The sequence below is a fragment of the Nicotiana attenuata genome, unplaced genomic scaffold (genome assembly GCF_001879085.1).
Source record: "Nicotiana attenuata strain UT unplaced genomic scaffold, NIATTr2, whole genome shotgun sequence".
Lineage (NCBI taxonomy): Eukaryota > Viridiplantae > Streptophyta > Magnoliopsida > Solanales > Solanaceae > Nicotiana > Nicotiana attenuata.
In genome coordinates, this window is record NW_017671798.1 from 67764 (window position 1) to 139852 (window position 72089).

The 72089-nt window shown below is 40.7% G+C and overlaps 2 protein-coding genes across 2 annotated transcripts; one reads left to right on the forward strand and one right to left on the reverse strand.

The window, feature by feature from the left end:
* Positions 1-34771: 34771 nt before the first annotated feature.
* LOC109210282 (photosystem I reaction center subunit II, chloroplastic-like) lies at positions 34772-35730 on the forward strand. Its single transcript, XM_019373680.1, has one exon. It carries the CDS (start codon positions 34822-34824, stop codon positions 35596-35598), a length of 777 nt encoding a protein of 258 aa, XP_019229225.1. The 5' UTR covers positions 34772-34821; the 3' UTR covers positions 35599-35730.
* Positions 35731-67801: 32071 nt separating this feature from the next.
* On the reverse strand, positions 67802-70293 carry LOC109210277. The gene is made up of 6 exons (XM_019373675.1): positions 70152-70293; positions 69796-69987; positions 69313-69677; positions 69153-69174; positions 68466-69076; positions 67802-67981 (listed from the first exon to the last, which is right to left on the reverse strand). The coding sequence occupies exons 1-6, from the start codon at positions 70291-70293 to the stop codon at positions 67802-67804; spliced, it is 1512 nt and encodes a 503-aa protein (XP_019229220.1).
* Between the last annotated feature and the right edge of the window lie 1796 nt (positions 70294-72089).

Consider the following 72089-nt stretch of genomic DNA (forward strand, 5'->3'; position numbering starts at 1 on the left):
AACCTAACCTTTCAGACCCCATCGATAGTCCTCGAGGGGGAACTCGCTCGATCGTCCGAGAATAAAGATAGCCTTTAGGCTTTCAAAAGCAGTCCTCGAGCTAGAGTTTGCTCAAGCTCGGGTGACCTGAAAACTTGCTTTGAACTTAGAGCGGAGATAACTTTAAGGCATTGCAGATAGACCACAGACGAGGGTTCGCCTGGTTTCAGATAACCCCTAGATTAAAGTAACCGAGAAGATGTTTAACTAGACCCGAAGGCGAGAAATAGCCCTATGGTTTTATCAGTAGTGTTTGAGTAGAACTTGGCTCAAGCTTAGGTAGCTCGGGGCCGGATGATCGGGTAATTGACCCGCACTTGCAATAGCAGAAATCCTTGAGGTAGGGTACCACCTCGAGGTCAAGCCCACATGAGTAGGTTTTTTAGAACTTATCTTCTTTTTGACAGAGGTCCTTGAGATCGGGTACCATCTCAAGGATTCTAGTGATATCAATGGTTCCTTAGAGCCTATCTTCCTTTTGATGGAGGTCCTCAAGATCGGGTACCATCTCGAGGCTTGTTGTGATATCAATGGCTCCTTAGAGCCTATCTTCTTTTTGATTGAAGACCTCGAGATCGGGTACCATCTCGAGGCATGTAATGATATCAATGGCTCCTTAGAGCCGATCTTCTTTTTGATTGAAAACCTCGAGACCGGGTACCATCTCGAGACTTGTAATGATATCAATGGCTCCTTAGAGCCTATCTTCTTTTTGATAGAAGACCTCGAGATCGGGTACCATCTCGAGGCTTGTAATGATATCAATGCCTCCTTAGAGCCTATCTTCCTTCTGATAGAGGCCCTCGAGATCGGGTACCATCTCGAGGCTTGTTGGTGCGGGGGTTTTTGATCCCCGAAATGTCGTTCGACCACATAAATTGCATGACACGGTTATAAGACAACCGAGGCGATCGCGCAGGTACGTCATCCCAAAGTGATAGTGGCTTAGCCAGTATTTTTAACTAGCCTTTGAGGTGGGCGGATAGTCACCGCTTGCTTCTATATATATAGGTTTGTCTTCCCTTTTTTGAGGATTCCTCTTTCCTGAGTATAGAGTTCTCCACTACTTTAACTTGGGAATCCTTGCTTAGATTTTCCGCTCTAATTTTCTGACTTTGCCACAGTTATGGTTGCTGCGCCAGGATTTGTCCGGCAAGGAGAAGGGAGTTCGCCTCTGATCCCTGCTTGGTTGGTTGTGCGTCGCCGGAGTCAGGCGAGCCGCTTTTAGGACATTTCGCTTCGAGGGGGAATTTTCCTACAGAGAAACCTCCCAATGCCCAGGGGCGTTAGGAGCATGCTTCGAAGCTTACCTCTCTGATAGGAGAGGAGCATCTTGAGTCAGTGAGAAAAGATTGCGGATGAGGGGATAAAGTAGTACTGCAGGTACCTTCCCCGAAACAGAGCATTATGGACCGTGCCGAGGGGTTTCTAAACGTATACACGTACCCCTTCATGCTAGGGCCCCTCGATAGGGTTGTGCTCGATTTCTGTTGGAAGTATCGGGCTAACTTGGATCAAATTCACCCACCGTTTTGGCGTATAGTACTGATGATGTGATTCTTTGCGGAGGGAGCAGGGCTCGATTTTACACTTAGTCATCTTATCAGGCTGTACCGGCCTTTTCACCATCGAGGCCTGCTAACCCTGCAATGCCGATCTATTAGGCCTTTCATCGTTGACGACGAAGAAGATAGGGACCGGGAATGGATGAGCCGATTCATTCGAGTACGGACTACTGACATTATCCCGATGGAGTTCTTGCCGTTTCCCGAGGAATGGAATTTTGCACGTAAGTGGTATACTTGTGTCTTTGTTGTTTTTCTCATTTTGTTCATGGCGGAGGCGAGCTCCGTAAATGCATTTTTCATTCCCTTTCTGCAGCAATTTCATGGATGCCCTACGAGGTCCCCGACATGACAGATTATGCTCGGAAGTTAGCGATCCATTCGACCTATGATGGTCGTAAGTGGCGAGATCTATTTAAGGGCAGATGGGTGGCAAAACACCACGGTGCGTGATATGCGATTTTGCTCTTTCTTTGGAAAGCATTCCCCTTTTAAGCGTATTGATTCCGTCTTTGTAGGTATTGGCGGGTTCTCTGAGGTGAGATCGTGCCTTCCCGGAGAGGGGGAAGAATCATCAGCTTCGGGGCTGAATAATAATAATAATAAGCGAAAAGAGTATCCGCAGAGTGACGATGCTTATAGCAGGATGAGTCCAGCCTGGAGGCTTAGTGAGGATGTATCAGCTGAACCTGCAGGGCCCGAGGCGAGGAACGAGGGTTCTCTGCCGCCGACTTCTCCTTCCGTCGAAGGTACTTCGAGGGATGCTCGAGACCGGGGACCGCATGTAACGAGCGACCGTGTCCCGATCGGTAGTGGTTTCACTGGGGTTGATGGAACCAGACTAGCGGATGTGCGCTCGACTTTTGAGGAAGCTCAGCGGCTTTATTTTGAGGTGAGTTTTGGCCGGCCGTTTTGATTTCTTGGTTTTTGAAACTTTTATTCTTTTATTAAGTTTTCTTTCATAAGCTTTAAACAAGCTCAAATATGAGTTGCTTCGATGTGAGGTCGGGCTGTAGAAAGCCGTGGATGGGGAGAAATCTCTTAGGCTCCTTTGTGATGACAAGGAGGATGAGTTGGCACACTTGCGGTATGAGGCAAGTCGAAGCCTGAACTATGAAAGCTACCTTGAAGAGCAGGAAAATTTTGTTCTCAGGGGTGCATGTTCCCTTTTCTATCCCAAAGGCTGATGTTTTGTTTATTCCAGTTGCAGAAGAAGTCGGAGAGCCTGGAACGCCTTGAGAGTTAAATTACCCAAATTAAGCGTCAGTGCGATGAATTGAAGGCTCGGGTGGATGATCAGGCTGGGGCGGAAAAGGCCGCTTTGTCCAAAACTCCTGCCTTCGAAGTGCAACTTCGCGTAGCTCATTAAAATAGCTTGGTCCGAGCGGACATGATATCAAGGATCGAGTCTGAGCTTCAGAAGGTGAAGGCTGAAGTCGTGGATGCCCGGGCTGAAGCTGTAATGAGGCGAACTAAGGCCGATAAGAAAGTGGCCGTTTATCTGAAGGATGCGGCCGATGCTCGAGCTAAGCTGAGGAGGTCTCTTGACCGTAAGGGCAGGAGCAGGGAGTATGCTCGGTGTAAATCTCGAAGGGAAACCCTCGAGGAGATTCATGGTAGGGGCTTTGACCTCTCGGAAGAGGTAAAGCAGGCAAAGGTGGACGAGTCTGACGCTAAGTCTCTTCTGTCTGATGCCGATGATAGCGAGAAAGAGGCCGACGGGCCATAATCCCCGAGGAGGACGTAGATTAGGCCTTCCTTTACCGATTCTGTGTATAATGCTTTTAGGGAACATTATAAAAGGAGTTTGTATTTTTCGTATATATGTATCAAAAGAAGCCTTGCGGCTTCATTTTTCATGCACTTCCCTTCGCTTCGATGTTTGTCAGTCATTATCCAGATGAACTGGTCTTCGGAAGAAAAACCCTTAGGTCTTATTGTACGGCCCCGGGCTTCGTTCCGCTGGCTCGTAGGCTCTTACGTGTTTGGTCGGGATGACCTTTTAGTGTAAGCCGGCGTTTAAGCTCTTATGCTTTTGTTCTTAGGCATATGCGGTTAACTGTTTCGGGTTCAGTCTCCAAGTCGGGTTTCGACTCGGGCCTATTGACCCTTAAGTTTTTGATTTTAAGGTTGGCCCTTAGGCTCTTACGCGATTGGTCGGTACGACCTTTTACATGGGCTGGCGGTAGTGGCCCTTACGCTGTAGGTCGGTACAACCTTTTATACGAGCTGGCGGCAGTGGCTCTTACGCTTTAGGTCGGTACGACCTTTTATGTGAGATGGTGGTAGTGGTTCTTACACTTTAGGTCGGTACGACCTTTTATGTGATCTGGCGGCAGTGGCTCTTACGCTTTAGGTTGGTACGACCTTTTATGTGAGTTGGCGGTAGTGGCTCTTACGCATTAGGGCCGGTACGACCTCTAATATAGGCTTTATTCTCCCCTCATTAAGGATTTTTGAATTTGCGTTTGCCTGACTCTTTGACGGTTCGGTAAAACCTCGATTGCGAGTCATTATATGGCAGCGATCGAGCACCTCGGGATGTCTTGCTCGGTGGCTGAGTGTTTCAAAGCCTATTGTTTTGGAGCTGACGTGGTCGAAGCCCTTTTGCATGTGTCGAGGGTGTCACACCTCCTTTTTCTACCACCCGAAGCGGTATAAGGGAGTTTTTCCAATTTAAGTGACAATCGAAACGGGATTATTTTATTTAAAATTCAGAGTCGCCACTTGGGATAATTTATGGTGTCCCAAGTCACCGATTTAAAATCCCGAATTGAGGAAGTTTGACTCTGTTTTACAGTCCGCAAAATACAGAAATTCGGGTATGGAATTCTGTTAACCTGAGAGAAGGTGTTAGGCATTCCCGGGTTCTGTGGTTTTAGCACGGTCGCTCAACTATTATTATTGGCCTCATTATCTGATTAATTACATGTTTTAAACCAGTTGTATTTTTCACTTTCTAGCCGCTTTTTAATATTTTAAGAAAATTCATGATTGTTTAAAACACATGCTTGCTTTTGAAAATACATCGTAAACCACGCTACTTGAAATGCACCCGCGGTTCACGACATATTCATTTATTAAACATTATTGGGAATTAAAGTCGGGTCACATGAAATATACACCCGGGTTGAGATTTACGTATCGTGACCATGTCACGGGAATCGTACTCATAGTCATGATGATTCATTATTAATCGCGCCGAAGAGTTTGCCTACCCACGTGTGGCCGGCCTAAACATGCTCCTATCGATCCGAACAATTAGAAGAGAAATAGCACAAGAACAGCGGAACTTTCTTAAGTTTAAATTCTTTCTCATATTTAACCAAGACCCAAATTCCACTAACATTACACTAAACTAAGGCTTAAGGCTAGGATCAGATTCATGGTTACTAGCTGAAAATTACACTTTATTAGCGTCTTGACATGGTTATTATTTCCTTGATCCACAATTGAATCTCAAAAGCAAGCAATGCCTTAAAATCGCATTCTGTGGGAGCTTCACATTTGCTTCACATACACTAAACAACACAAAATTAACGTAGAGTAAAACCTTGACCCTATTCAACAAACACTTTACAATATAAACATGCATCTGAGTTTTAATCCAATGTACTGATATTTAGATGAAGAAATTTTAACCTATAAAATTAATGGAACCTTGAATTTTCACTAGATGAACCAACAATATCTGTTCTGGCAATTCTAGCAAAATCTAAACCAAGACATGCTAGAAACAGTAGGCTAATATCTCAATATTCGTCCAACACATAACACAAAATCACAAGCTATAGAGAAATAGAGAAGAAATGACCTAAAATTAGAAAATGGGCCAACTGATTCAGATATTAACTTCTGAATTCAAGCGAAACAACAGCAGCAATGTCGACCAAGAATCGCAAGCAAAATCAAAACCTCGAACCGGAATCCTCGTCGAATTCAGAACAGACTACCTTCAACCGAGCTTAATATTGAATCTGAAACTCAGACGCTTGGACTGCTTTGAAACTCATAAGCAACAAGATTGAACAAGACCTCGACGAAAAAATCTTCTAACTCGAACGGATCTGCTCGGAGTTCCCTCAAGCGAGAGAGAAGGGAAGTTGAGAGGGGCCTTTTATAGTGTCAAATTCATGTATGATCTTTCTTTGCAAACAAACCAAAAGGTTGAGCAACGTTCGTAAAGAGAGAGGTTCACTGATTTTCATAGAATTTCGCCGGATATCAGGGTATTTTCGGTGAGTTTCTGCCTTCTCCGTTCCAGATTTCTCGACCCTTTTCCTTCTTAATTATGTCTGTGGCCGCTACTGGTTGTTCGAAATCAAGAGGGCGGGCGGCTGGTTAGGGTTAAGGGGGGTCTGGCGTTAGGGTGTGCTGAAGGAGAAGAAGGGGTTCTTGTTTCAGCAGTGGTGGGGTTCGAAGAAAATGAAAAATCAAGGGGGGGGGGTCTCCTATGAAAACGGCGGATTCCTTCCTTAGGTCTCTAGGGTCTATAGGTCTAGGTTTTATTTTTGCAGGGTTTTTTTTTGTTAAGGGAGTATGGGTTTGATCTTATTGGGCCTGAAAATTGGGCCAAAGACTAAAAATGGACTATAAAATTCATAAAAATGGGATAAACCAACCCAAAACTAACTCTTCCTTCTAAAAATTATATACAATTTATAACATAGAAATATAAGACTAATCTTAGTTAATTAAAATAGACAGTATTACGTTGCGAGACTATTTTGGTATTTTTTTCAAGATTATATAAATTTAAAAATAAGGTACTATTTTTTTGTATATATATTTTTTAATTTTATGAAAGGCACGTAAACTAAGAGTAACTAGATAAAATATTTTTGTAATTTTTATTTTTGTTATAAAATAAAATAAAATAATTAAAACTAGTTGAAATAGCGATATTAGCCCTAAACTAAATATTTACATGCTAAAATATATAAAATCTTAGGGAGGGTCAAAAATCACATGTCGACAGCTACCCCTCTTTGACTACAAATACGAAGTATTTTCAGACAAAGAACGACTAGACAGGTTTTTTGACCCGACCCTTATTTAGGGAGACCAAAAACTAAGAGAAAAGAGGATGTGACCGAGCCCTGGTATCTGAGCTGCCTACATATCCTTGGTTATAAAGGAATCAGGCCACGTATAGTTCAGAGGTAGGAACAGTGATGGAGTATACTGAGGTGGTGAGCCGATTGAGGTGTCGTTCCGTCGAGGATCCGGTCCGCGGTCCTGTTATTACATCAAAAATGAAAAAGACTAACTAATCCTGTCAGCTATGAGTTACAAGATTCCTATCTATAAGTCTTCTGAAGCTTGATCTTGAGTCTTGAATGGTTCTTCATGCAGACTTTTGATTTGAACCTTGATGCTTGCTAGTTGCAGGTGCTGGTTCATTCTTCCACGGCTTCTTCGGATCAAGACCGGACACGCAGTGCTCGTGACTTCAGCCATGTCTTGAGCAGCTCACATCTTTCTTTGCTTCTGTATTTTGGATTCACTCTCTTTTTTTTCTTTTCTTTCATTCTCGATTGAGACTACTTCTGTTGGTCACCTCGGCCTGTTAACTCGCATTCTTGCCGCGAGCTTCTGCTACTTCTAACTTGAATTGAATTCCTAAATGACTTCCCTTGTTCTCCAGGTGGGCGCCTGCTATGACTTGAAACTTGAGGTAATTTCGAAACAAATTCCCTTGTTCTCCAAGTGGGTGCCTGCAATAAAAATAACAAAACAAACAAAATTTTCTGCCCTAGTTTGCACTCGGAAGATTTGTGAGTTGTTAGCAAAACTGTAAACCACTTATGCTATTGATGCAATGATGAAAGTAAACTAGAGACTCGACTAGGATGTGCATCTCCTGTGAGTAAGACCAAGAAACTTTGACCGGCAAATGCATCTGCTAAAAATAAAACCTGAATGACCCAGATCAGGAAGTGCGTCTCCTACGGGTGAAACTTGAATGAACCAAACTAGGAAGTACGTTTCCTAAAGCTGAAACTTGAATGAGCCAAACTAGAAAGTGAGTCTCCTAGGGGTAAAACTTGTATGACTCACACTAGGAAGTGCGTCTCCTAGGGGTAAAATCTCAATTTAGGAAGTGCGTCTCCTAAAAGTATATCCTGAAAAACCCAGACTAGGAAGTACGTCTCCTAGGGGTGAAACTCCGATGACTCAGGCTAGGAAGTGCGTCTCCTAGGGGTGAAACTCCAATGACTCAGTCTAGGAAGTGCGTCTCCTAGGGCTGAACTTAAATGACTTAAATTAGGAAGTGCGTCTCCTAGGGGTGAAATCTCAATGACTCAAACTAGGAAGTGCGTCTCTTACGAATGAACTCTCAGTTTAGGAAGTGCGTCTCCTAAAGGTATATCCTGAAAGACCCAGACTAGGAAGTGCGTCTCCTAGGGGTGAAATTTCAATTTAGGAAGTGCATCTCCTACGGGTGATACTTCAATGACTCAAACTAGGAAGTGCGTCTCCTAGGAATGAATTTAAATGACCAAGCTAAGAAGTGCGTCTCCTAACGAGTATAATCTGAAAGACCCCTACTAGGAAGTGCGTCTCCTAACGGGTAAAACTTCAATGACTCGAACTAGGGCGTGCGTCTCCTAGGGATGAATTTAAATGACCAAAACTAGGAAGTGCAACTCCTACGGGTGGCATCTCGATTTAGGAAGTGCGTCTCCTAGAGTAAAATATAACCTGACAGACCCAGACTAGGAAGTGCGTCTCATAGGGGTAAAATCTCAATTTAGGAAGTGCGTCTCCTAAAGCAAAATATAACCTGACAGACCCAGACTAGGAAATGCGTCTCCTAGGGGTGGAACTTCAATGACTCAAACTAGGAAGTGCATCTCCTAGGAATGAATTTAAATGACCAAATCTAGGAAGTGCGTCTCCTAACAAGTATAATCTGAAAGACCCCTACTAGGAAGTGCGTCTCCTAACGGGTAAAACTTCAACTAGGACGTGCATCTCCTAGGGATGAATTTAAATGACCAAAACTAGGAAGTGCGTCTCCTAGGGGTTGAATCTCGATTTAGGAAGTGCGTCTCCTAGAGCAAAATATAACTTGAAAGACTTAGACTAGGAAGTGCGTCTCCTAGGGGTAAAACCTCAGTGACTCAAACTCATATGATCCAAACTAGGAAGTGCGTCTCCTAGGGGTAAAACCTCAGTGACTCAAACCCATATGATCCAAACTAGGAAGTGCGTCTCCTAGGGGTAAAATCTCAATTTAAGACGTGCATCTCCTACAACAAAATATAACTTGAAAACCCAGACTAGGAAGTGTTTCTCCAAGGGGTGATGTGTGATCTTCTCAATAGCCTTTGCATAAGCAGAATTGGGGCATTACACCTGAAAAACTCAAGCTTCCAAGCTTTGATATAAACATAGCTTCTGTCCCTATTTCAGACAAAGAAAACTTGCGAGTTTAAACATGGTAGTTGGTTTGTGGCCTTGACTTTGCGGGCGATTTCTCCTTCACTTGCCATGATAACCTTGATTTCAACTTGGAAGACCTTGCCTGTTTATTGACTAACCGCTTTCTCTGTCACCCTTATCACAGAAAATACCTCTGATCCGTTCAAATCCAATACCCTTTATTTGTTGCATTGCTCATGAATTGACCTATACCGAACTTTTATATTATACATGAATCCCAAAACACGTTGATTGTTGCAAACTCAGTGCGCCTACTATTCTTTCCTGACTTATGCCACTTTGATGTGCAAGATAGATTCTGTTTTGCGCAATTTGAAAGTTGGTAGCAAATTTTGAAGTCATTTCTCACTTGTTTTGACCAAACAGGCTCAAGAAGAGGAAGTAAACAAGACAAAAGGAACAGAGTAAGGGACAATGGAAAGAGATGATACCTAACGAGAAAATTACAAAGTAGAAACTTATCAGATGTGGAAACCAACTCTAATGACCATGACATGCACCTTTTGATTAAGTGGCCTAATCTGTCCAGCAAGTCTAATGTTCAACTCTTGTTGTACCTCTGAGTCGTGAAACTGGGCTTCAATGCTCCAATTATCCCATCTGATTCATGGCCCTTATTCGACTTGTAGTGCCTGAAGGGTTTTCACCATCAAGCGCCTCTCATTTTGTTCTTTCTCTCAACTTACCGTCGTCTTATGGTGCCTGTGAAGGTTTTCACCGATAAGACCCTCTTATTTTTTGTTTTCCTTGTGTAGAACGGAGTGTTGACCCTGATGTGAATCATACCTCTAACTCGCTTGACTTGGCACTACTCAAAGATTGATCGGAAGGTCTTTCTTTAGACCGTAATGTAGGCTTTTGGATAGGATTAGAAAGAAAGGGTATCATAAAGGCTCAAAACAGCTTAAAAGGGCTCAAAATTACAACTTTTGGAATCAGATCTCTTACAACAACCACAACTTCTGCCCCAGTTTCTTCGCTTGGGGACTTTTGAATTTTTAGTTTGATGAGACCGAACCGTGAGGCTGCCTAGGTATCCTTAAAAGGAATCAGGTCGAACATAGTTCATGACATAGGAATTGCTTTGTTTTTTTTACTTTTCTCTCTCTTTTCTTCTTTTTCTCTTTTTTCTTTTATTTCTTTTCTTTTCCTTACTCTTTTCCCATTTTTTCTTTCTCTTTTTCTCTTCTCTTTCCTCTTTTCTCTTTTTTTTTATTTTGTATCTGTATCTGTAAACTCTGCTTCTGATTCCAAAAGAGAGATATGAAAGAAAATAAATAAGGCTCAAAGGGGGCAACAAAGGATAAAGTGTTTATATAGCAGAATAAAATGTCTTCGTCATTCCAATCTTCAAAGCATGCCAAATACAAATAACACAATTAAACGAACCAAAGGATCCATACATAATATCTTTTGACTGCATCAAAATTGATAGCCACATCCACACATTTGCCTTCTACATTTGTTAAATACAAGGCACCATTGGACAACACTCTCGTTACCACGAACGGCCCCTCCCAATTTGGGGCAAACTTGCCTTTAGCTTCAGCCTGATGCGGCAGGATGCGTTTCAATACTTGTTGACCCACTTCAAATTTCCGGGGACGCACCTTCTTGTTGTATGCTCTTGTCATTCTCTTCTGATACAATTGACCATGACACACTACCGCCAGTTTTTTTTCGTCAATCAGACTTAATTGCTCCAAATGGGTTTTAACCCACTCATCATCATCAATTTCAGCTTCAGCAACAATCCGAAGGGATGGAATTTCAACTTCCGCGGGTATCACTGCTTCAGTACCATATACTAACAAATAAGGAGTTGCACCTACTGAAGTGCGAACAGTAGTGCGGTAACCCAGCAAAGCAAAAGGCAACTTTTCATGCCATTGCCTAGAACCTTGTACCATCTTTCGAAGTATCTTCTTTATGTTCTATCTGCCCCAGTTTCACACAATTCAGGCTTTAAGTGATCTCAAAATGCCTTTACTTATTTCCCTCAAATGTCCCTATCATCTTCAAAATTGTTTCATTGCTTCATGACCAAACTAACTTTTAAGAACAGGCTGAGAATTACGTGTGCATGTCTTGTCACTAGAATCGGCATGAAAAGACTATAAAAGGAAAAGAGAGCTAAACAAACTAACTAGAAATAACAAAAAACAGGTAATTGCATTAGATCGGTGAAAGGGTTTAAACAACAAAACAAGCAAAATACACTAGGGTTACAACCCTAGAAAAACCTAAGTAACACTAAACGAGCTAATACGGCTAAACAAACTAGGCAAAATAAAAGGATAGAAGGGTTTGAGTCACAAGACAATATCCAGATTACAACCCTGAAAATAACCCGGACAACAGAAGTAACAACAAAATAAATAACCAAGACTCCTCCCCAGCTAACCAAGAAAGGAGCGTCTTTCCAATTACAAAACTCGACATCTTAGCCACTGAGTTCCACATCAATATCACCAAGACCATTACCAATTTCAACATCATTAACTTCAGTCAGCAAGTTCCCAAGAGGATTCTCATACTCCCTGTCACCACGCATCATCCCCAAAAAGTGTGCATCATCATGTGCATGTAAAGGATTATACGTGATATTCTGGGTGTCACTGTCCTGGATCACAATTATCCCTTCTTGAATCATTCTTTCTATTTTCCTTTTCAAAGCACGCCAATCTTCAATGCTATGACCTTGGAGATTAGAGTGGTACATGCACCGTACAGTAGGATCAAAACCTTTTGCATGTGGGTCTGGAGTATAGCCGAGGAGCGGCTCAATCAGGCCAGAATGCTTTAACTTTTCAAACAAGCTTGTGTAGGACTCCCCGATTGGCGTGAAACTATTTCTTTGCCTTTGTTTCCCTCCCTGCCCCTGTTTTCTAGGGTTGTTGGGTGCTCGAAAATGTTGTGAAGGCAAGAGTGCATTATGCGGTGCTGGCGCTCGCCATAAGGAGTGACCCGGTGATTGGATTGATGACCGGACATTGTTCGAAAGATAATACTGAGGTGGTTTATGTGGAGCTCGGGGATAGGTTTGGGGTTGGGGTTGAGGCTGGGTATATTGGTGAGGTGGACCCGTTGGACCATGTCGTGATCCTGAGACAACCAAGGCAACATCATCATGTTCCTTCTGACCCAGCAAGCTTCCTGTGTCGTTCTGAATTGGTTGTGTTGTGGCTTTTAAAGCAGAATAGCTCATGATCTTGCTCGACTTCAGCCCATCCTCTACCATTTCTCCCATTTTTACCACATTATTAAAAGGCTTACCCACAGCCGAGATCAAATGCCCAAAGTAAGTTGGCTCTTGAGCTTGAAGAAAGTACTCGACCATCTCGTTTTCTTCCATCGGGGGATTGACTCTGGCAGCTTGCTCTCTCCATCTGAGCCCATATTCCTAAAGCTTTTAGTAGGTTTCTTTTCCAACTAGGTGAGGGACATGCGATCCGGGATGATTTCTAAATTGTACTGAAAGTGCCGGGCAAAGGCCTGAGCCATATCGTCCCATGTGTACCACCTGTTAGCGTCTTGGCGGGTGTACCACTCCAGAGCTGCCCCACTCAGACTCTGACTGAAATATGCCATCATTAATTTGTCTTTCCTACCGGCGCCTCTCATCTTACTGCAGTAGCCTCTCAAATGGGCCACGGGATCTCCATATCTGCCATACAAATCAAACTTTGGCATATTAAACCCAGCAGGTAGTTGGATGTCAGGAAACAAGCACAGGTCTTTGTAAGACACGCTCATCTGGCTCCCTATCCCTTGCATGTTTCTTAAAGACTGCTCTAAGATTTTCACCTTCCTGGATATCTCATCTTGCTCCACTGTCTTAGCAAGCTTTTCAGCTTCGCCGGGAGGCTCAAAATGAGGAGCGTGAGAGTAGGGATCCGAAACCTTGGAAGTTGGTTCTGGAGCATAGTGTTGGGCATCGGGGACTTTGAACACAGTCTCGTTAGAGGATTGAGGAAAAGTAGCTGGTAGAGGAGCTACAAAAGCATGAGTGGCCAAAGGAGCGGGATATGAGGTGGTTTTGGCGGGTTGAGTGTGAAAAGGTTGCAGGTAGATATCAGCAGCAGTAGGGAGCTGGATTTGTGACAGTGGTGGGATAGTTGCAGGGTTTTCAGTGTAGTTGGCGAGAAATGAAGGTGGAGGATGCCCCTAGATCCAAGATTGATACATTTCTGCCATCTGTTGTTTCAACCTTTGGACCTCCTCTTTCACTTCAGACTCCGCCTCCACAAACTCCCTCGACGGGTCAACAACTTTTGTGTCCAGGTCTTTGCTAGTCATGGCTACCTTTTTCTTTGACCTTGTGTTGTATGGATGAGTTACATTAAGAACCACAAACCAACCACCCTTTTGCTCAATGGAGATAACAAAAAGGAACAAAATGAGGTCATCACGTTAGCGTTAGGACATTTAACAGCTAAAAGTCACATTACGTGCAATGCACCTAGCAACAATTAACGGTTCAAGAATGACTTCGATGGTCACAAGGTCACTTGGCATCATCCCAATTTTGTTCATTTCAATCTTCTCTTTTCTAACACTTCTTGGCTTGCTCATTTTCCTTCATTTTTTTTTCTAATTGTCACTCTTTTCTTTCCTCTCATTTCTCACATCCCATAGTTTCACCTCTCTTTTTCTTTTCTTTTTTTTTTTGCTTTTTTTTCTTTTTTTTCTTTTTCTTGTAATTTTATTTAAAAAAAATGAATCGATCGAACCCTATGTAGGTTGCCTACGTATCATGACACCGCATGAATCAGATCTTTGCGTAGTTCGGGAAGATCGGGAATAAAGTAAACAAACTAACGTTCTCATTTTCTTTTTCTTTTTTTCTTTTTTTGTTTATTACCTTAATGATTACTCTTATGAAAAAAGAGAAATAAAAGAAGCAAATCTTTTTTTTTTAATTTATAGACTTAATATTCTATAACCTATTCTAAACTCAAGCTTAAACGAGCATCTATCTTCTTTTTTTTTGAAACAAAACTCTATGAGAAATTATTAAGGAAAAAACCCTAGAAGAAAAGAAATATTTTTTTTATTCTTTTTTTTAGGAAGGAAATCTAAAGAATAGACCAAAGGAAAATATTTTGAATTTTCATTTAATATCCTGAAGAAAAATTTCGAAACGAGAAATGAAAAGGATAAAGAAATATTTTTGGATTTCAATTTTTAATTACTTAAGGGAGAAACTCTGAAGATAAACAAAAGATAAAGTACGTTTTTTTTCTATGTAAATGTCATAAAGTTCTTGTGAAAGTAAAAAGAATACATTTTTTTTTGTTTTTTTATATTTTTCCCAAAGAAGAACCTCAAAAGTAAATCTTTCTGAATTTTTGAAATTAATATCTTAAAGAAAACTTCTAAAGAGGCATTAAAAGAAAATTCTTCTTCTTTTTTTTTGAATTTTTACTCTTAATATGCTAAAGGAAATATAAAAAGCAATTTTTATTTTGAGTTCTAGATATTAGTTTCCTAAGGAAAACCACAAAAGATTTTTTTTTGAACTTCTAGAGTTAGTATTCTAAAGAAAACATCTAACAGAAATATAAAAAGCAAAATCTCTTCTTTCTTTTTTTGATTTATAACACATCTTTTTTTTTCAAATACAAAATAGGAAATAGAATAACAAAAACAACTCGACAAACTTACTAGACTATGACAGACTTCAACATCCCTTAAAAGACTCGATATTACTGTATAAAACTAGAAGGTAAAACACGACATAAAAAGTAAAACAGACTCAAAACATAACAAAAAAAATAAAAATAAAAATTTTAAAAAAAAATCTCCTTAAGCAAACTCCTGAATGAGCGATCTTGACTGGATGGTCCTAAGGCGTCTGTCATGCCCAAACTCCGGTAAGTAGGGTCACACCTGTATGAGAAAATTAAGACCAAATAAAGTTAAAGACCTAGAACGCTATGTGAGACAATAACCCTTCCTGTTGGACACATGCAAGACATCATTGTGACTATTTTTCTAAAATTAACCTATGTGGCTAAAAGTGGCTAAAAATGCAAGATTTGGCTAAGACCCCGCGAAGCCAAGAACCTAAGACTCACTAGGAAGACCGCACCCTATGTAGGTTGCCTACGTATCACGCCCCGAAAGACGAGAATCAAGTATGCGTAGTTCGGGCAGATTGGATACGGGCGAGAATTAAAAATTAACAAATAATTTAAAGAAAATATATTTTTGTGTCTTTTTGTAATATGATGAAACATATAAACTCTTTTTGGATTTTTTTTCCTTTCTTTTTTCTTTTTTTTTGGAAAATGGTGCAAAATCTTTTTGGATTTTTCATGTTTTTTTTTGTCTTTTTTGTCTTTTCTTAAAAAGGAAATGTGAAAGAAAAACATAATTGGGCCCTACTTGCTTTATTTTTACACTTCAACCTCTTTTTTCTCATTAACCCTCAGACCTCATTGGTCCGCCAAATGACCCTTTTACCCTTGAAGAATACAACATGTAGCACATAGGATGCATTAGGATGGTCTTTTATTTTTGGGTACACCTGTCCTAGACGAACCCAACCCTTGTGTTGAGTCCCCAAGTTAAATGCACGTGATGCAAACAAGCGTTCCTACTAGGGATCCGGCATGAGGCTATGTTATTCTAGGATTAAAAATCTGGGTTTATTTGTTCTAGACCTGGCTTACCCGAGTGGACANGGGGGGCAGCGTACCGGGAATACAGAAGCTTCACCGGCTTTGCAACTTGTCCGAACCTCGTTCTAAAATTGGGATATAACTCTAACAGAAAAGAAGTCACACGAAGTGCACACTTCCCAGATGATTTAGAAGACTCAGAGAGAGGAAGGGGAAGGTTTCGTAACAATTTATATACAGTTCAAGCAATATCAAAGCGGTAAAAAGAAACATTTAGCACATTAGGCTCAAACACGTAAAAATCAAATAATAAACAAAAGCCAACTATAACATATATCCTAAGCTCGAATTCTGAACCCTGAACCAAAAGTTCTGGGTTCTGATTCCCAACAGAGTCGCCAGAGCTGTCACACCTCATTTTTCTACCACCCAAAGCGGTATAAGGGAGTTTTTCCAATTTAAGTGACAATCGAAACGGGATTATTTTATTCAAAATTCAGAGTCGCCACTTGGGATAATTTATGGTGTCCCAAGTCACCGGTTCAAATCCCGAATTGAGGAAGTTTGACTCTGTTTTACAGTTCGCGAAACACAAAAATCCGGGTAAGGAATTCTATTAACCCGAGAGAAGGTGTTAGGCATTCCCGGGTACCGTGGTTTTAGCACGGTCGCTCAACTATTATTATTGGCCTCATTATCTGATTAATTGCATGTTTTAGACCTATTGCATTTTTCACTTTCTAACCGTTTTTTAATGTTTTTAAGAAAATTCATGATTGTTTAAAACACATGCTTGCCTTTGAAAACACATCGTAAACCACGCTACATGAAATGCACCCGCGGTTCACGATATATTTATTTATTAAACATTATTGGGAATTAAAGTCGGGTCACATGAAATGTACACCCGGATTGAGATTTACGTATCGTGACCATGTCACGGGAACCGTACCCATAGTCTCGATGATTCGTTATTAATCGCGCCGAAGAGTTTGCCTACCCGCGTGTGGATGCCCTAAACATGCTCCTATCGATCCGAAAAATTAGAAGAGAAATAGCACAAGAACAGCGGAGACTTTCTTAAGTTTAAATTCTTTCTCATATTTAACCAAGACCCAAATTCCACTAACATTACACTAAATTAAGGCTTAAGGCTAGGATCAGATTCATGGTTACTAGCTGAAAATTACACTTTATTAGCGTCTTGACAAGGTTATTATTTCCTTTATCCACAATTGAATCTCAAAAGCAAACAATGCCTTAAAATCGCGTTCTATGGGAGCTTCACATTTGCTTCACATACACTAAACAACACAAAATTAACGTAGAGTAAAACATTGACCCTATTCAACAAACACTTTACAATATAAACATGCATCTGAGCTTTATCCAATGTACTGATATTTAGATGAAGAAATTTTAACCTATAACTTTAATGGAACCTTGAATTTTCACTAGATGAACCAACAATATTTGTTCTGGCAATTCTAGCAAAATCTAAACCAAGACATGCTAGAAACAGTAGGCTAATATCTCAATATTCATCCAACACATAACACAAAATCACAATCCGTAGAGAAATAGAGAAGAAATGAACCTGAAATTAGAAAATGGGCCAACTGATTCAGATATTAACTTCTGAATTCAAGCGAAACAACAGCAGCAAAGTCGAGCAAGAATCGCAAGCAAAATCGAAACCTCGAACCGGAAACCTCGTCGTATTCGGAACAGACTACCTTCAACCGAGCTTAATATTGAATCTGAAACTCAGACGCTTGGACTGCTTTGAAACTCATAAGCAACAAGATCGAACAAGACCTCGACGGAAAAGTCTTCTAACTCAAACGGATCTGCTCGGAGTTCTCTCAAGCGAGAGAGAAGGGAAGTAGAGAGGGGCCTTTAATAGTGTCAAATTCATGTATGATCTTTCTTTGCAAACAAACCAAAAGGTCGAGCAACGTTCGTAAAGAGAGAGGTTCACTGGTTTTCATGGAATTCCGCCGGATTTCAGGGTATTTCCGGCGAGTTTCTGCCTTCTCCGTTCCAGATTTCTCGACCCTTTTCCTTCTTAATTATGTATGTGGCCGCTGCTGGTTGTTCGAAATCAGGAGGGTGGGCGGCTGGTTAGGGTAAAGGGGGATCTGGCGTTAGGGTGTGCTGAAGGAGAAGAAGGGTCCTTTGTTTCAGGGGTGGGCGGGTTCGAAGAAGATGAAAAATCAAGGGGGGGGGGGGTCTCCTATGAAAACGGCGGATTCCTTCCTTAGGTCTCTAGGGTCTATAGGTCTAGATTTTATTTTTGTAGGGTTTTTTTAGGTTAAGGGAGTATGTGTTTGATCTTATTGGGCCTTAAAATTCAGCCAAAGACTAAAAATGGACTACAAAATTCATAAAAATGGGATAAACCAACCCAAAACTAACTCTTCCTTCTAAAAATTATATACAATTTATGACATAGAAATATAAGACTAATCTTAATTAATTAAGATAGAGAGTATTATGTTGTGAGACTATTTTGGTATTTTTTTCAAGATTATATATATTTTTTTAAATTTTATGAAAGGTACGTAAACTAAGAGTAACTAGATAAAATATTTTTGTAATTTTTTTTTGTTATAAAATAAAATAAAATAATTAAAACTAGTTGAAATAGCGATATTAGCTGTAAACTAAATATTTACATGCTAAAATATATAAAATCTTGGGGAGGGTCAAAAATCACATGTCTACAGAGGGTAGCCTGTTTTAACCGGTTCTTTTTGAAGTTCTTACGAAGTAATTGAAGGCCTGTGATTTTTTGGCGACGGTCGGGCGTCCCCGAGTCGCGTTAGTTTGGCTGGTACAGCCTTGTGACCGCAGTCATTGTGTTTGGCCGGAGCCTTTCAGTCCCCGAGTGAGGTAGTTTCGGCGTCTATATCGAGGGTATGCCTTTTTATGGGTCTTATCAGTTCGATATATAGCCTTAACTTTAAGATCGGGATTTATGCCTTTTGTAAGGTCTTATAAATTGTTACATGCCTTTGAGGTCTTACAGCTTTGGTTACTTGGTACAAGTATGGTTCATGCCTTGTTTGAGGTCTTACTGATTTGATATTGCCTTGTGAAGGTCTTAGGAATTTTTACATGCCTTTGAGGTCTTACAGCTTTGATATTGCCTTATGAAGGTCTTACGCGTTCGAGGTTGCCCGCATGGGGCCTTATAGCCTCGGGTTTTGACAGATCGATGGGGGTGGCAGTTGGCGGTAGTCCCCGAGTCATCGAGAATTTCTTGGCTCGAGAGCCATTCCCCGAAAACTTGGTATTGCCTCATTGAGGGCTTACGAGTTCGGAGTTTCCGACCCGGAGGTCATGTAGCCTTGAGTTTTCGACGCCAGTCCCCGAGTGTTCGAAACACGAAATGTTTTGATGGAGGGAAAAATATTTTTTGATTACTTGGTACAAGTATACATGCCTTCGCCGTCTAGGGCTCGGTTATTCTATTCGGGCACGATTCGTTCGACCGTTTGGCCCGGTACATCATTTTCCTATCGAGACCCCATTCGGCACATCTTGGCTTCTCCGAGGGGGTGACCTTCCGGGGGGATGCCCCTCAGTATTCGAAGTTGATTGAAGAGAAGCCTTGAATACTTGTTGAGCCTTCCTTAGGTAGCATATAGATGTTGCCTCATTAAAAACCTTGTCGGTAAAAACCCTTTTTGGGATAAAACCCGATCGAAGGAAAAGAGTGCAACACATGCTTTTGAAACCTAAGGCCTTCAGGTTGGAAAGCGCTTCGGCAGCATCGATCAGGTGCCTGCATACATGGTTAGAGCGAAATCTGAACGAAAAAGGGGGATGATCATACCTTAGTGTCGGCGATGCCTCCCGTCTTAATATGCTTCGATCGTTTGCTTTGAGGACGCGGTACGGTCCGTTGCTTGTTATAGTCGGGTGTAACCGAAAGTATAGCTTGTTATTGCTATTTTACTGCTTGCTTATCCATTGGCTCCTTCGACGATGGAGGTATTGGTGCTGGTGCCACATCGTGCACCGCAAACATCTCTTTTGCTGCATGTTGTTCTCTGTAGACGGTTTTTATCCCGTCCTTTGTCGGGAACTTCATCATTTGATGGAGGGTGGACGGTACTGCCCTCATGCAGTGTATCCATAGCCTTCCGGGCAAGGCATTATACCTCATATCTCCTTCGATGACATGAAATTTGGCATTTTGGGTTATGCCAACCATGTTGACCGGGAGGGTGATTTCTCCTTTGGTCATTTCGCTTGCCATGTTGAATACGTTGAGGACTCGAGTGGCGGGCACGATCTGGTCGAGCAGTCCGAGCTGCTTCACCACCCTCGACCTGATGATGTCGGCCGACCTACTTGGATCTACAAGCACACGCTTAATTTGAAATGTATTTACAGGAAAGGAAATTACCAATGCGTCGTTATTGGGCTAAGATAGAGCCTCGAGGTCTTCGTCGTTGAATGTGAGGGCGTCGTCGAGTATGTAACCTCGAGTTCGCTTTTCCCTAGTGATTGAAATTTTTGTTCTCCTGACCATGGGTTCTTGTGTAGCATCGATACTTCCGAAGATCATGTGGATGACATGTTGTGGCTCGCTTGTTTCATTCTTCTTGGTCGCCTCTCTTTCGCGGAACTGATTCTTGGCTCGGTCGCTGAGGAATTCTCGGAGGTGACCTTTGCTGAGTAGTCGGGCTACCTCTTCCCAGAGTTGTCCGCAATCCTTAGTCTTGTGACCATGTGTGTTGTGAAATTCACACACTAAGTTATGGTTCCTTTGCGAAGGATCTGACTGTACAGGCCCTGGCCACCTGGTGTCTTTGATTTTGCTGATGGCGAATACGATTTCTGATATGTCGATGTTGAAGCTGTATTCTGACAGGTGGGGTGCCTCCGTCGGCCCTGTGTGCCCATCAAATCCAACTCTGATGATAAGTCCCCGAGGGTTCTGACCTCGATCTAGCCTTCGATCGTTGCGGGGTATGTTACGCCTTGGGGCATTTCTTCTATCTTCAGTGTATGGTTGGTATCTTTCTTTGTTTGGCTTTGGCTCCTTCTTCGGAAGCCTGCTAGGATATACCAAGCCCGAGGGGGCTCCCAGTTGGTCATCTTCGACCCTGATCTTTGATTGGTATCGATTGTGGACATTCGACCAGGTCGCGGCGGGATATTCGACTAAGTTGTGCTTCAGCTGCTTCGAAGCTACCAAGCTCCGCTCGTTCAAACCTTGAGTGAGGGCCTGCACTGCCCGATCGTCGGAGACCGGAGGTAGTTCCATTCGTTCCATTTGGAAACGAGATATGAATTCTCGCAGCATCTCGTTATCTCTTTGCTTGATTTTGAAGATGTCGGATTTTCTTGTTGCTACCTTGATGGCACCAGCATGTGCCTTTATGAACGAATCTGCTAGCATGGCAAATGAATCTATCGAGTGTGGAGCTAAGTTGTGGTACCACATCATCGCTCCCTTTGAGAGCGTCTCTCTAAATTTCTTCAGTAGGACGGATTCGATCTCGTCATCCTTCACGTCGTTGCCTTTTACTGCACAAGTGTAAGCAGTGACGTGCTCGTTGGGGTCCGAGGTTCCGTTGTACTTCGAAAGATCGGGCATTCTGAACTTCTTTGGAATGGATTTTGGAGCCGCTTCCTGCGGGAACGGTTTTTGCACGAACTTCTTGGAGTAGACACCTTTCAGGATCGGGGGTGCGCCCGAGATTTGATCGACCCTAGAGTTGTAGGTCTCCACCTTCCTGTCGTTGGCTTCTATCTTCTTCTCGCCCGATTCGACCCTCTTTGTGAGGTCCTCGAGCATTTTTATGATGGCGGGGTCGGCTGCCGACCCATTGTTGCTTGATCTTTCCAGTACCTGCTCGGCTTGGAGAGCCGTTTCCGATGCTACCGTGCTGGGAGTTTTTTGGTGACTTTGCAGCTGAGCAATCGCTAGCTGTTGTGCCTGTAACATTTCAAAAATAATGTGAAGGCTAACTTCCTGTTCTTTCCTAGCCGGAGTTTTCTGAGCTTCTTGTTGATCTCCTTGGTGTATGCTCCTGTTGGTGTGGGAGCTTATTTCGACGTGTTGAGCGTCGAGCGAGACCGCGTCCACGAGAATTGGTTCTTGCGCGTCCCCAGGGTTTCGCGGCGGTACACCAACACCTGGAACAGCTACACCGTTTTCTCCATGGTCCTCAAGATTGTTGTTTTCACGTGCGTTTACTGAGTTCGACATTTTGACCTGAAATCAAAGATCTTGGGCAAGAAAAAGTGTGAAAGATAACTTGCGTTATGTAGTAAAGCAGCAAGAAAACAATCACTATTATTTTTAGCCCCACGGTGGGCGCCAAACTGTTTACCTTGAAAATGGTAACAACAATTAAATTTAATTTTGTGGTTCTAAAAATATGTGACCTATTTTTATGCCAGTTGTTAAGCAGTAGATGCTAAGTGATGGGGTTAGAAAATATAAGAGATTGAAGATGGCTTTTAGAAACCAAACCAAACGGTTGAGAATCGGGGCCTTGAGCTAGCGCGTGCGGGGCCTCGATGCCGAGTTAGATGCCCGGCTAAGGGCTATCGATGAGGCATTAACAACTATTAGGGTTGTGATTGCGGCTCTTTATGGCCAATAACGAGCAATAAATGAAGAACAATTAATGATACACAATAAATGTAAATAAAGCAATAAATGTAAGCAACAGAGTCAAAATAGAGAGTATGTTTAAGCTAGAGAGCAGAAAGAATATTCTTGTATTGAATGAAGTATCTTGTGTATTCGATGCTTTACAAAATGACAAGGATCCCCTTTTTATAATGAGGGAAATCCCATCCTAATACATGAGTAATTATTACAAAGAAACATAGCTGGACCAGCTACTTACTAGTCTGGTATAGACTAGTGTTTCCCTTGCAGGCTTTGTCAGTCTTGACCATGTGCCTTGGGAACTTCCCACTGGTGCGTCGCAGCCGTTGGTTTGTACTTCCTCGAGGTCGATCATCACGAACCCTCAGGGACGAACTTTCGAGCTAGACTTCGAGCCTCCCGGGGGTGGTCTTTTTTTAGGCGCCCTAGTGATCACAAAATCGAGCCCTCTAATTTTTACCATATACACATTATTGGTATGAACATGGCAGTTGACATTGATGTGGAAGAATTGTTAATCATGGGAGATTCTGACTTGATTATTCGGCAAGCTCAAGGTGAATGGGAAACTCAGGACATCAAGCTTATCCTATACAGGCAACATGTGGAAGATCTTAGCAAACGGTTCAAGTCTGTTGAATTCAGGTACATCCCTCGATTCCATAATGAGTTAGCTGATGCGTTAGCTACCTTGGCGGCAATGTTTCCGTATCCAGGCAATGTCCATATTGACCCACTGGAAATCCAAATTCGAGAAAGACATGGTTATTGCAATACAATTGAGATGGACCAGATGTTAAGCCATTGTATCATGATATCAAAAGATTCTTGAAAACAAAGGAATATCCCGAACAAGCCAGTGGAGACCAAAAGAGAACCATTAGAAGGCTCGCCAGTAGTTTCTTCTTGAGCGGAGAGGTCTTGTATAAAAGGACTCCAGATCTGAACCTTTTAAGATGCGTGGATGCCCAAGAGACCGGAAGAATCATGAATGAAGTGCACGCAGGAGTATGCGGACCCCATATGAATGGATACGTCCTTGCAAAGAAAATCCTTCGAGCAGGTTATTACTGGGTGACCATGGAAAAGGATCATGGTGACCTGATTCATGCACCACCTTTAGAATTACATCTTATGTCAGCACCGTGGCCATTTGTTGCTTGGGGTATGGATGTCATTGGACCAATCGAGCCGAAAGCTTCAAATGGGCACAGATTCATCTTAGTTGCCATTGACTATTTCACAAAGTGGGTTGAAGCAGTCACTCTCAAAGTCGTCACCAAGAAAGCAGTGGTGGACTTCGTACATTCCAACATTATCTATCGCTTTGGTATTCCTAAGACTATCATTACGGACAATGCTGCAAATTTGAACAGTCATTTGATGAGGGAGGTATGCGAACAATTTAAGATCATGCATCGGAATTCTACCCCTTATCGGCCCAAAGCTAATGGTACTGTTGAAGCAGCGAACAAAAATATCAAGAAGATCCTCAGGAAGATTATCCAAAGTTCTAGACAATGGCATGAAAAGTTGCCTTTTGCATTGTTGGGATATTGCACCACTGTGCGCACATCAGTTGGGGCAACACCCTATTTATTGGTTTATGGCACTAAAGCCGTAATACCCGTAGAAGTTGAAATTCCATCTCTTCGAATCATCGTTGAAGCTGAGATTGAGGACAATGAATGGGTCAAGACCCGTCTAGAGCAGTTAACCCTGATTGACGAAAAGCGGATGGCTGCTGTTTTCCACGGGCAGTTGTATCAACAAAGAATGGCCCGTGCCTACAACAAGAAAGTGCGGCCTAGGAACTTTGAAGTAGGGCAACTCGTCTTGAGGCGCATTCTCCCGCATCATAAGGAAGCAAAAGGAAAATTCTCTCCAAATTGGAAAGGTCCGTACATTATAAGAAAATTGTTTCCAAAATGGGCATTGTACTTGGGAGACATCGAAGGAAATGACCCCGAAACAGCTGTCAATACGGACGCGGTCAAAAGGTATTACGTTTAACCCTGCTGCGGTACAGATATTCTCCGATTGGGATGACGAGGGCTATCATTCTCGCTACCCAAACACTGTTAACCCTTTGCAAACCCACCTTTCTTTGATCACCCTCTTTGGAACCCGAAAATGTTGTAAATAAAACAACAAAAACAAAAAGAAAGTGAAAAACAAAGTTTCCTGAACTACGTTTGACTTGATTCCGAAAGGATACGTAGGCAGCCTCTCTCTGGGGTTCAGTCACACCAAAACAAAAATCCAAATTCCCCCAAAAGTGAAACTGGGGCAGATGTTACAGTGGTTCAAAGATGATCCCGCCTGAATGGTTCCAAAGTTGTAATTCAATCCAAACTCTTTTTGCCCAAATCCTGTTCAAGCCCTTCTGATCAGTCGGTAAAGATGTTCAAAATTGGAGGATATGGTTACTTGGGTCTGATACAATCAAATGAGAGAAATAAAATGAGAGAGTCTTACTGGTAAAAACCCACACGGGGCACCTTAAGGCTATGGCAAGCAGAGAAATTGAAAATGAGAGAGTCTCGTTAGTGAAAACTCGCAAAGAGCACTATAAGACGACGGTGAGAAGAGAAATGAAAGAGGTCATTTGGTGAAAACCCGCAAAGGGCGCCACTGATCGAAAAAGGGATCCCTTACAACCATTGGTACTGATAGAGTCCTGGCAAGGTTTCTCGGTTTTGAGGTATGGGTTATGATGGGTTTATGAGAGTTGGATGGTTTGTACAGATCGGGTATCCATCCAAGAAGCATGACATGTCTATTGAAGTCTGCATGCACTCCAGATAAGTCCTTTTTTCCTTTCCCCGAAAGGGACACTTCTCGTTTAAATTCATTATCCTATCCATTGTTTACTTTTCTCTGAATCCCTTTCGGTCTAATTCTCCTCTGAAATTAATACAAAGAAAAGATGGCAAGATTGGTTTTATAGGGTTTTGTTTGACAAAAAGCTAATATTCAAGAAAGCACCCAGCCTCAACAGATGCATCAAGTCGACTTCGACTGGCCATGATGGCCGATGCTCCAGAGTCAAAAACTCTGGGAAAGGAAAGAAATCAAAGTCAAGTGCCCATAAAGGCAAAATAAGATGGAAAAGGGCCAAACCCCACACGGGTTAGTCATCCTGGGGAATTTGGGAAAAGTCAAGATTCCCGGGTGTAGAAATGAAACCACTTTCCAGAAAGCCAGCGAGCAATGGAGATTTTTATTGAAAGAGCTGGGCTATCATCAAGTGATTGAAACAATCAAGGCCACAAAACCAACCACCGTTTCAAACTGACAAAATGTTCTTTGATTTGAAAACAGGAAAACAGGCACAATCCAAAACAACTCCGCAAGGAGCAGGTGCGATAAAAGCGAAGTACGCAGAGACCCAAAACGGTTCTGCAGCAAAGTTAACCCAAAAAGGGAAGTCCCCTTCAAACTCTTTATTCATTCTCCTAAATAAAATGAAAAGTGAAATGAAAAGAAAGAAGAAGAAAAATTCAAAATCATGGTAGCATAGGGTCTCCAATCTCTAGCTACGTCTTTTCCAACATAGGGTCCCATTCCCTAGTCGATGCCAGCATAACCTAGTAATCTTTTCCAACATAGGGTCCCACTCCCTAGTTATTTCCAGCATAACCCGATGATTTTCCGGCATAACCCGATGATTTTCTCGGCATAACCCAAGGACCTTTTCCGGCATAACCCGATGACTTTCCCGTCATAACCCGAGGACTTTTCCGGCATAACCCGATGACCTTTCCCGGCATAACCCGAGGACCTTTTCGGCATAACTCGATGACTTTCCCGACATAACCCGAGGAACTTTCCGGCATAACCCGATGACTTTCCCAGCATAACCCGAGGACCTTTCCGGCATAACCCGATGACTTCCCGGCATAACCCGAGGACCTTTCTAGAATAACCCAATGAATTTTCCGGCATAAACCGAGGACCTTTCTGGCATAACTCGATGACTTTCCCGGCATAATTCGAGGACTTTTCCGGCATAACCCGATGACTTTCCCGGCATAACCCGAGGACCTTTCCGGCATAACCCGTTGACTTTAATTTCTGGCATAACCCGATGATTTTTCCAGCATAACTTCGTAATTTTTTTCAACATAGGGTCCCACTCCCTAGCTGATGCCAGCATAACCTGGTAATCTTTTCCATTATAGGGTCCCGCTCCCTAGCTTTGCTAGCATAACCTGGTAATCTTTTCCGGCACAGGGTCCCATTCCTTAGTTGATGCCAGCATAACCTGGTAATCTTTCCAACTTAGGGCCTCCGATCCCCATTTGATTTCATTTTAGATATAGGTCTCCACTCCCTAATCTCTTTTTTCGTAAGGATACACAATCCTGATTATATTGCTTTCAATAAAGAAGTAGTTTAGATTTTTTGTTACAATAACTCACAAAATTTTCCTAGTAAAAACTGGGGCAGAAAATTTCGTTCGTTTGTTTGTTTTGGTGCCTGAGCAGGTTTTTACCTTAAGGCACAAGTTTCGAGGCGACCAAAAGAAGAAGTCTCGATCCAGAATAAAAGAAAAGAAGAACAAGAAAAGAAGTGGACTCTAAGTGTAGAAGCGGAGAAAAGATGCGGACTGCTCAAGATATGATTGAAGTCACAAGCTTTGCATGTCCCGCCTTGATCCGAAAAGCTGAAGAAGAATGAACCAGCGGTTGCAGCTAGCGAGCATCAAGATTCAGATCAGAGTCTGCAGGAACAACCATCCAAGACTCAAGATCAAGCTTTAGAAGGTTTATAGATAGGAATCTTGTAACTCGTAGTTGATAGGCTTAGCTAGCTTAGCTTTTCATCTTTCATTTTGGTGTAATAAGGAGCTCAGCAAGCAGAAATAACAGCAACAGCAGTGAAATCACAGTTTCTCGATAGTCCCAGCTACCAAAACTTCCAGAACTACACTGACCTGATTCCTTTATAGCCAAGGATATGTAGGCAACCTCCGAAGCAAGGTTCGGTCAGACTTTTTCCCAAAAAATGCTTCCCAGGGAGTATCCAGACGGGCAAAAATCGCTCATAATTGCTCATTTTATCTTTGCCCAAAAACTCTTCGTGTTTCCGAGCAAAGATGGGCTGCTATGAGCATGTGATTTTTCCCTATTAGAAATACTCCTACAAATTTAAAGAAAATAGATTTTTCCCAAATTGTTTGCAATTTTATAGGATTTTTATTAATTGTTTGCATTTTGTGTATGTTTAATTTTGTTAAAATCATGAAAAATGCCCCAAAAATGTCAAAAAATATCATGCATTGCATATTCAATTTTGTGTTCATATTTAAGGATCAATTGGTTAATTAATCGCTTTATTAAAATGAAAATCACAAAAATATCATTCATTTTGCATATTTTTTTAGCTTTAAATGCTAGATTAGTAATTTTCCCTTCATTAATTTAGGTTCAACTTATTTTGTAATTATCATAAACAGATGATTAGTTTAATTTTATGACTTATATTAATTTAGGATTAAATTTAGAATTTAATTAATTTAGTTAGGATTTTTAAAATTAAGGAAAAGAAAAGAAAACAAAGACAAGGAAAATGGAAAGAAACAATTGGGTTTTCTGATATTGGGCCACCCCAAAGAGCAAATGCAATGGCCCAATTACTCCAGTTCCCCTTTTATCCGTTCAAACCCAAGCCCAAAGACCAATCCACCCGATCCAATCCCCACTACCCAAAAACGACATTGTATACCCCTCTTTCAATCACAGCCGTTGGATTCTTTTGACCCAACGGCTCGGAACTAGTAACTTAATTCCCTTATAACTGTCTGAACAACCCCCCTAACCCCAAAACAACCCCCCCATTCTCTCTTCTTCTCTCAGAGACTAACCCTAGCGGCCCTAAAAATCCCTCGCCGGCTCCGCCTCTCTCCGCCGCCCGGAAATCATATTACGGCGGCGGAGTATCTCCAAACCGCCTCAAATTAACCCCATATAATCACTTCACCCTCCTCTTCCCATATATCCCAACCATTTCTTTCAAACAAGTTTGGAAATTCTCGAATCTTGGATCTAAAAGCCAAACCCTAGTTTTTTCCCCTTTGGTTTCCGTTCAATTGCTGGGTCGTTTGAACCCAAGAGTTCCATTAGTCGACTGTTCTTGTTGAGAATAGTCGATTAATGGTCGTCCAAGTTCACTTTACCTCACTAAAGCTTGTCCGAATTCATGACTGGTTCAAATTCGAAGCGAGTTTTGGTAATTCCTTTTCCGTTCTTTTTTTTTCTTCTTTCTTCTTTTGTTTATCTCTTTCGTCTTCTTTCTTCTTTTAGCCGCATGTTTTAGGTAGTTGCAACTTTAGGTTTTCTCTTTTCTTTTCCATCACTGTTTAGCTTGTTTGTTTGCATCTGTTTATTAGGTTAATTAAAGCATGCTAAAGTTTCATCATTTAAAGTTTAATTTCGAATGCATAAAGTTAGGTTAATTAGGTTTAATTTTTAGGTTTTGATAAGTTGACTGTTCTATTTTCCTTTTGTATTTGTTTCTCTTTTATATTCGTTTCAATGTTTAGTTTAAGTTGATTAGAATAATTTTAAGAGTTAATTAACAACCTATCGGACCTGTTTCTGATTTAGTTTTAGAAATATTAGCTTAGCTGATTAACTCGTTTGATTGGCAAATTGATTAGTTTAATTTCTAGGTTGTCTTGGCTTCACCACCCTGTTTTGTTACTGTTTAAAATAAAGGTTTTAAAATTCAGTGTTCTTGTTTAAGTTTAACTTGTTAATTCACTAGTTTAGGATTAAATGGTTTGAATTAAGCCCTAAATACGCTTAAGCCAAAAATTCATTGCAGAATTAAAAGAACATTGAAACAAGCCTAAGACCCCTAATGCTGGAACCTTCTAGATTGTTCTAGGAGGTTCCACAAGAGTTTTGAAATCAGAATTTGGGTCAGGGCTGGTTAGAATTGAAATAATCAGTAAATGAAAGGGTAAAATTGGTTTTACATAAGGTAAAAAATCAAAAGGTTCTGGCATTTTGTACAGCTGCCCATTCTTAGCATGTAAATGCTGAAATTGGCTGGGAAAAGGACATACAGCTGTCAAAAGATGTTGTACTATCTGACCCTTAGGGAATTTAGGGTAGAATATGCTCTTTTGATGCTATTTTAGGCATACCCTATAAAAAGAAGTTACTCCCTCATTCTAGACAGATTTTTCAGAACCCTAAAAAACACTCTAAAGGTTCAGCTATTGTTTCATTAGTAGCTGATTCTCTTTTCCTATGATTTTAGCAAAAAACTTAGAGAACTTCTTTGGGATTTTCTGGTTTTCAAATGTCGAAAATGGATTAAATGTGAAGCGGGTGCATTGCTGTTTCCTGTTGCTGGTTTTTACTGATTGCTGTTGTCTCTCTTATTTTTTTGAGGATTCCTTATCTTTTCTTTGCTCCTTGTAACCAGGTATTCCTTGGACCTTGAATAACAAGTGGAATGCAAGCATGCTTTTCCTTTTCAAAGATGTATTTTGTAATATGAAGTTCTGTTCAAATTTCAAGTTTCAGTTCCTATTCTGTGTTTTCTGTTAAGTGAGTCCTTTTTCTTTGTAATTTTCTTTAGCTTTTGTCCATGCCATGAATCTACTATGCTAGTCTATAATTTACTTATGGCCCTCATGTTTGAATGATTAAAAATAGTTTAGTTTTTCTTCGTGTATTGTTCAAGAGCTCAGGGTGATTGATGCTGTTTTGAGCTCATTTGCTGTTCATTTGCGTGAGATGCCATGCTGGTCATGGTATCTCCTTTGGATTTTGGAGTCCAAACATGTGTTTATTTCAGTTGAATTTCAGTCTAAATATTTTAGCTTTAAAATGTTGAATTTCAGTTTTCCTTTACATGTGTTTCTCCTAAGTTATTTAGCTGTCTAATTCTCTCAGCTTTATACAAAGTGTTTTGGATCTGTTTGATAGTCAATAGTTTAGTGGGAAATTTCATGTGTGAATGTTTGAATTAGATCATCTTTTCATGTATTGATTCAGGATTTCAAGTTGGTAAATAGCTCCAGTAGTTTATTTGGCTGTATGTTAAAAAATGTTGACTAGTATACTATGCATGTTCGAAAAATGCAGTGTTTGGTTGCTAAATACATTCAATTTAAATTATCACTAATTTCAGCACTGTTAAAATGATTGTATATTTGAGTTTAAGGTGATTTATGAATAGTTTAAGGTTTAATCTTATTTTTGTTATTACTAAATGCATGATAATGAGTTAAGGCCCATCATGTTAGGCGTTTTGCAATTCATTTTTTAGGATTTGTGCAAATCTTTGGTTATACGTGAATTGGGATGAATTAAGCCTCGGCAGGCTTTAATGCTGAAGTTCGTTCTTTTAAAAAAAAAAAAGTAATTAGGCCTGGCGATGGCCCAATTAAGGCTGCCAAGTCAAAAACAGGACTCCCTTTGTTTCCATCCTCCTTTGTTTTCATGCTTGGGCTCAATTTCGAGCCCAGTTAGCCCCAACCATATTTTTTTTCTTACAAATTTTTCTTAGATAATGTAGTGGGCTTGCGGCTGGCCCAATTCTCCTCAAATAACCCAAAGCAATGCATATCGGCCCAATGTCATACCTATAATTAGTTGCCTTGCATCAAACTTCAAATTATTTTGAGGAAGTAAATATGAACCTTCGTAGTTTACTTTAGGCGCGTTATAATAAAATTATACGGTTCCTGTGAGGTAGTTGTGATACATAATTTCCAAATCCGTGGGTACATTTATGTGACCCGGCCACAACTTTTAATAATGTTAATAAATTAAACATGTTGTAGATCGTGGGTACGGTTCCCGTGACACGATTCACAATGTGTATCAAACAAACAAGTGTACGACAATCGTAACTTGTTCAAGAAATAATTCCATAAATCCTAAAAAGCTGTTAAATTAATTAAAAGCGGCTATAAAGTTAAAAACGCACACTGGGTTTAAAACATGTTGTAAATCACATAATTAGGCCAATATTAATAGATAAGCGACCGTGCTCGAACCACGGAACTCGAGAATGCCTAACACCTTCTCCCGGGTTAACAGAGTTCCTTACTTAGAATTTCTGGTTTCGCAGACTTTTAAATAAAGTCAAAATTCTCCTCGATTTGGGATTTAAAATAAACTTGTGACTTGGGACACCAAATAAACTATTCCAAGTGGCGACTGAAATAAATAAAATAATCCCATTTCGATTAATGTCACTTTAATTGGAAAAACTCCCTTATATCCCCTCTCGGTGTATAAAGGAGGTGTGACATGCACGCACGTCCGAGCTTGTACCGAGGGTCCGATTGAGGACGAGCTCCACTGTTCAATCTAAGATCAGGCTTGGTCATTATATTGTGATCGGTTTGATTGTTTATTTTGTCTTTAACTCACTATCTGTTATTCTTAATTATTCGTATTGAATTAAACCATGTATCCTTTAAACCGCGTACAAATTTAATTGTTACTCTTTTTTTGGGATAAACATACTAAAAATGACCAACGCTCTTTTAATTTTCTTTTTTTTAGATTAATTAAACAAAAGTGTATATTAGAAGGGCAAATAAGTTCGTTTACAATATTTTTATTTAATAATAAATAAGTTAAAGTTGTTGGAAAATTAAAATAAAGGAGGTGTTACGAAAACCATAAGAAAGGTTATTGTATTGAATCTGGCTAAATATGGAGCAGTACAAGTGGAAGATAGTTGTGAACTTTTTGATTTTCCTCCACCTTTTGTCACCCCTTTCTACCAACAAGATCAAGCTGGAATGTTCAGAAGAAGACTACTCAAATCAAGTACTATGTTATGTAGTAGTAGTTCCCTAACTGGTACTGTATCTAGTAATAGTAATAGTGTAGTAGGTAATCAACCTTGTGTGTATGACAATCGTTCCCATAAGGGGAACATAGTAGCTAGTTCTGCTTCTCTTCGCGAACGCGAAGGCCTTTCTGGCCGCTGTGCATCGCTGTCGCGACAGGTCTTTAGCGAACGCGATGAAGACCTGTCCAGTGATTTTCAAAACAGAACAATAACTGGACTTCTTCCCAAATTTCATATTTCATCACTAGAACTCGACTTATGGCGATTTTTGAAGAGGGAATTCAACACTAAATCATATGTTTGCCTCTTTAACTCATTTTCTTCAATTTCCATCATCACCCATTGAATTCCTAGTCCTAAATCTTGTTCTTTAAGGGTAGAAAATTAGGGATTTTGTGAGAATTGGGGATCTTGCAAATTTGGGGATTTAGACCTCGATTTGGGGTCGGATTTCGGAACTAATTACATATTCGGGCTCAGGGATGAATGAGTGAATGGGTTATGGTCCGATCCTCGAGTTTTGACCAAGCAGGCTCGGGGTCGGTTTTTGGCTTTTTGGGGGAAATATTGGGAAACTTATAATTATGTATTGGAATTGATTTCTTTAGCGATAATTGATATTATTAAGTCAATTATGACTAGATACGAGTGGTTCGGAGGTGGAAACTAGAGGAAAAACGGTAATTGAGCAGTGAGTGGCCTGTGGATCGAGGTAATTGTTGTGTCTGACTTTGACTCGAGGGATTAAGGATCCCCGACTTAATTGCTATGTGAAAATCCATGTGTGTGGCGTTTAGGTGAGGTGACGAGTACCTATGCGCCGCCAATTTATCTGTTTGCCTATTTTCTTCCCATTCATAATATATTGTTTCCTGCCTTAACTGATACATGCTTCATTGGTATTTGCATGCTTAATTGCTACTGTCAGATATTGTTTTCCATTGATGAGGGTATTAGCTATTTCGTAGTTTCATTGTCTCATATTATTGGCTCAAGTCGGTTTATCGGTGTTTTATAGTATATTTGGGATTGGTTTCGCTGAGTAGTATAATTTTGAGTGAAGTTTCATAATTGTACATCTTTCCGTTTGTTTTAGTTGAGGTTTAATATGTTGGGGAGTTTTGAGCTAAATTGTGAACTTTCTATTCTTATTGTGTGATTGGTACTGATATGGTAGGATCGGGTTGCATGCCGCAACAGGAGGAATAAGGGTGATATATTGAGGAGGAATAAGGGTTCAATGCTATTATATGGTGGGATCGGATTGCGCGCCGCAACATGAGTAATAAGGGTGGTATATTGAGGAGGAATAAGGGTGAATTACTATTGTACGGTGGGATTGGGTTGCACGCTGCAACAGGAGGAATAAGGGTGGATTGATATGGAGTAATAAGGGTGAATATTCATATTGAAATTGGTTATAGGGTGGGATCGGGATGCGCGCTGCATCACTTTATGTGTTTATGTATTTTTCCTCAACTATGTAAGTTATTCTGTAGTTTTATATTTCACTCAAAGATAGGTTATAGCTGGATACTGATAGAATACTTGAGTTCTGTATTCATTCTTTGCAAGTTACTGATTCATATTGTTCCATTCTTCTTTCTGCTTTTATTATACACTGTATGCAGGTTATATTGTAATTGCCCCGCCGTAGCCTCGTCACTACCTCGTCGAGGTTAGACTCGGCACTTACTAGTACATGGGATCGATTGTACCGATACTGCATTCTGCACTTTCTATGCAGATTTCGGAGCAGGCAGTGGCTGATTGAGAGGTTGGCTTCAGGTTACATAGTGTGGAGACCCAAGGTGATCTTGTTGGCGTCCGCAGGCCCTGGCGTCCCCTTGTACCTCTCTACATTACTGTTTTCTTTATTTCCAAAACAGTTGTAATTTCTTTCAGACTGATGTTTGTAGAAAATCATATTATGTTCGTGGATTATGACACCGGATTCTGGATAGTAATGGCAATGTTATTGGTAATAGTATAAGGATAAAAAGGTTATTTACTTACTTTTGCATTTAATTCTACTTGTCCTAGCTTGTTAAATTTTAATCAATGAAATGTAAAGGAAAATGGTCAATAAAACTCTATCATTGGCTTGCCTAGTGAGTGTGATGTTAGGCGTTATCACGGTCACGTTTGTGAAAATTCCGGGTCGTGACAATTAGTGTTACGAAACTAAGCTGGTCATAAAATTATTCCTTTTTTAACATGTTAGTAATTTACTTTACGATCTAACATATTACATGGAAAATGAGTAATCAAACATAATTAATATACCCAATTCCAGTAAGTTTGTGATTGACACATTATCAATTGATTTATTGCACTTTTCTGTTTTTTCAGAAAGTGTTTTTTCTTGTTTCACAAATTTAAGATGGAAATTGTAACTCTGCCAAAAAAAAAAGAGAGATGGAAATTGTAAGGATTTATGCGGTGAAGTTTATTATGTTAATTTGCAATAGATTGACGTATACTTTTTATTTAAGCAAAAATAATGGATGGCATGTATGTGTAAGAAAGATAAGCCAACTTTAGATATTCCCAAGTCATCACCAAAATCCTTTTGGACACATGACATGTCCGAAATGCAAGGTTGTGGTCGTCTTAGCTGACTTGGCTAGGGTGCGAATCAAATCACACGTTCTAATTGGGCAAAATCTGTATGTCACCTTATCCTATATCCATTTTCTCTACCACCCATCATCTCTTCTATGCAACAAAAATAGCTTCTTCTCATTTTTCACAAATACTTCTTCATTTCCTACTTCTCTCCATGACTCCATCCAACTTTTCTATGGCCATGGCATCCCAAGCTTCCCTTTTCACCCCATCTATCTCGACGTCGAAAACAGCCGATCCCCGTGTCGTCGCCCCATGGAAGCAATCCGTTTCTTCCTTCTCCGCCCCTAAATTGTCCAAGTCTGCAGTGACATACCGTCCTATCAAGGCTATGGCAGATGAGAAGGCCCAATCAGCCACTAAAGAGGCCGAGCCAGCGGCACCAGTGGGCTTCACACCACCACAATTGGACCCAAGCACACCATCTCCAATATTTGGTGGAAGCACTGGTGGGCTTCTACGTAAGGCCCAAGTTGAGGAGTTTTATGTGATCACTTGGGAATCACCTAAAGAACAGATCTTTGAAATGCCCACTGGTGGTGCTGCTATCATGAGAGAAGGCTCAAATTTGCTGAAATTGGCCCGTAAAGAACAGTGTTTGGCACTTGGTACTAGGCTTAGGTCCAAATACAAGATTAACTATAGATTTTACAGAGTATTCCCTAATGGTGAAGTCCAATACTTGCACCCAAAAGATGGTGTGTACCCAGAAAAAGTGAACCCGGGCCGCCAAGGAGTTGGGCAGAATTTCAGATCCATTGGTAAAAATAAGAGCCCAATTGAAGTGAAGTTTACAGGCAAACAAGTGTATGATATTTAAGGCGATAGTGATGATTAAGGTGGCTTTGTAATTGTCTTTAACACGTAATGTATGATTTTGTGATTATTTAATGTTTGTATCAAATTTATTGTCATTACACACAAAGCATGGATACAATTTGCCGTATGTCAATTGATTCACTTCTAGCAAGAAGGTTCATCTTGATGAAAGGTATCCTCCTCACTGGTTGATAATATACCAAACTTAACACATGGCATATGGCAAATATAATAATATTGATATATGGAAATGAAAGGTGGAATTATGATTGTTTACCTCGAAAATACGAGTAATAATTAAATTTGATTTGTGGTTTTAAAGATACGTGATTCAGTTCAATACCAATTAATGATCTAGAAGTATGAAGTAGAAATGAAAGAGACAAATGAATCAAATCAAAGTTACTCAGCAGCAGTGACCTCGAGCTCGGTGACCTCGAGGTAGGCTTGGAATAATAAGAACAGTTAAATAATAAAAGTAAAGTAAGAACAATAGAGCTAAAGGACAATGCTTATGAACAGTAGACGAAAAGGTAGAGAGTATATTCTTTGCTCAGTGATAAGATGATGTTACAAATGACTGGGGTCCCATTTATATAATAGGGGAACCCTAAATGAGGAATATTTCCATTTACAGTAGGGAATATTCTTTATACAGCTGTCTAACCGCCTAGTACGGAATCGTACAATCTTATTTCGGGATTCGCGCCACGATTATGGAGGCGTGGCTGGAACTTGGCTCATTCTGTTATGAATTCCTAACGGTACTATTTCGGGGTCGAGTATACTCGGGCTTGGTATTCCTCGTACTCCTATCTCCGGGCTTTGCACTCTGTCTTCGAGCTTGCCTCTGGTCCACCGATCTCGAACTCGACCTTGCCTGATCTAGGGACTAAGATGGATCCTCGACCCTGTAAATTGGAGGCCTCTGATTTTGACCGTATACAGATAGTCCCCGCGTTTCTTAGAATAAGATGATAAGAAACGATTTGCACCTCGATTTCCCCGAGCTTCTCATGATGACATCATGCCCGTGACGTAGGTACTTGAAGTGACCGGAAATGTCACGTCGGCGCTCTTCTCCAAAACATCAAATGCGTGCCAGTGTTGGTCGGCCACTAGCGTTGCCGAACTGCCGTCGCCTTTCTATAAATATGAGGCTACTCTGTTGAACAAGGAACTGTACGCATTTCATCTTTATTCACTTTGATTCTTTCTTTTCCTTACTTCATTCTCTAATCATCTGTTTCCATGGTTCAAACCTGAGATCACAAGGTCGCATGGCAGCAACTTTACCAGTTACGTCAAGGCTCCCCTTTTCAAAGCTTCGATTCAAAACAACGAGAGAAGGGCGCAGGATCCTTCCCGCATCAGGAAATATGCGAACTTCACCCTACTGCTCATCTCTCTTAGCTTCAACCTGGTGTGGCACTTCATTCCTTTTGCTTTCCTTGGAATGAGGTGGCACTATCATCTACTAACTTTTGCATCCCACATCGGCACAACGTCCCAAGGATGAACATTCTTGGATCGTTGCTCGTGTATCTAGCAACCTTTTTGGTTTTTCTTGTGATAGAAGGCAAAGCTACATCTTCTTGTCTTCCCTTCTGGTCTTTTTCTTTTGCTACTCTTTTTTAAAGGATTATGGCCTAAAACTTCAACAGAATGCTCAATCCCCGCTGCTGGAAATATAGTTACATTTATCGAGGGCTTTCTGCCTTAAATCTCTTCGGGCACATAGACATTTCCAAAGATCAAAATGGGGTGCCCGGGAAGGAGGCTCCCGAAGATGATGCTCTCGAGGACATGGCCTTAAAAGTAGATTAGGTTCTTGGCTTTTGTTTTTTTCTTCTTTGTTCATGTGTAAATACCCCTCGCGGGTGTTGTAGTTATATTTTGTAACAATCTCTTGGAAATATAAAAGGATCCCTTTGTCTCCCTTTTGGATCGTGTTGAATTCCATCCCGTCTTTACTTGTGAAAAATTTGATTCTATAACTTTAATGACTAGTCCAAATATCGGGCCCAGGACATAATAAACCCTTAGGTTTTTAATCGATCAATATAATACCCCTTAAGGTTCTTGTTAATCTTCGAGCTGAGCTTAAATCGATTTGATGCGAACTTGGAACCTCGGGATTCCTGAGTTAAGTGAGAGCAAGGTCTCGAATTTGAAATAAAGTTAACCCTTAGGCTTTGTAGATAATCATCGAGTGAGAACTTTCTTCAAACTCGGGTAGCCCTTGGGCTTAGTAATCGAGCGAGCACTTGCTCGAACTTGAAATAAAGTTAGCCCTTAGGCTTTTTTGTAGTCCCCTAGTGAGAAATTTCTCAAACTCGGGTAGCCCTTGGGCTTAGTAGTCGAGTGAACACTTTGCTCGAACTCAAAATAGATCGATAAAAAAATGAATTGATATTTGACGCCTCGATCATGATGCCAATCTCGTGACGTCGGCAGTTGAAGTGACTGAAAGGTTGCTTTTCATGCGGTTCCCAAAGTCATTAATTGGAGGCGACTGACGGACCTCCGACCTGATTCCTGCTGAATGGATGTCGTTCCCCAAGGAGTGGAACATGAAACATAAGTACATAGTAGGTTTATACCCCGCTTTCTCTTCTTTTTCTCGGTTTATCTTTTCCCTTGGTCTAACCACTTTCTGATGGCGCAGCTACTGCTTGGTTTCCTGGTGGGGTCCCGGACCTTGAAGGCTGGGTTCGAAAAATAGCTTCCACTTCCTCTTATTCGGAGCGCTACTGGCGAGATTTAGCCAAAGGCAGATGGGATGCCAAAAATCATGTTGAGTTTTCTTGTTTGTTTACTTGTACTTCTTTAGTGGAATACTTACTTCGGTTTTGTGCAGGTCTCGGAGATGTCGTTGCTATGCGGCCGGCCCCGGGTGGTGAATAAGAGATCCCGAAACCTTCTAAAGAAAAGAAAAAAAAGGGAGTCACCTGCTAATCCCTCGAAGCCCAAGAAAAGCGCGGCTCGAAAGTCCAAGGCCGATACGGTGGCCTTATCTCCGGAAACGGCCCAACGCCTTCGGGATCAGGAGGAAGAAGAAGATGACAACTGCCTTTTGGTAGCTCGTAAAAGAGGAAACACTGGTGTTTCGAAGTCCGTCAAGCCGGTGATGGTCGATGTGGTTCATTCCAGAGCCGAAGAGATCTCCGAGGGGAGTTCAAACAAAGTCCCCGAGCCATCATGCAGTAAAAAGGCACCTCGCCTAGGAGGCCATTTGGGGGGCGAGGTCGAGGGTCCTGATCCCGAACCCCTTCACATAAAAGAGAAAACCCTGAGTGGGTCACTTGGGGTAATCAATGTGGATGACTCACCGCCTGGTCCCTAGTTCTCCGAGGGGCAGATCCGAGATGCTCAGAATATGAGATCTTCTGAAGTGGGGGCGAGCCACGAAAGGCATGACATCTTTCGATAATTCCTCGTAGGGATTAAAGATGGCCCTGACCCAGATGCTTCTTTCATATTTGATGAGGCTCGTCGACTCTTCAAACAAGTGAGTTTTTCTATTCTTTAGAATTACGCCTGCGCTTTGCTTTTGCTGTTATGAATATAACTTTCCCCCCTTTTCACGAAGGTTGTGGTGCTCCACAAAAGGGCATTTTCCAAGTCTCGAGCTGATCTTGCTCGATGTGAGGCTGAGCTTAAAAAGATTTCGAAAGAGATGAATAGTCTTAAAACCCTCTATGTCAAGAAGGAGGAGGAAATCAGCAATCTTCGATCCGAATTGGCAAAGGCTTGTCAACAATGAACCGAGCTTACCGAAAAGGTAATATTCTCTCTGATGTTTTGTCATGGACCAACTCGTTCAGTCTTCTAACAATTTTATTTTGCAGTTTCAACGAAAGGGCGGACTGGTGGAGCAGCTTCGAGTGGAGCTAAAGATGAAGGAGGCCGAAAGACTGGGCTGGAGGCAAGGCATGGACAATCTTTCCTCTGAGAAAGAAACCCTTCGGGAGCAGCTGGCTTCACTCGAACGTCAGTTCCAAAGCGTGAAGGAGGAGGGCCTGGCTCGAGGCCGTAAAATCGAGGGGCTCAAGGCTAAATTTGTTGCTGAGCTAGCTAAGGCCAAATCTGATGCTGAGGCAATTATGTCCTCGTACTGAGTCGACGCCGAAGCAGCTAATTCCTGGGCCAAGGAGATCTCCAATGCAGCCAAAGTTAAGTTATCATGTGCACTTGGCCATGCTAGGTGACAGTTCCGGAGGGAAACCCTCGAGGAGGTACACGCTCGTGGCTTCGATCTCTCAGCCGATATTAAAAAGGCGAAGACCTTGGAAGAAGAGGCTGCTGCTTTGCTTTCCGATGAGGATGATTCAGCCAGTGGCTCCGAGAGTGGAGGGGACGAAGATGGAGTCCCCGAGGGTGAGGCCCCCGAAGATACTGCTCCTGAAGACGCAGCTGTCGAAGATATGGCCTCGAAGTAGATTTAGGTTTCCTTATTCACATTTTTTGTGCAAGTATCCCCTGTGTAGATATCTTTTGTAATCATTTTTTGGAAATACAAGAGGAACTTTTTATTTCATTTTCGACTTGTGCTGGATTTGGATGATCGGTCCGAGAATTGGTTTGGACTCGGGATATAATAAACCCTTAGGTCTTTGTCGATAGATATAATAATCCTCAAGCTAAGTTTAAATCGATTCGATGTGAGCTCGAGATGTCGGGACTCTTGAATCTGAGTTGAGTGAGAGAAGGGTCTCGAACTCTATGTATTTTGGCCCTTAGGCTCTTTTAGATTGGCCCTTAGGCTCCTTAAGTTGGGCCAATTCGGCCTCTAGAATGGCTATATAGTTTTTCTCTCATTTCGGCTAAAAGACTTAGTGAAAAACTAGTTATGCCTTAGCATGTGTTTTTTGTACCCGTTGGGTTTTTCGAAAGTTCGACGTATTGGGTCCTCGTTTGTGTACTGATAATTGAATACCTCTTGAGGTTTTATCGTGGGTTGGTGCTATCGAAGCCTTTAAATTATTCGAGGGCTGAATTTATCGAAGCCCATTAAATTATTCGGGGGCTGAATCTATCGAAGCCCATTATATTTTGCTTTTGCCGAGGGTAGTCTGATTTAACCAGTTTTTACAAAGTATTTGAAGGCCTTTGGTTTATAGCGGAAGTCGGACGTCTCCGAGCCGCATTATTTAGGTCGTAGCCTTTTTACACGACCGTAGTCTTTAATATGGCCGTAGCCTTCGGGTATGCCACTTGGCCTTATTTCCCGATAACTTTTCGAACTTGTTTGAAAAGTTAGTCCCCGAGTGTATTGGCCTTGGCCTTTGTTTCGAGGGGATGCCTCTTTGAGGTCTTATGAGTCCGTGTTTTTCGTGACTCAGATGTATTGACTGTCGATGACAGTCCCCGAGTATTCGGGAGTGCTTTTATGTTTTGGCTCTTGAGCCGTTTCCCGTAGGATTATAAGTGTAGAGCTCGTATAATAGTAGACTTCTTAAGTGTTTTTGATATAAATAGAATGCATCTTCAAGTAATTTGATACATGCGTACATCTTTTGCCGTTGGGGCTCGACTATTCTATATGGACACGGTTCATCCGACCGTTTGGCCCATTAAAAAGTTTTCCTATCGAGGCCCTCTTAGGCGTGAAGTATTTTCCTTGAAAACATAACCTTCGAGGGTGATGCCCCCAAGTATTCGAGGTTGATTGAAAAGAAGCCTTGGATACTGTTAAGCTCTCCTTAGGTAGCACATAATTGTTGACTCATTAAAAACCTTGCCGGTAAAACCCATTTGGGACAAAATCCGATCTAAGGGATTTAGAGCGCAACGTATGCTTTAAAACCTAAGGCCTTCATGCAAAAAGGGTGTCTTCGAGATCGCGTGCCTTCGAGAGCTTCGATCGAAAATTTGTAATAAGTTAGTTTTAAACTCAAATGGGCAAAGGATAAAGTTATACCATAGCAGTAGAATCATTCGAGTAATGATACGTTCCGATTTTTAACTTCACCTTCCATCGTGCTGAGTTAGTAAGATCCTTTACCAACAACTCCAAGGACTCGGTACGGTCCTTCCGAGTTCGGTCCCGATTTAGATCTCGAGTACCGAGGGCGACCTTTCAATCCTTTGCTTTTGCGTGGCCATTCAAACAAGTGCCGTTTCTCGTTTTTCATCTACCTTCGGGGTATGAAGCAAAGGCGGGCTCGGCAGGTATTGCTTTAATCCTTGCTGACATTCCGGGGTCCACGCGAAGTCCCTTTTATTTTTGGACAAGGAGAAGAACCGGTGACTCCGATCAGACAACCTCGAAATAGGGCAGCTATTTGCCCTGTTAGCCTTTGCACGGCCTTCCCACTATCCACGATCGTGATATCTTCATTAGCCTTGATCTTATCGGGGATGATTTCGATACCCTGATTTGGCACCGTGAAGCCGAGGAACTTACCCAAGCCAACTCCGAAGACACATTTCTCTCGGTTAAGCTTCGTGTTGCATTGCCTTACAACTTTGAATGTTTCCTGCAAATGAATTAAAATAGTCTTCTGTGCGCAGGGACTTAACCAACCATATCATCAATATAGGCTTCCATTGTTTCACTTATTTGTTCTTCGAACATTTTGTTAACTAGGCGTTGGTATGTAGCTCCTGCATTTTTAAGTCCGAAGGGTATTACGTTGTAATAGTAAGTTCCAAAAATAAATGAAGTATTTTCCTGGTCCTCTAGGTTCATCCGAATTTGGTTGTACCCGGAGTAGGCATCGAGAAAATTTAGGGTCTCGTGGCCAACCGTGGCATCGACCATTCGATCGGTTTGGCAATGGGAAAGAATCTTTCGGACATGCTTTGCTCAAGTCTCTTTAGTATACAAACATCCTAAGCTTGTTTCCTTTTTTAGGAACTATAGCTACGTTGGCTAACCACCCGGGGTACTTTTACCTCCCGAATGGATCCTATTTTAAGAAGTTTGGTTACCTCGTCTTTTATGAAGGCGTGTTTTACCTCGGACTGAGGCCTCCTCTTTTGCTTCACCGGCTTGAACCTAGGATCGGTGCTCAACTGATGCGTGGTGATTTCTGGTGGAATCCCTGTTATATCTAAATTGGACCAAGCAAAGCAGTCCATATTATCAATAAGAAACTTAATGAGTTTTTTCCTGAGTTCGGGGGTTAATCCCATTCCCAGGTGTACCTTTCTCTCAGGCAGTTGACTTGGTGGCACCGGACTCTTCAGGAACGACGAAGGTTCGAGGAGTAAGGAAGTCCTCTTCTTCGCCTTCGATTACCCGTTGTTCCGATTCCGTTGAGGCTGGGAGCTGTGGTTGTTATTTAGTCGCATGCTTACCTTTGGAGCTTGATTTCTCTAAGGCCAAGGGTTCTGGAATCGGCACCACTTCCTCGATTGTAAATATCTCTTTTGCAGCATGTTGTTCTCCGTGGACTGTTTTCACTCCTTCCTCTATTGGGAATTTCATCATCTGGTGAAGAGTTGAAGGCACTGCCCTCATATTATGTATCCATAGTCTCCTGAGGAGTGCGTTATACCTCATGTCACCTTCGATGACATGGAACCTGGTGTCTTGTATGGTCCCGACTATGTTTACTTGCAAGATAATCTCTGCTTTTGTTGTTTTGCTTGCCATGTCGAAGCCACTCAAGACCCGGGATGCATGTACAATCTGATTTTGTAGGCCGAGTTGTTCCACGACCCTCGATCTGATTATGTTTGCTGAGCTACCTGGATCCACTAAAACACGTTTAACTTGAATTTTATTCAAAAGAATAGAGATTACCAGGGCATCGTTGTGAGTCTGAGATATGCCTTCTGCTTCCTCGTTATAGAATGATAAGACGTCCTCGGGCACATAGCTCCGAGTCCGTTTTTCTCTGGTGATTGATACTTTGGTATGCTTAAATACAGGTCGTTGAGGGACATCGACTCCGCCAATGATCATGTGGATTACATGTTATGTGCTTCTTGCTCATTTTTACTTGCATCTCTTTCCCTGAAGTGACTCTTAGCCCGATCACTTAGAAATTCTCGAAGGTGGCCCTCATTGAACAACCGAGTCACTTCTTCCCTTAGCTGCCGGCAATCTTGTGTTCTATGGCCATGTGTACCGTGATACTTGCACATCCAGTTCGGGTTCCTTTGAGAAGGATCGGTTTGTATAGGCCTGGGACACTTGGTGTCTTTGATTTTTCCAATAGCTGACACAATCCCTGATGCATCTACTCTGAAGTTGTACTCCGTTAACCAAGGCGCCTCTGCGGGATCGGTATGCTTATCGAATCCGTTTTTACTTCCCGATCGTTTCTTCGATCATTTTGAGGAGCGTTTCGACCTGAACCGTGGTTCCTTCGATCGACATACGGTTGATACCTTTCCCTATTCTATCTCAATTCCTTGTTTGTATCCCTCGGGGTCTTGGCCACATACCTGTTAGGATGAACTGAACCCGAGAGGGCTCCTAATTGATCGTCCTCAACCCTGATTTTTGATTGGTAACGGTAGTGCACATCTGACCACGTCATAGCTGGATACTCGATCAAGTTCTGCTTTAGCTGTCGAGAAGCAATCGAGCTTCGCTTGTTCAAACCCTGCATAAAGGCATGTACTGCCCAATTGTCGGAGACCGGTGGTAATTCCATTCTTTCCATCTGAAACCTGGACACGAACTCCCTTAACATCTCGTCGTTCTTTTGTTTTATTTTGAAGACATCCGATTTTCTCATGGCCACCATGTGCTTTAGCGAAGGCATCTGCTAACATAGCAAATGGATCAATAGAGTTAGGAGCTAAGTTGTGATACCAAATCATAGCTCCTTTTTATAGTGTTTCCCCAAACATTTTCAACAACACTGACTCGATTTCATCGTCATTCAAGTCATTTCTTTTGATCCCACAAGTGTATGAAGTAATATGTTCGTTAGGGTCGGTTGTCCCGTTATATTTGGATATATTGGGCATGCGAAATTTCTTAGGAATGGGCAACGGAGCTGCGCTCTGAGGTAATGGTTTTTGTATGAACTTTTTGGCATCTAGACCTTTCAAAACTGGAGGTGCCCCTGGTATCTGGTCTACACGGGAGTTATAAGTCTCCACCTTCTTATCGTTATCCTCCATTTTCTTTTCTCCGGACTTGATCCTCTTAGTTAGCTCTTCGAGCATTTTCATAATGGTCGGTCAGTCCCCGAGTCATTTCCATTTGGCCATTCTGGCGTTGGCTCAGCACGTCAATTGCTTTTATGTTCAGCTACACTCGGGGTCTTATTTTGACTTTGAAGTTGAGCAATGGCGATCTGTTGGGCTTGCAACATCTCGAATATCACTTGAAGGCTGACTACCCCATCTCCTGTCCCTGGTGTTCCTTGGTCCCCTGGTCGGGCTTCCCTACGTACTCTCCCTTCGAGGTTCGTGCCTAAGTTGGTGTTTAGAGCAATATGAGAACCAACATCAACTGGCTCCACATTTGGCACTTCCCCAGGGTTTTCCGGTGGTACACCGACCCCTATATTGTTGTTCTCACCAAGACCTTCGTTGTCATGAACAGGTGCGTTTTGTGAGCTAGACATATTTCGGCCTGAAAATCAAAAATTCTTGACAAGAAAAATTGTAAAAATAACAAGTGTAATAAGAATTAGTAAAGAAACAATCACTATTATCTTTAGCCCCACGGTGGACGCCAAACTGTTTACCTCGAAAATACGAGTAACAATTAAATTTGATTTGTGGTTTTAAAGATATGTGATTCAGTTCAATACCAATTAATGATCTAGAAGTATGAAGTAGAAATGAAAGAGACAAATGAATCAAACCAAAGTTACTCAGCAGCAGTGACCTCGAGCTCGGAGACCTTGAGGTAGGCTTGGAATAATAAGAACAGTTAAATAACAAAAGTAAAGTAAGAACAATAGAGCTAAAGGACAGTGCTGATGAACAGTAGGCGAAAAGGTAAAGAGTATTGTTTACCTTGAAAAATGAGCTTAACAATTGAAGATATTTTGTGGTTTTAAAGATACGCGATATATTCTAATACTAGTGATTATACAAGTAATATTGAGCATAAGTAAGGAGAAATAAAGAACCAAATCAGTGTTGGTGTAACAGTAGGGGGGGGCCTCGAGCTTGACTTATCAGGGACCTCGAGGTCAGCTAAGAGTAATAAAGTATGAGCAATAAAGTAAAGGCAATAAAGCTGAAGAATAATTGGAGAGCACATTAAACAAGAAGAATAAGAATGTTCTTTTGCAATGAATGATCTGATAATTTTACAATATGATTGGGGTCCCCCTTATATAGGAGGAGAATTCCCCAATATAGTACATTCCTTATAAAAAGTAAAGGATTATATTGGTACAAGTGTATAACGGTCTAGTACGGACTTGTACCATTCTGTACAACCCTTATCCTATAATTAATGCCCAGGTCCACGTGTCCTTGAGAAATTTTCGCTCTTTCTTGATTGACCTCGAGATTGCAATGCCCTCGATGCAAATTGCGCCAGGCCCTCGATCCGCTTTCTCGAGGCGGGAGTTCCTCAGCCGGATCTGATCTCTACTTCGAATCTCCTGGACTCGGACCCTATAGCCCGTTTTAAGACTCCAAAATCATGCCCCCTCGATTTTGACCGTATACAGATAGTCCCCGCGTTTCTTGGAATGGAATGGTATGAAACGATTTTGACCTCAATTTTCTCAAACTTCTAGTTATGACGTCATCCTCGTGAAGTTAACATTCGAAGTGATCGAAATGTACCGTCGGCCCGCTTCCCAAAAACATTAAATGCACAGTGTTGGTCGGCCATCAACGCCTTCGACCCGTCACTGCCCCTCTATAAATATGGGGCGTCTTCCTTTATTAAACAACTTTACCTTTCTTCAATTTCTTCCAATCCTCACCTCATCAATCTCCTGTTTCCTCCGCCTCTTTAAACGCTATAAAACACCTTGCTTTAGCCGAAAATACTACATCCCAGTTCACCCGTCTTCCTCACCTTATAACCATGGCCAAAACATCCAAGACGGTCCCTAAAAAAGATAAAGCATCATCTTCCTCTGCCTCTCAGTCGGCCAAACCGGTGGTGCCGCCGACACTTGAAGAGATCACCCCTGGTGATTGCATCATTAAGAAGGACTTCAGTATCGAAAATCCTCCAAACATCGAGGGCCGATGCGAACACGTGTCATGATATATTAGCCTGATAACCACACTGATCGTCAAGGACGTAAGGAAGGAATGTCGATGGTGGGACGAGGTCAAGATTCAGATCCCGAATCCTGATGAAAGCATAACTACCCATAAGGAGGGGTTTTTGAGTGTTTACACTTATCCCTTCACACAGGCTCCCTCCATCTGGTGGTGATCGACTTCTGCAAGACATATGAAGTCACCCTCGGCCAAATCCACCATTCGTTCTGGCATATCGTGATCATGTTGCGGTACTTTTCTAAGAAGGCCAAAGGTTTAGAATTCACCCTCAGCCACTTAGTTCGATTGTATCGGCCCCAGTTATTCCGAGGTCTTATCAAGTTGCAGCGTCGGACCACGAAGTCCTTCTTTGCTAGTACCGATGAAACAAAATATCGAGGTTGGATGAGCCGGTTTGTTAGTGTTAGGACTTCGGATATCATCCTTGAAGAAAAAATGCCATTTCCGGAGAGGTAGAATTTTAACCGTAAGTGGAGTCCGCATTTCCCTTTGTATCTATTCTTGTTCTTTCATTTTTCATAGCCTACTCATCTTTCTTTTGGCAGCCGATGCTTGGGCGCCCTTGGCGGTGCCCGACCTCGAGGCTTGGGTCAGGAAACTAGCTGCCACATCCTCTTATGACAAGTGTAAGTGGCGTGAATTAGCGAGGGGCCGATGGGAGGCCAAGAACCACGGCCTTGGAGACGCGTCTGAGACGAGGCCGACCCCGCTCGGGGAAACGACCAAGCCTTCAAATCCAAAGCCCGAGAAGGATAATAAAAGAAAGAGGATCTCGGAGCCCGAAGACCCCCAAGACAAGAAAACCTCCACTCGAAGGCTATGAAAAAGGTTTGCTCAAACGGGCACAGACTCAGCCCATGACTCCCCGAATGATGAGGAAACTGATGGGGAAGAATCGGCGCTGGTGACTCGGACCGGGAAGTTAGTCGAGGCCGTCAAGCCTCCCGAACTAGAAAATCTACCTTGTGGTGAGGATGCCCAAAGGGAAGAGACGGGCAAGGCCCCCGTATCCCCGGAGGTTGAGATTGTCCCTCCATCTTCAACAACTATACCAGAGGGGGTAAATGCTGAGGCCCCCGAGGTTAATGAGAACGCCCCGAGTGAAGAGCTCGGGGCCGCAACAATAGGTCATTCTCTTTCATTGCCAACTTATTATGGGAAGGCAATCGAGGAAGCCAACACTTTGCATATGCCCGACCCAAGTAAGGTCGTCACGGATGATCCTTTCCAGAGTTTCTATGCTAGGGTTGAGGGTGTCGATGACTTCAATGATGCATCCTCCATTTTTGAAGAGGCCCAGCGTCTCTTTATCCGGGTAAAGACCTCCCCTATCTATTGTAAGTTTTTCTCCCTTTGTTTTCCTCTTCCACTGACGCGTCTTTATATCATGTATAGGCTGTTACAAAGTTCAAGGCCGAGCTGAAACAATGTGAGGTCGAGCTCAAGAGAGTCTCGGGCGAAGTAAAGGTCTTGAGGCTCCTTTATAGTCAGAAGGAAAAGGAGCTTAAGGACCTCCGGACTGCTTTGGCCAAAGCTCAAAAAAGCGAGTCCGAGCTGGACGAGCAGGTAACTCTGATTTTAACAAAGTTCGGCATTCTTGGCCCTGCTTATGAGGCTAATACTTCGACGTCTCAGCTGCAGCAAAAGCTAGACATGATTGGGCAGCTCCGGGGCGAGGTGAACCAAGTTCGGGCTGATTGCCACCAGTGGAAGGAGAACATGGATCGACTCACCACCGAAAAGGAAGCTGTTAAGGCTCAACTGACCTCGGCTGAAGCTCAGCTCCGCGGTACTGAAGCGAAAGGCTTGGCTCCGGCCAGGGAAATCGAGGAGCTGGAGGCCAAGCCGACTAAAGCCCGGACTGAAAATGCATATGCTAAGGCTGAAGTTGCACAAGCCAAGGCCGAGGCTGAGAAAATGAAAGTTGTGCCTGATAAATCCATTGTTATATACCAGAAAGAAGCCGCGACCGTTCAAGCTGAGTTGAGGGCAGCCTCCAATCGGGCGAAACGGAGCAGTGAATTGGCTAAGTGTCAAGCCCGGAGGGAGACTCTCGAGGAAGTCCGTGCTCGAGGATTTGACCTTGCCGAGGAGATAGCCGAAGCACAGGCACGGGAAACCGATGCTAGGTTTTTTGTCTCTTCTAATGAGAGGATGTGGTGAGTAGTTCCGGGGACGGGGAAAGTGAAGAAGATGCTCCTGAAGGGGAAGAGGCTTCAGAAGATAAAGCCATTGGAGATGAAGACGGCACACCTGGGGACGAGGCCCCAAAAATAGATTAGGTTTCTTTTTTAATGTTTGAAGGCCTTTAGTCTTATAGAGAAAGTCGGACGTCTTCGAGTCGCATTATTTTGGCCGAAGCCTTTGTGTGACCGTAGTCTTTGGTATGGCCATAGCCTTCGGGTTTGTCACTTGGATTCGTTTCCCGATAACTTTCCTAACTTGTTCGAAAAGTTAGTCCCCGAGTGAGTTGGCCTTGGCCTTCATTTCGGGCGGGTGCCTCTTCGAGGTCTTATGATGCCTCTTTGAGGTCTTATATTGACTGTCATTGATAGTCCCCGGGTGTTTCAGTGCGCTTTGGCTCTTGAGCTGTTTCCCGTAGAATTGTAAGTATAGAGCTCGTATGAGATACAAGGTGTTTTTTGATAAAACAAGAATGCTTCTTCAAATAGTTAATACGTGCATACATGTTTTGCCGTCGGGGCTCGATTATTCTATATGAACACGGTTCATTTGACCGTTTGGCCCATTACAAAGTTCTCCTACCGAAGCCCTTTTAGGCGTGAAATATTTTTCTTAAAGTTATAATCTCCGAGGGTGATGCCCCCCAGTATTCGAGGTTGATCGAAAAGAAGCCTTAAATACTTGTCGAGTGATCCTTAGGTAGCATATAGGTGTTGACTCGTTAAAAACCTTGCCGGTAAAATCCATTTGGGATAAAACCCGATCCAAGGGAAAAAGAGTGCAACGCATTCTTTCAAACCCAAGGTCTTCGAGCTCAGCAGTAATATCGCTTGAGCATTGATATATTCCAATTATTTGGTAGTTGCTCACCTTCCATTGTGCTGAGTTTGTATGATCCTTTCCCTATGACTCTGAGGACACGGTACGGTCCTTCCCAATTGGGACCTAGCTTCCCTTTATTTGGGTCTCGAGTGTTAAGAGTGACTTTTCTCAGTACTAAGTCCCCGACTTTGAAATATCGGAGGTTTGTCCTTCTGTTGTAATACCTTTCGATTCTTCGTTTTTGCGCGGCCATTCGTACAAATACGGCTTCATGTTTTTCATCCAGTAGCTCGAGAGAAGTGTTCATCACTTCGTTATTTGAGCCTTCAGTGTCATGCTAAAACCTTGCGCTAGGCTCCCCGACTTCACCTGGGATTAAAGCTTCAGACCCATATACCAAGGAAAATGGGGTCTCCCCCATGCTTGACTTCGATGTTGTCCGATACGCCCATAATATCTCGGGTAATACCTCTCCCCATTTCCGCTTGGCATCATCTAGCCTTTTCTTCAAGTTTCATATAATGGTTTTGTTGGTGGACTCGACCTGCCCATTTGCACTTGGGTGTTAAGGCGCTGACAGGATCCTTTTGATTTTATAGTCCTCGAGGAATTTTTTCAGTTTGCTGCCGACGAACTGTTTTCCATTATCACGTGTTATTTCGGCGGGTATCCCGAACCGACATATGGTCCCATATGAAGTCGATGACTTCTTTTTCTCTTACTTTCTAGAAGGCCTGCGCTTCAACCCATTTTGAGAAGTAGTCAGTCATAAACAAAATAAATCTAGCTTTACCTGGCGCCATTGGTAGGGGGCCGACGATGTCCATCCCCCATTTCATGAATGCCACAGGGATAAGACCGAGTGGAGTTGTTCACCGGGTTGATGAATTATTGGCGCAAATCTCTGGCACTTATCACACTTTCGAACGAACTCCTTGGTATCTTTTTCCATGCTATCCCAATAATATCCTGCTCTAATCACCTTACAAATCAAAGAGTCTGCACCAGAATGGTTTCCACAGGAGACCACGTGGATTTCCCGTAGTTCATAGTCTGTATCTCCGGGTCCTAAGCACACCGCCAGTGGTCCATCAAAGGTTCTTCTGTATAACGTTCCGTTTTCATCGAGCGAGAATCGATCCGCTCTGGCTCGGAGTGTTCTTGACTCTTTTGGGTCCGCGGGGAGCTTCCCATGCTTTAGATAATTGATGTACTTATTCCTCCAATCCCATGTTAAGATTGTCGAGTTAATCTCTGCATGGCCTTCTTCGATCACTGATTTTGATAGCTGGATGACAGCCCCCAGGACGATATCGTCTTATTTGACTGATGATCCCAAGTTTGCTAGTGTGTCGGCCTTGATGTTCTGTTCTCGAGGTACATGGTCCAGTGTCCATTCCTTGATGCGATGTAGTGTTATTTGAAGTTTGTCCAAGTACCTCTGTATTCGATCGTCTCGAACCTCGAAGCTTCCATTTACGTGGTTTACCACCAAAAGGGAATCACACTTTGCCTCGATGACTTCTGCTCCAAGGCCCTTGGCTAGTTCAAGACATGCTATCATGGCTTCATACTCTGCCTCATTGTTAGTCAATTTAGAAGTTTTGATAGACTGTCTAATAACACTGCCCGTGGGCGATTTCAAAAGGATGCCGAGCTTGGACCCTTTCACATTTGAGGCACCGTCTGTGAAGAGGGTCCAAACCCCAGCCAATGTACCCGTTTTTAGCAAGAGTTCTTTTTCTACTTCGGGTACGAGGGTAGGTGCGAAGTTGGCCACGAAGTCTGCCAAAATTTGAGACTTGATGGCCGTTCGAGGCTGATATTCGATATCATATCCTCCAAGTTCGATGGCCCATTTGGCCAATCTGCCCGTAATTCGGGCTTATGCAAGATATTCCGAAGCGGATATGTAGTTATTACACATATAGGATGGCATTGAAAATATGGTTTTAATTTCCTAGATGCGCTTATTGCTGCAAGAGCTAATTTTTCCAAAATGTGGATACCTGGTTTCGGCATCCCCCAGGATCCGACTCACAGAATAAACAGGAAATTGCGTACCTTGATCTTCTCGAACCAACACACCACTTACCGCTACCTCGGACACGGATAAATACAAGTAGAGTGTTTCATCCTCCTTCGGAATATGGAGCAAGGGTGGGCTCGAGAGATACCGTTTTAATTCTTCCAGGGCATGCTGGCATTCTGGGGTCCATGCAAAGTTGTTCTTCTTTTTAAGAAGGGAGAAGAAATGATTACTCCGATCCGATGATCTCGATATGAATCAACCCAGGGCCGCTATTCGTCCGGTTAGCCGTTGCACGGCGTTAACATTGTTTACCACAATGATTTCCTCAATGGCTTTGATTTTTTCGGGATTAATCTCGATGCCTCTATTCGACACCATGTGGCCCAAGAACTTGCCCGAGCGACTCCAAAAGCGCACTTCTCGGGGTTGAGCTTCATGTTGTACTTTCTAAGGATGTCGAATGTCACCTGCAAATGGGTCAAATGGTCCTCTTCGCACAGGGACTTAACTAGCATATCATCAATATAAACTTCCATGGATTTGCCTATTTGATGTTCGAACATCTTATTAACTAAGCGTTGATATGTGGCTCCTGCATTTTTTAGTCCGAAGGGCATTACGTCATAACAATATGTTCCATACTTGGTGATGAATGAGGTTTTCTCCTGGTCCTTCGGGTTCATTTGAATTTGGTTGTACCCGGAGTAGGCGTCGAGAAAGGTAAGGATCTCGTGGCCGGCGTAGCATCGATCAGACTCGATGTTGGGCAATGGGAAAGAATCTTTAGGGCACGCCTTGTTCAAATCTTTGTAATCTACACACATTCTATGTCTATTCCCCTTTTTAGGGACTACCACTACGTTAGCTAGCCATTCAAGATATTTTACTTCCCTTATGGATCCTATTTTCAGGAGTTTGGTTACTCTTCCTTGATGAATGCATGTTTTACCTCGAACTGAGGTTTCCTTTTTTGCTTCACTGGCTTGAAACTGGGATCGACGCTTAGTCGATGGGTAGTTATCTCCGGTGGGATCCCTGTCATATCTAAATGGGACCAAGCGAAGCAATCAATATTATCGATGAGAAATTGAATGAGTTTTTTCCTGAGTTCGGGGGTTAACCCCGTCCCCAGGTATACCTTTTGTTCCGGAAGATGCTCGATTAATATGACCTGTTCGAGCTATTCGATCGTCGATTTCGTCGCATCTGATTCATTGGGGACAACGAAGGTTCGGGGAGTAAGGAAATCTTCTTCCTTGTCCCCAGCCACCTGTTCATCGAACATTTGTCCCTCGGGCTCAACCGAGGGCACGAGCTGTAATTGCTATTTGGCCACCGGTTCATCCCTCGACTTCTCCGATGCGGATGGAGTCGACACCGGCACTGAGTCGTGCACTGCAAACATTTCCTTGGCTACATGCTGCTCTCCATATACCATTTTCACGCCATCCTTCGCTGGGAACTTCGTTATTTGGTGGAAGGTCGATGGTACCGCCCTCATGCTATTGATCCACAGCCTTCTGAGCAAAGCATTGTATCTCATGTCACCTTCAATGACATGAAATTTGGTGTCTTGTATAGTTCCGGCCACGTTGACTGGGAGGATGATTTCTCCCTTCATTGTCTCGCTTGCCATGTTAAAGCCATTCAAGACCCGAGATGCCGGTATGATTTGATCGAGCAGCCTGAGCTGCTCCACGACTCTGGACCTGATTATATTCGGCGAACTACCTGGATACACGAGAACACGTTTAACTTGAACTTTATTTAAAAGGATAGAAATTACCAGAGCATCGTTGTGAGGTTGAGATAGAGCCTCGATATCTTCTTCGCTGAATGTGAGGGTGTCCTCGGGTAAGTAATCCCGAGTCCGCTTTACCCTGGTGATGGACACTTTGGTGCGTTTGAATACGGGTCCCTGCGGGACGTCGACTCTGCCGATGATCATGTGAATGACATGTTTGGGCTCTTCTGGTTCACTGTTCCTGCCTGCATCCCTCTCCCTGAAGTGATTCTTAGCCCGTTCACTTAGGAATTCTCGAAGGTGGCCCTCATTGAATAACCTAGCCACTTCTTCCCTTAGCTGTCTGTAGTCCTCCGTTCTGTGACCATGTGTTCCATGATACTTGCACATTAAGTTCGGGTTCCTTTGGGAGGGATCGGTTTGTATTGGCCTAGGCCACTTAGCATCTTTGATTCTCCCAATAGCTGAGATGATCCCTGGGCGCCAACCTGTTTACCTCGAAAATACGAGTAACAATTAAATTTGATTTGTGTTTTTTAAGATACGTGATTCAGTTCAATACCAATTAGTGATCTAGAAGTATGAAGTAGAAATGAAAGAGACAAATGAATCAAACCAAAGTTACTCAGCAGTAGTGACCTCGAGCTCGGTGAACTTGAGGTAGGCTTGGAATAATAAGAACAGTTAAATAATAAAAGTAAAGTAAGAACAATAGAGTTAAAGAACGGTGCTGATGAACACTAGGCGAAAAGGTAGAGAGTCTTGTATACCTAGAAAAATGAGCATAACAATTGAAGATATTTTGTGGTTTTAAAGATACGTGATATATTCTAATACTAGTGATTATACAAGTAATATTGAGCTTAAGTAAGGAGAAATAAAGAACCAAATCAGTGTTGTTGTAACAGTAGGGGGCCTCGAGCTTGACTTATCAGGGACCTCGAGGTCAGCTAAGAGTAATAAAGTATGAGCAATAAAATAAAGGCAATAAAGCTGAAGAATAATTGGAGAGCACGTCAAACAAGAAGAATAAGAATGTTCTTTTGCAATGAATGATCTGATGATTTTATAATATGATTGGGGTCCCCTTTATATAAGAGGATAACTCCCTAATATAGTATATTCCTTATAAAAAGTAAAGGATTCTATTGGTACAGGTGTATAACGGTCTAGTACGGACTTGTACCATTTTGTACAACCCTTATCCTGTAATTAATGTCCAGGTCCACGTGTCCTTGAGAAATTCCCGCTCTTTCTTGATTGACCTCGAGATTGCAACAACCTCGATGCAAATCGCGCCAGGCCCTCGATCGGCTTCCTCGAGGCGGGAGTTCCTCAGCTGGATCTGATCTCTACTTCGAATCTCCCGGACTCGGACCCATAGCCCTATTTAAGACTCCAAAATCATGCTCCCCCGGTTTTGACCGTATACAAGTATATTCTTTGCTCAGTGATAAGATGATGTTACAAATGATTGGGGTCCCCTTTATATAATAGGGGAACCCTAAATAAGGAATATTTCTATTTACAGTAGGAAATATTCTTGATACAGCTAACCGCCTAGTATGGAATCGTACAATCTTATTCCGGGATTCGCGCCACGATTATGGGGGCGTGGCAGGAATCTGGCTCATTTTGTTACGAATTCTAACGGTACTATTTCGGGGTCGAGTATACTCGGGCCTGGTATTCCTCGTGCTCCTATGTCCGAGCTTTGCACTCTGTCTTCGAGCTTGCCTCTGGTCCACTGATCTCGAACTCGACCTTGCCTGATCTTGGGCCTAAGATGGATCCTCGATCCTGTAAATCGAAGGCCTCTGATTTTGACCGTATATAATGATATTGTTGTTCTATTCATTTGTTACGGGTATATGGAGTAAAATTGTATTGTGAATATCTCTAGCAATTTGAGATTGACTTCGGTGTAATAAAAATAAGTTTTGGAGTCAAAATTGTTGTTCCCCACTAAAAATGACAGATGATAGTAAAACCAAGCCGTAAGAGGGTCAAAATTTTTGAAAATCACCAACGAACTTCTATGATTCACAAGTGATAAGTATGGTTGAACTAGTGACAAAAAGAAAACAAATATCTATAGAACCAAACTTCAAAAATTTCAAACATGCTTCATTATTATAAAATTTATAACTTTGGTTACGCAACTTGCTAGACCTTAATTAAAAAACCACGAATTTTCGGATATTACTAGTCGAATTTGTATGAGTTTACGGACTTGTACATATATTTTGTATTAAGAATAATTGTATGTTAGTTGCTATCGTTAAAAGGTTGATCCAAATTAAAATTGATCTGCTAAGGTTTAAAGTTAAATGGGTCTATAAGACACCTCCTAATGTATGGGGTCTTATGTGTAGATACCCGGATGTAACTTCTAATTTAATGGTGGGCTAAATTAGAGTTACATAAACATGTGCAACTATAAATGGGTTATGGTTCCCAAATCAAACATATGGTTCTTTTCTATATCCCATCGTTGGAAAAGTGTGAGCTGTCATCTATGCTATTCCTACATCTTGGTTTGGAAGACCACCAACCGGAGAGACGACAAATTATGGGTTCAGGTATGCTTCCGCATCTAGTATTACGTTCTTGATGATTTGACATAATAGGTCTTGGGTAAGAGATGATGGTGTTTGTTTCTAAAGTGTTTTGGTTCCAACAATTGGTATCAGAGCCTATACGTGTTGAATCATTGAGATTATTTTAAAGCATATTTAAAACTAAAAAGAAACCAGATTTTGTGTCTGCGACATAGCAGATTTGGAGAAAAGGAGTTTTTCCTCCTTTAAAGTTTATTCGCAAAATATTTTCTTTTTATGGATTCGTTCCTTAGGTTTACAATGATATTCTTTTGAATCTTTAGAAAAACAAAGGATAAACTATGGACATAATTCTGCCATGTTGCTTTCTGCCAGAATTATATCTAAGTGCTTTAAAGGTTAAATCATTTTATCCTTTAAATAAATAAATAAATAAAGGATTTAGATCTGGGCGTCGCTCTTGCGGCAGTCAAGTTTGGTTTGGGGTGGAGGCTTTGTCCTCCTCCTGTTGTTGCCAGAAAAGTTTTAAGTTCTTTAGGTATTAAAACATATACTAAATTCATCAATTAAGAATAAATACCGGTAGCACCTTTAGTTAAAACTTCAGGCCCACCATATTTTATTTGACTTAAAAATTTATTTGTTTTAAGTTTAGGCGACATTAAGGTTTAGGAAAAGTTTTGGAAACTTTAAGTAATTTTGTTTTTGTTTTTTGTGAATTAAATTTCCTTTAAAACAACCAAAATATAATGGTTGCCAGTAAGTTGGGATTTGAAATTTGGTCTTCAAAGTCCTTTCGTGCAGCCACCAAAAGCTTTATTTGCTAATCAGATATTTCTTTGGTCTTATATACGGGTACAACACAGAATCATGTTTGTACTATTTTTTATATGTCGGATACTCGGTATATTTTGAGGGCCATTATATGCCGCATAAGGAATTTATACCGGATTCAATTGCCTTTTATATGTTTGTTTGTTGTATTAATTTTGTGTTTCAAGAAGATTTAGATTACATGTTATGTATATATTGACAGCCCTTTAGTTATGGCTATTTTAGCTTTTGGGCCACCGTTGATTCATTTTGATTTGGGAATTTATAGTTGGAAATTTTACACCCTATAGAAAAGCTTAGTACCCTATTTATTTTAAATAAATACCATTTTAAAATATTACATGCTATAGATACCTTTTATCCTGTATAGCAAAATATCTAATTATAGTTACATCCTACATTTAAGGCACCATATACGCTAAATAATATTTTTCTCTCTCCTTTTTAGTATTTTCTCTCACATAATCACCGTATATCTGCTCTAACCACGTTCTCTCTCTCTTTTTGCATACACTTTACTCTCTTCTCCCACAAACCCACGTTTCATGACTCTTTTCCCACCCAAATTCTCTATTTCTCCGCCATTATCAATCCCACATTCAAAATCTTCAGGGAATCACTCTTTTGCTGCCGATTTTTATACGCCTGGTAAGTTTTCTTCTTCGATTTTGATATCATTATTTTGTTTCTATAATTTTTATACCGATTTTTCATAAATTTCTGAAACAATAACCATTGGTATTGTTTACTCACCAGGAAGCTTTGGTTTTTCTCTCCAATGGCGGATTCAACGCCACACAAGATGATAACCAGAGGTATACCCACCAAAATTCTCAATTTTGATGGGCCCTCTTTCTTGTTGCAAATAACTCAAGCGGAGTCGGATTTTGCAGGTTTATTACACAATGACAAGTCGAAAGAAGTCCAACTTGAGAAATCTTCAAAAGAAACAAAAAATCCAGTTGCTTCAAAGAGGAAAAAACCTATGAATGATTCTTCATGTGTATATGTAAAGGAAGTTGCTGCAAAAAAAATATCAGATACACGACACGAAAAGGTAATTTCTATTGTATCAATATGCATTCAAAGAAGCTTATATGTATTCATAATTATTCAAGCTATTTTACATGTATGATGTTGTATTCGTATGTATCTGGTTGTATTTAAATATATTTAGTTTTATTCAATTTCACATTTTTGTACTATTTGGTATTACTGTATTCAATTGTATTTATAAGTATGTATATGTATTCTTATGTATTTTGATAGTTTGCAACTGTTCAATTTTCCAGTAAGTTTTTAATTGTATTCATATGTATTCATCTTAGTTATTTTTTGTTTGCAACTGTTTAATTTTCCAATATGTTTTTAATTGTATTCATATGTATTCAGCTTACTTATTTTTTATGTCATGTGTGTGGTATCTAGTTTTTTAATATGTATTTAGCTTTGTCAGTGTATTTAGTTGTATTCGTATGTATTCATGTCAGATGTATTGTAATATATTCTGTGTATTCAGTTTTATCAATACTTCTAAGTATTTGTAGTTGTATTCATATGTATTCATGTCAGATTTACTATGAAATATGCATTGTATTCAATTATATTAACATGTATTTATTCTTGTTAAATGCAGGGAATTAATTTTTTTGTGAAACACCAGCCAAAAGTTGTACCCCATATCAGTGTTTATACTAACACTGATATAGTCTCCCAGCTAAAAGAGAACATTACTCCTGTTCAGTACCAACAACTTGGCAATACATGCTTTGGCTCATTTCTTCAAATGAAGCGCTGTGAAGTTCAACATCAACTCTTCAGATGCTTCATGGCTCTCCAGTTAGAAGGCACTCCTAACAATGTATTTGCAGTACACGTCAATGGTACTTCATTACATTTCACATTAAGAGAGTTTGCGCTTGTGACTGGCCTCAAATGTGTTGGTAACGATGAAGATTTTGAGTTTAGCGAAAAGGTTCCTAACCGGCTTATTGAGACTTACTTTGGAGGTGCTAATCTTGTCAAGAAGAAACAATTGATGAAATGCTTTGCTGACAAGAACTGGGGTCCCGACAATGATGGTGATGCCTTGAAGATATCTTTGTTGTATTTCATACACACCTTCATTTTTTCATCCAAGAAGAAAGTACAACTATACCAAGGCTACATTTTGACTTGGTAGAGAGTGGGCATTATTCAAAATATCATTGGGGTTTAAAAGCATTTGAAATGCTGACAAAATCGATTAGCAAGAAGATGGATGCTGAGAAGAAGTATTACAGGATAGCTGGGATGCCCCTAGCTATGCAAGTGTTGTTTTATGAGTGCTGTTCAGATGTTGATTCCAAAATTGCACTCCGAGTTGATGACGTGGTCCCCAGAATACTCAATTGGAGAACCACCGGAAATCAGCCAACCTTTGCTTATTTGATGAACGGCATGTTCAATGACACCGGAAACATGGTAATATACAAATTGTATCATTGCTAGTTTAGATTTTATTATTTATAGGCATACATTTGCATATAGAAGTATGCAGTTGCATTCAGATACATTTTTGATGCTGTGATACCTGCTGTAGTTTATGCTGTCATATTCTCACAAATATACTGCATACAATTGCATACAAATGCATCCAGATTTTGCATACATTTGCATACAAGAGACTGCATTCATTTTCAGGGGATGCATACAGAAGAATACATTTCTATACAAATCGATACAGATAGAAATACTTGTATAATCAACTGCATACAGATACAAGATACAGCTGCATATTACTTGTATAATCAGTTGCATACATTTTCAGGGGATGCATACAACAATATACAGTTGGATACATATGCTTACAGAAATAAATACTTGCATACAGATTCAAGATACATGTATACAAATGCATAGGGACTAATAATCAGCTGCATACACTTGTATACAAATGCATACAGAAAATGTATATATTTGAATGCATCCACTGCATACAATTGCATTCATATGCATACAACAATATACAGCTGCTGTAGCCTTCATTATTAATTATTCATACATATGCATATTATTTCCAAATCATTAGTGTTGCCTTATATTCAATACAAATTTCATTTTGTATTCCATATCTGCATCTTATGTTTTAGTAAGACTTTTATTGTATTCGTTTTTCAGATTGTTTACGAGGACATCAGTCCAAGCGATATAGAGCTTGTCGTTATTCAGATTCCTCCTGTAGGCGCCGATGTTGAGAACAGACCTACTCCTGCTCATTCAGACAAATCGGGAGAGGATTCGGATGACTTTTCTCCTACACCCGATCTTCAATGTAAGAAGAAACATGTTAAAGGTGTTGGTCCATCTTCATCACCGCCCCATAAAAAGCGCAAGGAACACGAAAGGCATCCTAATGAAACAGAATATCAGCCCAAGATTCCTCCTGTTTGTGTATCCGAATTTGAACATAAAGTTTTGCATGACAATCAGCTGCCTGATTCCCAAAATGACGAAGTATCTTCTTTGAGGAAAGACCTAAATTCATTCAAAGAATACGTGAGTATTTAACCACAAATTAAACATTGCAGTTTAATGCTTAACATTCATATATTTTTGGCGCAATCTACTAATTATTTTTGTATTGTTAAGGTTGTGGGAGAGTTCAGTTCTCTGAGAACATTGATCAATGATAACTTCAAGAAGCTTTCTGATTATCTTCAACAAAATCAGCAAACTGAACCCATAGGGAGACGTGATGATGGCATTGACACAGATGTCGGAGATAATGTTGAGGTTTAACATTCTTAACATATTGAGCATTTGTTTATATCTCCTGCTTGCTGTTATACTTAAACAATTATATTATAAAAGTTGTATGTATTCGACTAGCATTTAACTGCCTCACTAAACTGACAACCTTAATATATAAATGGAATTAAATACTGTATTTAAATGTATTCAGCTGTATTTTGATGTAGTCTGATTTGTTATTCTTGAATATGTGTGATGTATTTCAAACTCCCATTTCCATTACCAAAATCTATTTTCTTACTATACTTATATGTATTTAACTGTATTCTAACATTAAGTTACTACACTAACAATGATACATACAACTAACAGAAATAAGTGCTTAATGATCAGTGTTTGGAGTCAAGATGAGAGGGGAAAACTACATCAGAGGTGCCGTCCAACATACCATCTACAGGTCAAAAGGGTGTATCTACAGAATTCTATGTATCTCAATTTGAGCTGGACGACAAGTTTCTTCCCAGTCAAATTCCAGAAGCTAGAATTGTGATTCACAACAGTGCAAAAAAAAGCTGAATCAACCCCAATACCATCTCATAGGAATCGGCGACGAAGTAGATGGTACTCTTCGCCTTATGAGTCTAACTTCGACTCTGCAGGCTAGTGATTTTATAAACTTAAGATTCAGCTTTCCTCGTGGTTTTTAAATTTAATAGTCTCTAATCACGAATTCAATGAACAATAGGTACCTCAGTAAAGTTGACCCCCATTTTCGAAAAAAGACACCCCTTTGAGGATGATTCAATAACGGGGCCACATCCTATGTTAATCATTCAGGAATATGACAAATGGGTTCGTGATGGTCTTCTCGCTAGACATGATCAGAGGTGCGTTTTAAATCAGTATGTGTATTAAGTTTTTATATTTTTAAAAATGTATATAATGTTTTTTATACCATACTTGTAGAAGTAATTTGGAAGACCATTACAAGAAGAACAAGTCAACACATCATATACCATTGGATTTTGGAGTTGATCAAGTTAATTCAAAAAATTGGTTTTACCTTCTATCGTTTGACGGGAAGCTATGGGATGACAACGTAAGTTTTTCCCCTAACTGACTAATTTTCTTTGAATAACAACATGCTGTTTTATTCAGCTGTATTCAGTTGTGACGACCCGGTCAGTCGTCTCATGAGTTACCGCTCCGTTTCCCCCATTTCTGCTTCTTTATGCTTCGTTATCCGTGTTTCATGTGATCAAGTCGATTAGTTTGCGTTCGGAGAGGATTTGGTAAGAAATGAGACACTTAGTCTCTTTTAAGAAGGCTTAAGTTGGAAAAGTCAACCGGATGTTGACTTATGTGTTAGAGGGCTCGGATGTGAGTTCCGATGGTTCGGTTAGCTTCGGGAGGTGATTTGTGACTTAGGAGCGTGATCGGAATTGGTTTTGGAGGTCCGAAGTAGAATTAGGCTTGAATTGGCGAAGTTAGTATTTCGGCGAATTCCGGTTGATAGGCGAGATTTTTATATAAGGGCCGGAATGGAATTCCAAGAGTTGCAGTAGCTCCGTTATGTCATTTGGGATGTGCGTGCAAAGTTTCAGATCATTCGGACGAGGTTTGGTAGACTTTTTGATCGAAGATGTGTTTTTAGAGTTTTTGAAATTTTTAAGGTTGAATCCGAGGTTTGGCATGTTTGGTTGAGGTCCCGGGGGGCCTCGGGTGAGTTTCGGGGTGGTTCCGGATCATTTCTAAACTATTTTTAGCTGCTGATTTTTGGCTACAGCAGTGTTCTATGCGATCGCGGGAAATCGGACGCAATCGCGATGAGTAAAATGCGAAAAAATTGTCAGTGCTTCGCGATCGCGAAGAACAAATATTCTGTTGTGTTGATCCCACTTTGGAAGCTTATATCTCACAATCTATAAGGAATTTGGAGATGATCCAAAAATAAAAGTTGTAGCCCTTTGTCTCTAGTTTTTAGAAATGTAAATTAATTGGAATTTCAAGTTTTGTGTACAAAAAGGTATGGCGGTTACACTATAGGCTGTCGGGGAAGGTCTCTAATACACAGGGCTGACTTTGGAAGATTATATCTCGCAATGTGTAAGGTTTCAGGAAATGAGCAACATATGAATTTATAGCCCTTTGTGTCTAGTTTTCAGAACATCAAAGCATTTGTCATTTGGATTTGTGTGCAAAAAGTTATGACCATTATACTGGAGGCTGTCCGGAAGAGCTGGAAATTGTTCTTCGCGATCGCGAAGCATTGTCCGCGATTGCGAAGGGCAAATTATGGGCTGAGAAAAGTTGTTCTTTGCGATCGCAAAGCATTTTCCACAATCGCGAAGAGTAAATACCTGGGCAGAAGCTTTATTTCATGGTTTCGGCCATTTTTAACATTTTTGGACCAAGGGAGCTCGGGTGAGGCAATTTTTCGAGAGATTTTCAAGGAAAATATCGGGGTAAGTGTTCTTAACTCAATTTTGGTTAGATTACTCGAATCCATTGTTATTTTAACATGTAATTGGTGATTTTAAGTTGGGAAAGTTTGAATGGACATATTTGAGGATTTGAGGGTCGAAATATTATCGAAAATTAGTAATTTTGGTATGGTTAGACTCGTGGTTGAATGGGTTGTCGGATTTTGTGAGTTCCGTCGGATTTTGAGATGTGGCCCCACGGGCAATTTTGAGTTAAATTTCGGATTTTGTTGGAAAATTAGTATTTTCATATGGAATCAATTCCTATAACTAGTATTGACTGAATTGAATTAACTATGACTAGATTCGGGTCGATTGGAGGCCGATTCAAGGGGCAATGACGTTTCGGAGTAGGATTTGCTCGGATTGAGGTGAGTAATGATTGTAAATGATGTTCGGAGGGTTTGAAACCCCGGATTGCACATCGTAGTGCTATATTGAGGTGAGACACGCGCTGGATGATGAGCGTGGGGTCTTTTACTACTGGGAATTGTGACTTGGTCCATCCCTATTGAGGATTTTACCGCGTATTTGACTGAAACTTATTTGTTATCATCATGATTTGGGTTGATTGCCATATTTGGGCTTCGTGCCAATTATTTGAACCCTTCGGGAATTTTTATCACTATTTCCGACTGTTTGATTTATTATTGTAAATCAGTCCTATTGATATCTGCTGTTTTACAAACTCAGCCACTTTTACTCAGATTTGAAACTTAAATGATATTTCTAAATGATGTTTTGGGCTGAGAACTACTGTTTTACTAATGCCCGAGGGGCATGTGATGATTTTCGTACTGAGCGAGGTCGAGGGCCATATGTGAGGATATGCTGAGTGATATGAGGCTGAGGGCCTGAGATACATTTATATGCCACGAGGTGGCTTGAGTGATGTGAGGCCGAGTGCCGAGTGATGTGAGGCTGAGTGCCGAGTGATGATGCCACGAGGTGGCTTGATATAGCGCTTGGGCCGTAAGGGGCCCCTCCGGAGTCTGCACACCCACAGTGAGCGCGGGTATCCATTGTTCTGAGAGTGAGCCCTAGGGGCTGATACTATTCTGAGAGTGAGCCCGAGGGGTTGATATGAGTGATTATGAGGTAACGTGAGGGGCTCATACGAGTGATTGTGAGGTAGCCCGAGGGGCTGATACGAGTGATTGTGAGGTAGCCCGAGGGGCTGGTACTGTTCTGAGATATTGCCCGAGGGGCGAACTTTTATGTGTTCATCTTTCATATTTACTCATCATTTTACATGTTATACTGTGGTATTTGTGACCGAGGGGCGGATTTTCTGTGCTTATCGGCACTGACTGTTTTGCATTCATTTGAGGTTTAAACTGAGCTAAGATATTTGTAAAGATTTCACAGCTTCACTGCTTTATCTCAAAGGTTTTTTACACTGCTTCTATACAACATGTTGGTTTGCTTTACGTGATTTCTTACCGCTCAGTTGTTATTTAACTTTATTACTTACTGAGTTGGAGTACTCACTTTACTCCCTGCACCTTTGTGTGCAGATGCAGGTATTTATACACCCGGTAGCGGGTTTTGGCTGATTAGAGGCAGAGTTATCGGAGTTTAGCGAGGTGACTGCCAGCGTTCGCAGCACCGCTCTTCTCCCTTCTCGTTCATTAGTCCTATTCTGTATATTTTAGACCTTGTAGTTGTATTCATACTCTAATAGATGCTCGTGACTTGTGACACCCTGGTGTCGGGCTGTGTTTGGGTTGTATTCCGCACTTTATAAAGAAATCTTTTGCTTAGTTTGTGGTTATTTAATCATACTGAAACTGTTTATTAATATTAATTATTCTGGAAAGGCGAAATGGGTTAGTTGGCTGGCCTTGTCTTCACGAGAGGTACCATTACGACCGGATCGGGGTTTGGGTCGTGACATCAGTTGTATTATTCAGCTGTATTTTGGTGTATTCAGATGTATTCAGCTATAGTCAGTTGAATTGAACTGTATTAATCACCTAGAGTTAGCTGTATTCAATTGATATATTCAGCTTTATTCAACTTCTATATTCAGATGTATTTAGCTATATTTCAGTTGAATTCAACTTCTAGAGTCAGCTGTATTTTGGTGTATTCAGATGTATTCAGCTATAGTTAGTTGAATTGAACTGTATTAATCACCTAGAGTCAGCTGTATTCAACTGATATATTCAGCTTTATTCAACTTATATATTCAGATGTATTTAGCTATATTTCAGTTGAATTCAAATTCTTTAATCAGCTGTAGTCAGCTGTATTCAACTGCATTTGTATTCAGCTTTATTCAACATCTATATTCAGATGTATTTTTAGCTATATTTCAGTTGAATTCAAATGCTTTAATCAGCTGTAGTCAGCTGTATTCAACCTAATTTCTCTGTATTCAGCTGTATTCAGCTGTAGACAGTCATATTCAACTGTTTAAATCATAAGTAGTCAGTTGTATTATTCAATATTATTCAGCTTAACATATTTTAAAAAAAAACTGAATTGTTTTATTCAGATGTAGTAAGATGTAGTCAGTTGTAGTCAACAGTTTTATTCACATATAGTCTGTTGTATTCAACTGTATTTTTCATATGTATTTCTCTGTATTCAGCTATATTCTTTAATAGTTTGATTAATTGGACTCACACCATGTACTTACCTGTTTTGTGTATAGCATATTGACGTCATATTCTACTATTTGAGAAAGAAGGGAAAGTACAATCAAACAAGCAACTTCAAGTATACAACTATTGATTGTATATTCAAGACAAGAATCGCTGAAATATTCGACAGGTATGCTGATACAGATAGTAATGCTAATGTAGCCAAAGAAGAGGATGTGGTATGTGAGTACATAAGAGGCTACAGATTGCATACTAATGTACCTTGGCATACTGTGGATAATGTCATGATACCAGTCAACTTGAAGGACAAACTACACTGGATATTGGCTGTTGTCTCATTCAAGGAGAGATGTATCAAAGTGTATGACTCGTACAGATCTGCAGGTCATGATGCTTATGTAGTTTCTGAGATTGATAAACTAGCTAAGCTTGTACCTCTGTATCTATCAATCAGTGGCTTTTACAGAGATAGTCAAGGCATAGATTGGTCTGCTTATCTCAGCATACACTGACAAGTCACATAATGATCCCTTTGAAGTTTTTTTCATTTCAGATCAGCCTCAACAGAAAGCTGGGAGCATGTAAGTATTCAATCATCATTATTGTATGTTATATAAAAATCTAATTGTATGAATTATTTTTAATTGTTTCAATCAATTTTTTTAGGGATTGTGGGGTGCATGTTGCAGCATACGCAGAGTTTCTGAGCACTCTTGGAGAGATTCCACAAACAACATTTGATTCCACTCTACTCCGTCAAAGATATGGTGCTCTCCTCTGGGACTATGCTATGCGGAAGATAGACGCTGATGCCATAAGCGAGAATGAAGCACCTTTAAAGATTGCAAGGCAAATCACGGAGTCAGATTCAAAGATGCAGATAGTGTTAGAGTAGCTTTAGGTTATTGTAGTTTTGGAGTGTAGTTTCAACAAGAATACTGTTTTGAGTAGTTTTTGGAGTAGATGGTATTTACTTTGAAAAACTTATCACTTTATCAACAGTGTTCGTGTATGACAATTGCAACTTTTCAACCACTATTTCACTGGTTTGTTCATAAGTATTCATGCTTATTCTTCAGTTTGAATACATATTTATCTTACAGGAGTCAAGTATGTATCAATACCAAATAACTTTGCTTGAACAAGTTTTAGTTAATGAACATGTTAATGTCAAAGTCAGAAACTTTATGTATGCTGATGGTAGGTTATATAAAAGAACTCAGCTGTATTTTTTCTGGTTTCAGTTGTATTCAATTGTATTTAACTGTCAAATTCAGTTGTATTCAGTTGTATTTAGCAGCATTCATTCGGATGTATCTTTCAAGTTTAGTTAATACATATTAAAGAACACAATTTCAGATGTATTAAACAGGTTGTACGTAGTCAGTTATATTCAGATGTACTCAGTTGTATTTAAGTGTATTATTCAGCAGTAGTTAGTTGTATTTAATTGTATTATTCAGTTGTATTTTGGTGTATTCATTTACTAACAGTGCTACTCAACTGTATTATTCATAAAAATACATCAGCTGTATCCAGTTGTATTTTTTAGTATTCATCTATACTCAGTTATACTCAACTGTATAGTTCATATATATTTATCTGTATAAAAATACTTCAACTATATGTATTCAGAAAAAACTCATTTCAGAATATATTACTTGACAATGAGAATTTATTACTTGACAATGTCATCATAAGTATTGACAAATCGTTGAAGCACCAATACATGTCAGAGTGTTAACTATTTATTACGTGGAGCATTTCTACACGTTCGCTTGTTATGCCCTCCCTGCCCACATATGCTACATGAATGTTGATTTTTCGGCTGCAGCAATTCACTTAAAGTTTTATCTCGCTTCTTCTTTGGCCTTCCAGGAGGTCTTTTCCATTTGGGTGGTAGTACAACCTCCTCTGCAACATGTTCTGGTATATTCCAGTCATTTCTGTCCGGTAGCCGGTGCACTGGCACATCGTATGTCATTACAATTGTATTTGGTTTGTAATATAATCCGTAGAAAGAGCTGCCACTTAATAATTTGCCGAACCATCTGGCATTAGAAACTTGCTCTTCAATACAGCCCAAGCATGTGGGCATGGCAATTCATCAACTTGGAACCTCCCACAAACACATTTTCTCTCTAACAGGCAGACTGTGTAATTCCTCCCACCATCGTTAACCGTATGTAAGTATTCAGTTGATGGTACCACCTACATTTAAAAATAGAAATATAAGTTTTGAGCACATATACCTGAATTACCAAATGTATAATGCTGAATTAATAAGTTACATACAATTGAAATATTTGCATATATATGAATACATCATATATTTAGACCAGCAAAATATCAACTGTGAGAATTGCAGAACTTATCAAAAGTCTGTTGTACTTTAGGCAACAGGATGCTAACAAAAGCATTAGAATCATACGTATTGACAATACATATTAAAATTACATATAATACAGCTTTGTTAGTTGTATTCTGATGTATTCCAATAGTTTTTGCAGCATGTTTTTAGTTATATTCAGTTGTATTCATATCAGATCTACGGAAAAATATGTCTTTTATGTGTTTGAATATAGTTGTCTTCATATGTATTAATGGTAGTTATACTTAAAACTGATTGTATTCATGCAATTAATTCAGAAAACAATTAAGCTATATACAACAATGACATTAAAATATAACTTACAGCCATACGTGTAGACATTCCCTCATTCAAAGTCAGCATCTCCGGGTATTTTTTTCCAAGCGTCGTGTATGTCTGTGTAGCTTCTTTGCGGTTACTACAATTCCAACGTCCAAACATCTTCCTAACTTCTTCGAGGAAGTTGTATATTGGCAATTCCCTTGCTGAAACTAGTGCGGCATTGATTGACTCAGCAATATTTGACGTCATTGTCCATCCCCTGTTAACAGGTGCATACAACCTAGCCCACTTTTCGTAACCAGCTAACTCTAAGTATTCTTTCACCCTAATATCTACCTTCTCCACCTTCTCCATCAGACTGTCAAATTCAGCTTGTGTGTATGCTTTTGCCATCGAGAAGTATATCTCGCTCAACTTGGCATGGCTCTTTTTGAATTTCTTATATACGTTGTTCCATAGATGCCATATACAAGCAAAATGCAGTACATCTGGATACACTCTCGATACAGATTTAATGATACTCTCATTTCTATCTGAAACGATGCACATGTTTTCCCTTTCACCATATGCTATCTTGAATTTTTCAAAGAACCACGTCCAAGCAGCATCGTTCTCATAATCAATAACACCATATGCTAGTGGCAATATATGACCTGTAAATACAATTGAATATAAATATTTTTAAAACATGTGTTTCAATATTTAAAATATTATAATTCAGATACTCACCTGCACCATCCAACGTGCTTGCCTAAACGAATGTCCCGGTGTAGTAAGATTTTAGGTGACTTCCATCCACAACAACAATGGGTCTCCAATGATCAAACCCCCTTATAAAGGCATACAAGGATATATACACGTACATGAATTCATTTTTTGGCGATTTTACCATTCTGATGTGGGAACCTGGATATGTCATATCCATTGTATATAAGTATCCTGGTAATTTTTTGTATGAATCAGCCGGTTCACCTCTCAGAAAATTCATTGCCTTTTCTTTAGCCCTCCACGCCAACATGTAGCTAACATCTACACCAAAATCTGATTTCACATCATCAGTAATATCCCTTGGAGTGTATTTCCTCTTATGGTTTGTAAGCTTAGGACTTATCATACCACCTATAAGGCTGCTACTAGCCTGCCGCTGCTCATACACCTTGTCCTTTAGCGGACATGTATGGTTATCATTGAATTCTCTCACCTTGAATAGTTCTGATTTGTTAATGCTTGAAGCCTTAAACCTCCATTCACAATCTTCTGAAATACATAATAATGCATAGTTGCAAAGAATTAATCATTTTACATTTGATTAGCATAAGTGTTTACAAAAAATACAGCTCATATGCAGACAAATACAATCTGACATAGATACATCCAGACATAACCTCCTTTTGATTAGTTTTTGAAATTATCAAATCCTTGTGGAGTTCAAACACTCCAATCGCTTCTCCTGAATTGACAAAATCTAGAGCCAGTGTATCATCTGTATCGGAATCGTACCTTTGAACTGCTTCGTCTATTTGCACAATGTCGCCTTGATTTAAACTACCTCCGGATATAAGATCTGTTTCGATAGTTGTTATGCACAAAGGATACATCCCAAATTCTCTATTCTCTTTTTTAATTCTACATACACTCTGTAACCCATATCATTGTGTATTCCCATTGGCGTGTAATTTCCTTCTACTTTGTATTGTATTTTAATGGTCTTTGAGCTCAAATCTATACCCACTTGATTAGAAATTGAAGCAACCAGATCATTAAAGGAGGCATACTCCTTTATCAGTATTCCCTCAATTGAAAAATCGATGTAATTGCCCTCATCGTTCCACTTGCCAAAATGACGCAACAAAACTGTTAAACTTGCCATATGTATAGAGGAACTATACCTTATTTTGTATATAATTTGTATCAATCGAAAAAAAGGAGAAGAGAATGGAAGAAGTTCGATCAGATGTTGCTCTGGTTTTTCGCTCTTTTCACGTTTCTGAGTTGCTTTCTTTGAGCAGAATACAGATTAATGAGGGATCGTTTTAGTTGGTTGAGTTAAATTAGGAGAATATCATGTGATTTGATTTCCTTCCGTTTTTAATCAGTTTAACCTTCCAAATTTTGCGCAGATACATTACTGTATTTCACGTTAATGCCGCTTGAATACAGCTAAATACATATCAAACTTAGCTGCAATTTCCGTTTTTACGCCTATTTTTTTTGTTGTATTAATGAATACAACAACTTAAATACATGAAATACATTGTATAAAAACATAAAAGGTATTTATAACACGTAATATAACAAAGGGTATCTATAAATGGCTAATTAGACCTAAAAGATGGTGCTTTATGAAAAATTTTCTGTATAGTTTCATGTCTTAGAGAATTTAAATTTGAATATAGGTATGGCTGTATATATTTTGAGATAAATAAAGTTGAAACTTGATGTTGCCAAAGTAACCTCTCTTATGAAGATTTATCTATTTTTGAATACAAAAGGTTGTGTATGTGTAACATATGTGAATTTGATCGGCCTGAAGGCCGGTAAATGTTTAACAGAATTATATATGCATCTTGTGGTAATAAACGCATGATAGTTATTTGGTTTTACGTGTGAATAATTGACGTGTGACTATAATTTCATAGTTTCGTACATCATTTGCCTTGCATTTTATATGCTTTAATGATAAATTACACTTTATTTGCGCGTAGTGGAGTCTATTTTTTGTGTAGGTGAATTGGAGATGAAAGTAGATCAAAAGGGATACTTAAACGTTGAAAGTGTGCTCGAGAACAGTGAAAAGGAGAAAGTTGGCGAGGCCAGGCAAAAGCCAACTTAACCAGGCGTTAGCCTAGCGAGGCCAGGCAAAGACCAGCTTAACAGGAGCCTGGCGAGGCCAGACAAAGGCCAGCTCTACTAGGCGTTATGCCTGGCGACGCCAGACCTAGGGCGTGCACATTTCGAATTTTGAAGACTTATTTCGTCTCCTGGTTTGACTAGGACTTGGCCTACATGTTTAGGTCTTTTCCTATACATATAAATAGACCAAAAAAATGCCACTTTGGAGGGAGACAAACCGAGATTGGACGGGGAGACCGACATTAGACCGGAGATTTGACCTAAGGAGGCAAGAACACACTAGGAGCAAGGCGGAGAATTCTTCTACGAGTTTTTCACTTCCTTCTACCTATTTCCATTATTGGTTATGAATTCTAGTATTGTAGTTATGCATACTATTATGAATAGCTAATTTGCTATCATGGATTTTGATGGAAACTATTGGAGGATGATTTTCCTGTTACATTAATATAGTTTTGCCGTAGTATTTTCTCTATTTGTTCAACTACGTGTTTATTGTGGTTGGTTGAAAAGCTCTCAATCGACTGTGCCTATTTAGTGTGTATTACTCGGGAGAGAATTATGACACTCAGAGCGCTCATGATCGGTAGAGAATACTTAGGCTAAATTATAGAAGACGTAGCGGGAAGGATTCCGACAATTGGGGAAATCATAACTCTAGACCTCCTTAATCTTTTCTCCAACCTGTAGTATCTTTAGTTGTTAATATACTACTGTAATTATTTAGTTAATTAGATATAAGAATCTTCATATTTATAACTTAGGAATTGTTCGAGCTTATCTTCTTAGTGATAGTGAACAGCTGTAGCTAAG

Excerpts from the sequence above, each read along its gene's own strand:
- LOC109210277 (XM_019373675.1), bottom strand. The coding sequence starts at position 70,293 with ATGGCAAGTTTAACAGTTTTGTTGCGTCATTTTGGCAAGTGGAACGAT. Across the intron at positions 69,988-70,151 it reads TTCAATTTCTAATCAAGTGG|ATCTTATATCCGGAGGTAGT; the intron begins GTATAGATTTGA and ends CTATCGAAACAG. Across the intron at positions 69,077-69,152 it reads AAGCACGTTGGATGGTGCAG|GTCATATATTGCCACTAGCA; the intron begins GTGAGTATCTGA and ends TTGTATTTACAG.
- LOC109210282 (XM_019373680.1), top strand. The coding sequence starts at position 34,822 with ATGTCACCTTATCCTATATCCATTTTCTCTACCACCCATCATCTCTTC.